Source organism: Cnephaeus nilssonii, assembly GCF_951640355.1.
Source record: "Cnephaeus nilssonii genome assembly, chromosome: 22".
In the NCBI taxonomy this organism is placed as follows: Eukaryota; Metazoa; Chordata; class Mammalia; order Chiroptera; family Vespertilionidae; genus Cnephaeus; species Cnephaeus nilssonii.
This window is the reverse complement of record NC_137093.1, coordinates 28,854,967-28,923,310: the sequence shown is the minus strand read 5'-3', so window position 1 is coordinate 28,923,310 and position 68,344 is coordinate 28,854,967. Positions and strand designations below refer to the sequence as shown.

At 61.5% G+C, this 68,344-nt stretch overlaps 2 protein-coding genes across 4 annotated transcripts; both read right to left on the bottom strand.

The window, feature by feature from the left end:
* Positions 1-6,552: 6,552 nt before the first annotated feature.
* On the bottom strand, positions 6,553-26,060 carry MMP17 (matrix metallopeptidase 17). Of its 2 annotated transcripts, none has more exons than XM_079762643.1 (10): positions 25,859-26,060; positions 19,854-19,986; positions 19,031-19,154; positions 18,081-18,364; positions 17,228-17,404; positions 15,430-15,535; positions 14,943-15,025; positions 14,704-14,856; positions 12,303-12,560; positions 6,553-11,926 (listed from the first exon to the last, which is right to left on the bottom strand). In XM_079762643.1, exons 1-10 carry the CDS (start codon positions 25,985-25,987, stop codon positions 11,595-11,597), a joined length of 1,779 nt encoding a protein of 592 aa, XP_079618769.1. In that variant the 5' UTR covers positions 25,988-26,060; the 3' UTR covers positions 6,553-11,594. The 2 variants fall into 2 exon arrangements, with proteins under 2 accessions (XP_079618769.1, XP_079618770.1); XM_079762644.1 differs by having other exon boundaries at positions 15,436-15,535.
* Positions 26,061-28,615: 2,555 nt separating this feature from the next.
* On the bottom strand, positions 28,616-58,453 carry SFSWAP (splicing factor SWAP). 2 transcript variants are annotated; one of them, XM_079762641.1, is made up of 18 exons: positions 58,101-58,453; positions 55,644-55,813; positions 54,946-55,077; positions 54,609-54,694; positions 53,147-53,372; positions 51,679-51,791; positions 51,003-51,138; positions 43,920-44,160; positions 43,011-43,142; positions 42,149-42,242; positions 41,893-42,064; positions 39,787-40,017; positions 38,931-39,121; positions 36,032-36,297; positions 33,089-33,214; positions 29,585-29,749; positions 29,111-29,183; positions 28,616-28,863 (listed from the first exon to the last, which is right to left on the bottom strand). In XM_079762641.1, exons 1-18 carry the CDS (start codon positions 58,316-58,318, stop codon positions 28,798-28,800), a joined length of 2,838 nt encoding a protein of 945 aa, XP_079618767.1. In that variant the 5' UTR covers positions 58,319-58,453; the 3' UTR covers positions 28,616-28,797. The 2 variants fall into 2 exon arrangements, with proteins under 2 accessions (XP_079618767.1, XP_079618768.1); XM_079762642.1 differs by having other exon boundaries at positions 55,691-58,237.
* Positions 58,454-68,344: the final 9,891 nt, after the last annotated feature.

Below are 68,344 nucleotides of genomic sequence, written 5' to 3'. Positions count from 1 at the left end.
AAGAAGCACAGCAGTGAGCTGGGCTGCTATGGTTACGTAGGGAGTCCCTCCATCATAGGCAACAGTTTGGTGGTTCCCGGAGGGAAAGGGGGGGTAGGAGAGGGTGGGAGGGGGTGAATGATGGTGGGAGGAGACGTGACGTGGGCGGCGGACACACATACAACGTACCGATGACGCATGATAGGATTGTGCACATGGAACCTGTATGATTTCACTAAGCACTGTCATCCCCATAAATTCAATAAAAAATACATTAAGCCCTAACCGGTTTGGCTCTGGATTGAGCGTCAGCCTGCGGACTCAGGGGTCCCAGGTTCGATTCTGGTCAAGGGCATGTGCCTTGCTTGTGGGCACATCCCCAGTGGGAGGGGGTGGGGGGTGCAGGAGGCAGCTGATGGATGTTTCTCTCTCATCGATGTTTCTAACTCTCCCTCTCCCTTCCTCTCTGTAAAAAATCAATAAAAAATATATTTAAAAAAAATTTAAAAATAAATACATTAAAATAATTTTTTTTAAAAGAAAGTCACTCGAGGGGGGTGGAGCATCCTCTCATGTGCTTACAGGCCATTGGTGAGTCTGCTTTGAACGTGTCTGTTCAAGTCCCCGGACCAGGTGTGAGTCGGGGAGAGGTGTCGTTCTCTATAGGTCCCGGATATTCACCGCCTGTTTCGGTAAACCAGGTTCTATGGAAACCCAGCCATGCCCACTCCCTCACGGATCCTCGGTGGTTACTTTCCAGCTGCCCCTGGGAGCAGGGACCACGGTGGCTGGACGGCCCACTAAGTCCTGTTTGCGGCCTGGCCGTTCACAGAACAGGTTTTTGTTCCTGGCCTTGAAAGATAAAGAAATCCTTGGGGGGGGGGGGGGGGGGTAATACTAAACGATACTCCAAGGTGACAAGGAAAGACCCTGCTGCCACCTTATTGACAAGTTCTGGATCGTCTTTTTCCAAATATCGATTTTTTTTCCCCCTTGGGACCTTTCCCAGCACCCCAGGGCACAATGCCCAGAGGGGGTGCCGCCTCAAAGGCTCCTGAAACTCTGAGTAGGGAGAGGTCCCTTCCCACAGCCCTGAGGGCTGAGGGCGTGAGTCCCCCCAAGGCCTGAGGAGGAGCCCGTAATCTCCCCTGGAACTTGGCAGAGAGAACCCCGAGGGCTCAGGAGGAAACCTAGCCGGGTGTGAGCTTCTTCAGGAGTTCTTCCGAAGGACGGCCCCTCCCTGTCCCTCGGGGAGCACCGCTGAAGTCAGAGCCGGGATTTTTATTTTTATTTTTATTTTTTTAATTATCACCCAAGGATATATGTCCATTGATTTTTTTATTTTTTATTTTTAAATATATTTTATTGATTTTTTACAGAGAGGAAGGGAGAGGGACAGAGAGCTAGAAACATCGATGAGAGAGAAACATCGACCAGCTGCCTCCTGCACACCCCCCACCGGGGATGTGCCCGCAACCAAGGCACATGCCCCTGACCGGAATCGAACCTGGGACCCCTCAGTCCGCAGGCCGACGCTCTATCCACTGAGCCACACCGGTTTCGGCTCATGGAATTTTTTAGAGAGAGAGAGTGGAAAGGGGAGGGAAAGACAGAAATAAATATTGATGTGGGAGGAGCCTGCCACAGAGGTCCGTGCCCTTGACCGGTACCGAACCCGGGACCCTTTGGTCCGCAGGCCGGCGCTCTACCCACGGAGCCACACCGGCCAGGGCCGAGCCGGAGGTCTCATTCCCAGAAGGTCTTTGTCCTCCTGGAGGGGACGTTAGGCGCAGAAGCTCCTCGGGGCGTGGGCCGGCTCTCAGGAGCTTCAGGCTTTGTTTCAACAAACCCCGGGCGGCCGGCCCACTTTCCCCCTGAGCTCCGGGTTGGGAGGGTGACAGCCAGGAGTTCAGTCCTGGGTGGCTGGCCAGCCGCCCGCGCCGGCCCCAAGGCCAGAGGGCCAGGCTGCACCTGTGTCTCCCGACGCAGGGACGTACCCACCTGCTGACCCAGCCAACCCCACTCCTGGGTATTGACGTCCTTAAGGCGCCGGACACCAGGAAATGTTCTCTGCGCGGCCGGGACCCGGAAACAGACGACCATCGCCAGGTGACAGAGAAACAAACGTCCCGTCCCTGCAGCAGGGCGGATGCGCCGGGAAACCCTTTATGCAAAGTGGGAGAAGCCAGCCCCGGCCGGTGTGGCTCAGTGGACGGAGCGGCAGCCTGCGGACGGAAGGGCCCCAGATTCGATTTCGGTCAAGGGCACAGGCCCGGGTGGCAAGCTCGTGCAGGAGGCAGCTGACCGATGATTCTTTCTCATCATTAATGTTCCTTTTTATAAATATATATTTATTGATTTCAGAGAGGAAGGGAGAGGGAGAGAGGAATGGAAACATTAATGATGAGAGAGAATCATTGATGGGCTGCCTCCTGCACACCCCACACTGGGGATCAAGCCCCCAACCCGGGCCTGTGCCCTTGGCCAGAATCAAACCTGGGACCCTTCGGTCTGGAGGCTGACGCTCTATCCACTGAGCCACACCAGCCATGGTTATCATTGTTTCTCTCTCCCTCTCCCTTCCTCTCTGAAATCAATAAAAATATATTTTAAAAATACTAGGTGTACTACTAGGTGTACTAATGCGTATTTTTTCCCAATAGATGGAGTCACACGTATGTTGATATACATGTGATGTGATGTGTGTGCTGTTCTGTTGTGTTGCTCCTTCAGATGACCACGTGTCCCGACCGATGGCACACGCACTGTCTGAGCAGCACTTCAACACGGACGCAGAAGTGGGAAATGGGGTCTCTGAATGGTCTGCCTCAAAACAAGAGAAGTTCTATTGGGACGGTGTCCACAAATGACCTGAAAGATGGGGGAAATGTGTGGCTAGCGATGGACATTACTTTGAATAAAGCACTTGTGATGTTTCTCTTGAAGTTATCGTGTTTTCTTTGATTACAAAATCCACATTTTTAACCGGTATTCGGATTAGCTATTAACCGGTTAAAAATGCGCATTTTGTAATCGAAGAAAACGCGATAATTTCAAGAGAAACATCACAAGTGCTTTATTCAAAGTAACGTCCATCGCTAGCCACACATTTTCCCATCTGTCAGGTCATTTGTGGATTCTGTCCCAATAGAACTTCTCTTGTTTTGAGACAAACCATTCAGAGACCCCATTTCCCACTTCTGCGTCCGTGTTGAAGTGCTGCTCAGACAGTGCGTGTGCCATCGGTCGGAACACGTGGTCATCTGAAGGAGCAATACAACAGAACAGCACACACATCACATCGCATGTATATCAGCATACGTGTGACTCCATGTATTGGGGAAAATCCACATTAGTAATCGGTACAACTAGTCGTCACTCATGCCGCGGCGTGCACGAACCTGGGAGCTTTCTGCAAAGTGAGAGAAGCCAGACACACGAGGCCACACAGCAGGTCCATCCGCTCCCTCCGCTCCAGGCCAGCCCACAGGAAGCAGACAGGTGGTCAGCAGGGGCCGTGGGGACGGGATGGGGAGTGAGGGCTCCAGGTGCGGGGTCTGCCCGTGTCCGAGGCTGCTGCTCGGGGGCCAGCAGGTATGGCCCTACGAGGCACACCTGGTGCCAAAGTCCCTCCACAGGAGGAGGAGGAGGAGGGTGAGAAGATGGAGGAGGAGGAGGAGATGGAGGAAGAGGAGGAGGAGGGGGAGGAGGAGGAGGAAGAAGAGGAGATGGAAGAGGAAGAGGAGGAGATGGAGGAGGAGGAAGAGGAGATGGAGGAGGAGGAGGAGGAGATGGATGATGAGGAGGAGGAGATGGAGGAGGGGGAGGAGGAAGAGGAAGAGATGGAGAAGATGGAGGAGGAGGAGATGGAGGAGGAGGAAGAGGAGGAGATGGAGGAGGAGGAGGAGGAGGAGATGGATGATGATGAGGAGGAGATGGAGGAGGGGGAGGAGGAAGAGGAAGAGATGGAGAAGATGGAGGAGGAGGAAGAGGAGGAGATGGAGGAGATGGAGGAGGAGGAGATGGAGGAGGAGGAGGAGGAGGAAGAGGAGATGGAGTAGGAGGAGGAAGAGGAGGAGGAGATGGAGGAGGAGGAGGAGGAAGAGGAAGAGATGGAGGAGATGGAGGAGGAGGAGATGGAGGAGGAGGAGGAGATGGAGGAGGAAGAGATGGAGGAGGAGGAGGAGATGGAGCAGGAGGAGGAGGAGATGGAGGAGGAGGAAGAGGAGATGGAGATGGAGGAGGAGGAGGAGGAGGAGGAGGGAAGCCCTCCCTGAGGACCTGGCGGGGGGGGGGGGTAGGTGGGACGGGGAGAAAGAGCAGGAGAGGCTGTGGGTGCAGGGACCCGGCTTCCTCCGGCCTGTGGTCGGCTGCCCCAGGGGCTAAAGCGTCAGAAACCCCTTCGGCCGCCTCTGCGGGAGGCGGGGCTGGCCGGGAGCCTGCAGCTGGCCGGACGGGTTCCTGCAGGGGCCATCAGCCCGGTGCCCAGGGCCCCTGAGCCCTCTGCGTGGGCGACTCAGCTGCCACCGACAGGAGCTGCCTGACATGGGCGACGGGCAGTCACGGGCCTCACAGGACATCCGAAAGGCACGCAGCAGCCGCTGCCCGGCTTTGTCACCGCGGGGCCAGGGGCGGGGACCAGGGCCTGGGACTTCCCGGAGCTCCCTGGGGGGGGCCCCTCCAGGCCTCTGGGCCCCGACTCCAGAACCCGGGGCCGCCCGCTCTCCCAGCCTGGCAAACCTGTTCTCCCTCTCGTCCTCCTGGCCCCAGTGGCACCAGGTGTGTCTCGATGACGTGGCCGCTGCCGGCTTCCTCCTCCCGGAGACCAGCTTCCTTCTCCCTCCCAGGTTCCCCCTGCCAGCCACCCCGGGTCCAAGCCACCGAGTCGGGGGGGGCCGGACCCCCGGGACCCGGGGAGGGTCTGCAACCCCTTTCTTTCTGCCTCATGACTGCCCCCTGGTTTCCCGCCTATCCGCCAGGACTCGCCAGGCGGTGCCCGGCCACAAGCAGCCCCATGGACCTCAGCGGCTCCAGACGGTGCCGGGTCGCGTCTTGCTCCACTCCGTGGTCACGGCACGGCTGGCTGGGGGCTCTCTGGGGTCCAGGCCCCGGCATTTACCTGCCTCCGTCTCGGACGGCCCCCGCCTGGGGTAACGGCTCAGGAAGGGCTGTGAGAGTCCCGTGTTCAGCGCAACACGGGTTCTTCCGCTGGGGACCAAAACGGGGTTCTGGGGGAAGTCACCCCACACGGTGATCTGATCATAAATCCCCAACTGGGGCCCTGGCCGGTGTGGCTCAATGGATAGAGCGTGGGCCTGCGGACTGAAGGGTCCCGGGTTTGATTCAGGTCAAGGGCACAGGCCCAGGGTGCAGGCTCGATCCCCCGTGTGGGGCGTGCAGGAGGCAGCCGATCCATGATTCTCTCATCATCGATGTTTCTCTCTCTCTCTCCCTTCCTCTCTGACATCAATAAAAATATTTTTTTTTTCAAAAAAGGGAGACAGGCCAAAACCAGTTTGGCTCAGTGGATAGAGCGTTGGCCTGCAGACTGAAGGGTCCCGGGTTCGATTCCGGTCAGGGGCATGTACCTTGGTTGCGGGCACATCCCCAGTGGGGGGTGTGCAGGAGGCAGCTGATGGATGTTTCTCTCTCATCGATGTTTCTAACTCTCCCTCCCTCTCCCTTCCTCTCTGTGAAAAACCAATAAAATATATTTTAAAAAAAAAAAAAAGGGAGAGGAGGAAGGTGCCCAGGGCCTCACACTGGCCACGGAGGCCAGGCGTGAGGATGGCGGTGGCTGTGGCGGGTGTGGCTGCTCGAGGAGCCGGCGCTCCGCCCCGTGACACAGGGCAGAAGGGTTTTGTCCCTCCGTCTCAGAGGGCTGGCATCTTCCCCCCAAACACTTGCTCCCCAGCCCGGAGGTTCCCCAAGTCTCCCGGGGAGGCCGTGCCATTGGCCAGGACACGGACCAGGAGCCACGAGGCTCATCTGAGGCCACTGGGGTCGTCACGCCCCCCTCCCCGCCTGTCTTCTCCCCTGAAATGTGTGCGTGTTGGGGGGCATGGAGCCCTGTCTAGGGGCTCTGTATGCAATTGAGCATCAATTGTTATCAGCTTAAGATACACCTTAAGCCCTAACCGGTGTGGCTCAGTGGGTAGAGCGTCAGCCTGTGGACTGAAGGGTCCCGGGTTCGATTCTGGTCAAGGGCATGTACCTTGGTTGCGGGCACATCCCCAGTGGGGGGTGTGCAGGAGGCAGCTGATGGATGCTTCTCTCTCATCGATGTTTCTAACTCTCTCTCCCTCTCCCTTCCTCTCTGTAGAAAGTCAATAAAATATATTTTTTAAAAAAGATACACCTTTAGTTTTTAAATATATTTTTATTGATTTCAGAGAGGAAGGGAGAGGGAGAGAGAGAAACATCCGTGATGAGAGAGAACCATGGATCAGCTGCCTCCTGCACGCCGCACACAGGGGATTGAGCCTGCAACCCGGGCCTGTGCCCCGACCGGGAATCAAACCCTGACCTCCTGGTTCGTAGGTCGACACTCAACCACGGAACCACGCCGGCCGGGCTAAAATACACCTTTATAACCATGTTTATGTACATCCCAAAGCAGCCACACAGAAAAGTACAGTTCCACACACACACAAAGAAAGGAATCAAGGCGTGTTCACATGTTAAACATCCACACACCTGCCCGGGCCAGTATGGCTCAGCCGGTCGAGTGCCATCCCGTGCACCCAGAAGGAGCCGACTCGAGGCCCCGTCAGGGCGCACGCTCCTCGGTTCGAAGCCAAGCTCCACCTGTTGGAGCCCTGTGGCCTGGGCTGGCTGCCCCCACCTTTGTCCCCTTTCTGCTTCCCAGCAGAAACCAAGCTGGCACCGGCCCGAGGCCTTTGCTCTGGATGTTACCTCTGCCTGAAATGCCCTCCCAGGCCATCCTCCCAGCACGCAGGTCTTCGCGCGATGTCACCTCCTCCGAGGAGCCCTCCATGACTACCCCGTCCCAAGCACCCACGACTCACTCTGAGCCCAGTCATTGCCCTCGTCACCAGTTACGGCCTCCGGTTTTACGGATGGTGGCGCCGACTCATTCACCCCTCACTTCCACCTCTGGAATGAGAGGTCATGACCTTCTGCTGGGTGGGCAGTGCAGGTCCCAGAGCCGGCCTGCCCGGGCCTCCACGGGGGTGCCACCTCCGAGTCACCAGCACAGCCAGGCCCTTCCCTTCACCGGTTTTTGCAACGCCCTGGGCCATCCGTAACACGTGCGCACGCCGCGATCCAATCCACCGCCACCTACTGAAAGTGCCCGTTCATGGGCGTGCCAGGCGGAAGAACAGAGTGCTGGGGGTTGAACTCTGACCCTGCGTCCACCTTAAGACACATCCCAATTTCACGCGGAAAGATGGATACCGTGGCCCGGCCGGCGTGGCTCAGGGGTTGAGCGCCGACCTATGAACCAGCAGTTCGCGGTTCCGCGGTTCGATTCCCGGTCAGGGCGCAGGCCCGGGTTCTGGGCTCGATCCCCAGCGTGGGGCGTGCAGGAGGCAGCTGATGGATTTTTTTTCTCTTATTGATGTTTCTCTCCCTCCCTCTCTGAAATCAGTAACAACTTTTTTTTTACTTTTTAAAGATGGGCTCCGTGGAATGTGGTCATCACACCGGCAAGGCCCGCACACCCACCTGGCTCCTCACAGCCCCAGGGCCCTGAGTGGGAGGGGAAGGCTCAGAGACGGGCAGGACGTGCTTGGCAACACAGCAAGGCGGGTGGAAACGGACACAGCCCCGGTGGCTCGAAAGGGAGCCTGGGGCTGAGCCATTTTGGCTCAGTGGATAGAGCGTCAGCCCATGGAGTGAAGGGTCCCGGGTTCGATTCCGGTCAAGGGCATGTACCTTGCTTTCAGGCTGGATCCCAATCCAGCTCTGGGCGGGGCACGTGCAGGAGGCAGCCGATCAATGTGCCTCTCTTAAGTGGATGTTTCTGTCTCTCTCCCTCCCTTCCACTCTCTCTTAAAAAATAAATAGAAAAATACCCTCAGGTGAGGATTAACAAAAAAAAATAACCAAAATAGAGGGAGTCTGAGAGGGGGCAGGAGGAGGCTGGAGGGGGTGGGTGGGCTGGGCCCCCGAGGGCATGGGTGCTGCAAGCTGGCCGGCGATTGCATCAGGGTGCGTGCTGCCGTGGCCTGGGGCGCCCGGGTCGTCCTGGGTGATGCAACCCTGGCAGGCAGCCACTCACCCACGGAGACGAGGGCCGGCCGAGAGCCCCAGTTCCACAGGGCCGTCCGGGGCCGCTCCGGCTGTGGCTGCCCACGCGGACCCACGGGGGCTCCGTGGCTTTGGGAACCTTCCCGCCCCTGGTTCCCACAGATATAATTTTTTAAATTTTTTATTGATTTCAGAGAGGAAGGGAGAGAGATAGAAACATCGATGATGAGAGAGAATCATGGATCGGCTGCTTCCTACGCGCCCCACACTGGGGATCAAGCCTGCAACCCGAGCCTGTGCCCTTGACCAGGAATCAAACCCGGGACCCTTCAGTCCACAGGCCGGCGCTCTATCCACTGAGCACACTGGCTCGGGCTGGGCTGAAGAGAGTTCATGTCCAGGGGCCGCATGGAGCTAACATGCCGGGATCCTAGCCCAGCGCCCGGGCCTCTTACCACGTCTGGGACGGTCCTGGTCCCCGTCCCCGTGTCCTGGCCGACAGCCACGTGAAGGGCCACGTGCAGGAGGAAGCCCGGCCACAGGACGTGGTCCCCCTGCGAACCCGGCTGCCGGCACCGACCGTGGGCTCCAGCCTCCGGGTCGGGGTCAGCCTGTCTGACGCCCGAGCCTGCGGCGTGTGCTAGGGTCCCCTGCACGGAGACCAGTGCCTCGGTCTCCCCACCTGTAAAACGTGTGCCGGCCCCGGAGGCCACCCGGTGACATGTTCTGTAAATGTGACACCCACACCCACGGGGACACGTGTGTTTGCTCACAGGCCGAGTCACGCCGAGGTCAGCCGGCACCTGGGCCCGGCGTGCGTCCCGCGGGCCTCCCCGGTGACCTCGCCTGGAGTCCTCACCCTCCGTGGCGTGCGTCCCCTGATGTCCTTCCGGGGGGCCCTCGGGGTCTGCCCCCAGGGTGGTGGGGCCCCCCACAGGCCCAGGCCCACGGCTTCTCCAGGTAGAGCCAGCACAGCCAGGGACACAATAGACTTTGGCTGACGCCTGGCTGGCGTGGCTCAGGGGTTGAGCTTTGACGGATGAACCAGGAGGTCAGGGTTCGATTCCCGGTCAGGGCACAGGCCCGGGTTGTGGGCTCGATCCCCAGTGGGGGGCGTGCAGGAGGCAGCCGATCCATGATTGTCTCTCATCATGGATGTTTCTCTCTCTCTCCCTCTTCCTTCCTCTCTGACGTCAATAAAAATATTTTTAAAATATATATATATACGTCTATGTAAAAAGATGGGGGGTGTGGGGAGCAGAGAATTCCGCGTGCTTGTTTGGGGGCCCGGGCAGAAACAGCCGATGTCGTCGATAACTTGTCCCCCCCGACCCAGCCCCCACACGGCGTCACAGCAGACAGAACCGTGGAACGCTTTATCACGTGTTTGGCTTTAACACAGGTGAGGCCACCCCCCCCCCCCCCCCCCCCAGGACAGCCCGGCTTCTCCCAGACCTGGTCCCAGGTCCGCTGTCCCCCAGGCCTGTGCACCCCCGTCACGGGGCCCTTCCCCACGGGCACAGGGTGCCCCCTGCAGGCCACGGAGGACGGGGCGGGACCAGGCTGGGGAGGAGATGGGGGGTGCGGGGGGGGGGGAGCACCCTCATGAGGAGTCTGTGCCCATGGGAGGGACCCCCAGTGTGTCCCGGCTGGTCCCACAGGCAGAGGTCCCTGCCAGCTCCAGGGACCAGAGGGCGGACAGGTGGACGTGGGGCGGGGCCTGGCCTGGCGCCGGCGGCCCGTGGTGGCAGCCGCACATCCAAGGTCTGCCCCTGCTACCTGGGCGCCAGGTGGAGGGCGCCCTCCCGTGAAACATGGGACCGGCCCCGGCCAGCGTGGCTCAGTGGTTAGAGCGTCGACCTAGGAACCAGGAGGTCAGGGTTCGATCCCCGGTCAGGGCACAGGCCTGGGTTGCGGGCTCCATCCCCAGTGGGGGGCGTGCAGGAGGCAGCCGATCGCTGATTCTCTCTCATCATGGATGTTTCTCTCTCCCCCCCTCCCCCCGTCCCTCTGAAATCAATAAAAATATATTAAATTTTAAAAAAAAATAGTAGGACCCTTCGTGCCCCTCCCTCGGCCGGTGGTGAAATTCGGTGCTAACTTCCTGGGACCAGCGTGACCTCGATGCCCTTCAGCACCTACAGGCCCTGCCCTCTGGGGGCTGCGGATCTCGGTTCTGGGGGGAGAGGGGGGGCCCAGCCACACCCACCAGGACACCAGCTCCTGTCTCGGCCCCTCCCCCTCCTGTGGGGCCACCTCCTCCCTGTTCCTGCTCAGGTGGCCTTCCCCGAGCCCCCAAAGCAGCCGACTTCACACTGAGTGTGTGTGTGTGGGGGCTCCTGCCGTGAACCAGCCCCAGAGGGTCCCTCCGCCCGCCCCCCCGGCAGCCTCTGGCTCCTCAGTGACTAGCCTCTTCCTAACAGAACCCCCATGCGCTCCAGGGGTGGGGAGGCCCCTCCCGGCCCAGCTCAGGCCCCAGGAACCCTGGTGACCGGCTCCCTGCCGTGTGGGCGGCGGGCGGGGTTGGCAGCCACGCCCCAGGGGCCTCCCCGTTCTGCACGTCCCACACGCACAGGCAAAGTCCTCCCTCCACGGGCTTCCTCACAGCTGAGACCCGGCGGGGCCCGGGCTGCAGGCGGGAGGCTCCGTTCCTGGCCGGCCTACACTGGCCCGTCTGTGAAATGGGCGCAATCGCTCGGGGACACGGAGTCCTCCGGGAAGTGCTGGGCAGCACGGAGCTGGGGACCCCGAGGGGAGGGCGTGACCCCCACACAGAAGTCCCTCCCTCCGCCTGAGGGCAGGTGGGTCCGGGGTCGGGGCCTCCAGGTCGGCCGCCCGCAGCCCCGCCGGAAGGGCATCAGGGCGCCGAGCCGGAGCGGCGAGGAGGCAGCGAGGTCACGTTCGTTTGTCGGTGTCACGGGAGTCCGGCGGGGGCCCCAGTGCGGGGGCTCGTCGGAGTGTTGGGGGGCAGGTGGACAGAAGCACCAGGGACGGGGGGGGGGCATGGGAGGCGAGGGGGGTGGTGAAGCTGCTGGGCTCTGCTCTCGGGCCTGCGGGAGGCCCGGCCCGGCCCGGCCGGCCCATCCGTGGCGTCTCCCGTCTCCGCTGGCAGGAAGGTCAGCACCTCCCGTCCCCCGTCCCCACCCGTCCGGCGCCGGCCGTGACGGCGTCTCCTGGACAGACTCCTCCCAGCAGGCAGTGGGGCCGGCGCTCCTGTGTCCACAAGTTGGTGCCGGCGGCCAGGGGGCCGCCCCTAGTCTGGGAGGCTGACCTGGGGCTCTGCTCGGGCTGCGGGCGGGTCCAGGGGGCTCCCGCTCCGGGTGCTGGAGGCTGGGGCCCCATCCCTGCCCCCCGTGGCCCTGGGCCGGGGGCCGTGACCGTCTGTCCTCGGCCGGCGGCTCTCAGAGCGCCAGGGCCCGGGCGCCTCGCCACAGGAGGCCCAGGGGCGGCAGCAGCGCGGTGGCCAGCAGCGAGCCCGCGGGCCCGGGCGGCCGGGCGGCCAGGGAGCTGCAGGCGCACACCTGGTAGCCGTCCTCCGCGTGGCTGTGGTCGTGCCGGCCGGGCGGGGCGTGGGTCCCCCCCCCTCCCTCTGCGCCCTCGCCCTCGGGGTCGGCCTGCGGGTCTCTGCAGACCAGCCAGTCCCGGGCCGTGGACTGCGGGTAGCCGGGCGCCACGGCCAGCTCGCTGTCCGGCACCTTCCAGTACTCCCTGCCGCGGAAGAAGTAGGCGGCCCCTGTGGGGAGAAGGAGGCGCTGAGCTCCTCGCTGCTCAGGGTGTGGGGACGCAGGGCAGGCCGGACGGCGGGGACGGGGCAGGGGCAGGGCTGCGAGGCCCCAGGAGGCTGGACGGCCGCAGGGTCAGGCCCCTCAGCCCCGGTCGCAGCCTCACAGGCCCCAGGACGCTCCGGGGGCCGCGGCCACAGGGGGATGGATGAGACGCCCTGGTTTTCCACGGGACACGATGCCGCCAGGTCAGGGAGGAACGAGGGGACGGGACAGGCCCCGGCCGGCCACACTGCAGGGGGTGAGGGGGCCCCGGAGGGTCAGCGGCCCCCCCAGCCCCCTCTCTCAATCCCGGACGGCTCCCGCCCGCGCCCCCGCCGGGCTCACCATCGGACCAGCGCATGGCGTCGTCCAGCGTGCTGGGGACGCCCCTCCACGGGGGGCTGCGGGCCGGGTGGCCGGGGTCCATGCGCCGCGTGAGCTCATCGTAGCGCCAGTACAGCTGGTCCTTAAAGAAATAAGTCTTGTCACTGTGGGCCCAGGAGAAGGCGGCGTCGACGCCGCCCGGCGGGAGGCCGAAGTCGGAGACGGGCCGGGGGAATCCTTCCTCCACGTGCGTGTCCTTGAACACCCAGTATCTGTCTCCTGGGGAGAGAAAGAGCCGGGGGCTCAGCCCACTGAGGGCGGGTTCCCGCCCCAGCCTCTCCCCCAGGCACCCGTCCCCGGTGACTGCGCCCCTCCCCCCCTGCAGCACCCACCGTGCTCACGAGTGTTTACTGAGCACCTGCTAGAGGCCCACACACCTGCCCTGGGCCTCACACCTGCCCCTGCCTGGCACCTGCTCTGGGCCTCACACCTGCCCCTGCCTGGCACCCGCCCTGGGCCTCACACCTGCCCCTGCCTGGCACCTGCCCTGGGCCTCACACCTGCCCCTGCCTGGCACCTGCTTGGGCCTCACACCTGCCCCTGCCTGGCACCTGCCCTGGGCCTCACACCTGCCCCGTGCCGACACCTGTTTGTGCCCGGCACAGGGTCCTCCCGCATGACGGCAGCCCACACGCCAGGCTCCGAGGAGGCAGCCATGGACGGGCCGAGTCCCAGCCCCCGAGACACCCGCTATCTGCTCTGCCTCCGGGCTCCCGCGAGCAGCTGGGCTGGGAGCCGCTCAGGGCAGAGACCAGACAGTGCAGAACGCGCTCTAGGAGGCTTGGGTGCAGCCTGGACGCCACCGCGCGGCTGCTCTGCCAGGGAGGAGGGCGGGAACGCGAGGCTTAGGGTCGGTGGTGACGGCACGCCCCCCGCTCCGGGGTAGCAGTCACCGACCCTGCTCTTCGGGAGAAGAGAAGCAGCACGTTCAGGAACGCGTGGCTGGACAGAGCCCCGGAGGGAGGTTTCCCCGGAGAAGGTGCCGAGAGCTTGGGAAGAGGCTCAGCACCCCTGACCTCGAGGGACACGTGCAGCCGCCACAGGCCGGCCGGGGCGGCTCCGCGGGTCGGGCCCCGAAAGGTCACCGGTTCCATTCCGGGTCAGGGCCCAGGCCCAGGTGCGGCTCCATCCCTGGTGGGAGGTGCGAGGGGTGCAGGAGGCAGCCGATCAGTGTTTCTCTATCACAGCGGTGTTTCTTTCTCTCTCCCTCTCCCTTCCTCTCTCTCTGAAAACCAATTAAAAAAAAAAAAAGCCGGGCTGTGGCTCAGGGGCCGAGCATTGACCTATGAACCAGGAGGTCAGGGTTCGGTTCCCGGTCAGGGCACAGGCCCGGGTTGTGGGCTCCATCCCCAGTGGGGGGCGTGCAGGAGGCAGCCGATCAGCCATTCTCTCTCATCATGGATGATTCTCTCTCTCCCCCTCTCCCTTCCTCTCTGAAATCAACAAAAATATATTTAAATATTTTAGATCAATTAAGAAAATCTTATAAAAGAAGGTCCTTTGCAGACTCTGGAAACAGCTGAAGTGCCCGTGAGCGGGGGAGGAGGTGAGGGATCACGATTCCGTGCAGACACGCGGTCAGGGCTGTGAGGCGGGGGGGGGGGGGGGGCGGGGAGAGGGCATGGAGCCACAGCACAGGCCCCGGGGACCCCTCCCTGACAGTTAAAAGCTGGAGCTGCGGGTGCTCATGGGGGGGACCCCCGCCCCCCCCCCCCCCCCCCCCCCCCGTGTTCACAGGTTGAGGAAGAATCAAGTCTAGAACGTGCCGCTGTGGCTGTGGCCAACCCTGGGCAGTGAGTGTGGGGGCCGGGCCCTGGGCCCCACACACCACACGGAGGCCAGGCTGGGGCGCCTGTCACCCCAAAACACAGCAGCCTCTGCGCACACACACTGCGTGGGACGGAGGGAGGGCCGCGGCCTCAGGCCCCTGCGGCAGGCCCGTCCTGCCTTCTCCCCAAACGGACAGCGTGGCTCCCCAGGAGCAGGGGTCGGGGTGCACCTGCCGTCCCGGACCGACCCCCGGGCCTGGCCGTGGTCCCCACGCACTTCCGACCCCTGCGTCCTCGCCCCTCTCCTGGCGCCAGCCTCGTCCCCTCTCCGCACACGGCCGGACCGTTCCTGCCCCAGGACCTTTGCACGGCTGTTCCCTCTGCCTGGAACGGACTTCCTCATCCCCTGTGGCTGCTCATCCTGCCCCCCCCGCCCCCCACTCTGTACCTGCAGCGCCTCCCAGCGCGGGGCCCAGAGCAGGTGCTCAGCAAACACACCGGTGGGTGCCCACACGCCCGGGCTGGCCTCCCCCCCCCACCCCCGCCCCGTGTCAACGCAAACGCTCGGGGTGCGGGGCGGCCGGGGCGCCCACCTCTGAAGAAGACGATCTTGTGGTCGGTGGCGCGCTCGTACACGGCGTCCACGCCGTCCAGGTGCGGCGGCAGGCCCTGCCAGAAGCGGTGCATCTGGGCCGGCTGCAGCGACACCAGGTGCCGGTCCCGGTTCAGCCGCCAGAAGTACTTGCCTGCGGGGACGGCGGCACGGCTGCGGGGGGCCGGCCCGGCCCAGGGCCCCGCTCCCACCCCTGGCGCCGGGCTCCGCGGGGGCTACCTTTGAAGAAGAAGGCCTCACCGCGGATCTGCGCCACGGCGTCGAAGTGGGCGCCGCACCTGTGAGGCACGTCCTTGCCGGGCCTGCGGACAGAGTGCGCTGTGGGCTGGGCGGCCCCCGCCTGCGCACGGCGTGGGGGCAGCGTCCCCGAGGGAGCCCCAGGCCACGCCTGCAGCTCTGGGACCCACAGCACTTGCACCAAGAGCAGCCTGGCCGGCCCTGGCCGGTGTGGCTCAGTGGATAGAGCGTCGGCCTGCGGACTGAAAGGTCCCAGGTTCGATTCCGGCCAAGGGCACAGGCCTGGGTTGGGGGCTCGATCCCCAGTGGGGGGCGTGCAGGAGGCAGCCGGTCAGTGATTCTCGTCATTGATGCCTTGCTCGAGGCTCAGTGCACAGAACGGTGCCTTTCTCGGAAGAGCCTGGGGTTCAGGGTGCCCAGTCACTGGGGGGGGTGGGGGGGTGCTGTTGCAGGGGAGACGGGGGCTCACGCGTACGGGGTGCTGGGCCGATGGTCAGGGGGCTCCGGCAGCAGGCGGGGGTCCTCGGGCTCCGGGGTGTCCGGCTGTGCCGTGGGGGACACGGACTCCCGCACGCCTGTGGAGACGGGATGGCTGCGTGGAACCCAGTGCGCCCGCCTCCCTCAAACCCCAGCCTGCTTCCCGGAACCCCGGGGCGGCCCCAGGCCGCTGGGCAGATGGGCCTGCGTGTGCCCTGGAGTCCAGCACCGGCCGGAGCCAGCGACGTGTCCCGAGACACAGGTGCCTCGACCCCCCCGTAACTCCAGCCCTGGGCACAGACCCCGAAGAAGCAGTGTTCCCACAAAAACTCCTACGGGGTGCTCACGGCGGCGTGACCCCTAACGCCAAAAAGGGGGGGCGCAACCCAGACGTAACATCAGCGGATGGAGAGAGAGGAAATCATTCTAAAAAGGGACGAAGAACTTCCCTTGCCAGCACGGCTCAGTGGACAGAGCATCGGCCTGCGGACTAAAGGGTCCCAGGTTTGATTCCGGTCAAGGGCATGTACCTTGGTTGCAGGCACATCCCCGGTAGGGGGTGTGCAGGAGGCAGCTGATCGATGTTTCTAACTCTCTATCCCTCTCCCTTCCTCTCTGTAAAAAATCAGTAAAATATATTTTTAAATAAATAAAAATAAAAAGGGACGAAGAACTTCCCTGGCCAGCATGGCTCAGTGGATAGAGCGTCGGCCTGTGGACTGAAGGGCCTCGGGTTCGATTCCAGTCAAGGGCATGTACCTGGATTGCAGGCTCCTCCCTGGCCCGGGCACTGGTCGGGGCGTGAGCAGGAGGCAACCCGTCGATGGGTCTCTCTCACATCGATGTTTCTCTCTGTCTCTCCCTCTCACTCCCACTCTCCCTACAACCCATGGAACAAGATCCTCGGATTAAAGAAAAAAAGCACCAACACCCGCCAGGACGTGGTTGGACCTTGAAAACAGGTCGCTCTGTCACAGGAGCCAACACGCAAGGCCCAGGACGGGCAAATCCGTGGAGGTGGGCAGAGCAGAGGGTGGTGCCGGGGGGCGGGGGTGGCAGCGGCTGCTGGTGGGGACGCACGGGGCGGGCACGCTCCTGGCTGCACTGCATTGTGGGTGTATTCATGTCGGGTTGTGCGCTTCAAAGCGGTAAATTTGCCCGGTCGGCGTGGCTCAGGGGTTGAGCGTCGACCTAGGAGCCAGGAGGTCAGGGTTCGATTCCCGGTCAGGGCACAGGCCCGGGGTTGCGGGCTCCATCCCCAGAGGGGGGCGCGCAGGAGGCAGCCGGTCCATGGCTCTCTCTCATCATGGATGTTTCTATCTCTCTCCCTCTCCCTAAATTAAAACAACAGTTTCATGGTAAATTTTACTGCAATAAAAATTCGAACAGGGAGTTCACCATAGCTGGGCCTCCCTGCGTCTGCAGCTGCTCGGCACTTCCCACGCGTCCCCAGCAGAGGGCGCCTGGCGGCCGGCTCCGGGCTGGCCTGGCTGGGGGCTCCTCCCCAGGTGGACCCCACCTCACTGCCCCACCATTCCCACCCGAGTGCTGTGCCCGGCCGGCACCATCAGGCCCGCTGTCACACCGGAGACCACCTGGGGCTTGGACGGGGGGGGGATCCTGCCCAGGCTCTGAAGCTCGGGGTGAGTCTGGGATCGCGTCCGCTTACTCCACACACGTAGGTGCCAGGCAGATACTGGGCCTCTGGCGGGCTCTGCACCCAGGGGTGCCCAGCCTCTGTGCCCGTCCTCGGGGCGCCCGCGCCGGCTCTCGGGGGAGGGGGCACTCACCGTACAGCTGCCAGGCGCGCACGCGGTCCGCGTAGGGGAGCCCGTAGTGCAGCGGGTCGCCCACCGGGCCCTGGTAGTAGGGCTGCATGATGGACTGCGTGGCCGCCACGTGGCTCAGCCCGATGGCGTGGCCGAACTCGTGCACGGCCACCGCGAACAGGTCCATGCCGTGGGCATCTGGGGACACGGGGAACAGTGAGCCACGGGGGACAGCAAGCCACGGGGGATGGTGAGCCACGGGGGCCAGTGAGCACAGGGGCCAGTGAGCCATAGGGGATGAGCCACAGGGGATGAGCCACGGGGGACGGTGAGCCACGGGGGGTGGATGTGGCCACAGGATGGGGAGGCGCGTGCCCACGGGCCGGGTGTTTTGGGGTTGACCCTTTCTGTACAGGCCCATCTGGGCCCAGTTGCAGGGGCTGGCATAGGACTCCTGCACCCCACGGGCCAGGACTCTCGTAAGGCCTGTGTGTGGGGGACCTCCACGCGGCCTCTCCTCCCCCACCCGCATCCACGCCTGCGGGGGCCCCGTAGCTCCCTCTCCCTCCTGGGAGATGAGACCAGGTGAGGACAGGCTGCTCAGCCAGTCAGAGGACATGGAGCCCCCGGCCTGCAAACCCAGCCCCGCCCGGCCCGCCCGGGGGGTCCCTGCCCCGGGGGGAAGGATGGGGGGGGGGGGAGTCGCCCTGAACGGGAGCTGCCCGGCTGTTCTCAGGAGCGGACAGGTGTGCCCGGGCCGGACGCCCAGGCGGTTTCTCCATCTTCTCGGGGTCGCTGTGGCTCCCTGCGTCCTCCCGGGTCCACGCCCCCCCGCCCCCCCCCCCGCCCCCGGGCTCAGCCCCGACGCGCGCACCTGAGGACCGGAAGGTCCAGGCCTCGTCGTCGTCGAAGTGGGTGTCCCCAGCGGCGTGGTGGTCGCCGGGGAGGAAGGCGTGGGCCACGGTGCCGCCGGGGCCGTCGAAGGGGTAACGGTCGTTGTGGTCGGCCGTGGAGAAGTCGATCTGGATGTCGGCCGCGCTGCCCGCCACCTCGTGGAAGTTCAGGGGCGTGATGTCGCCCCAGACCTTGAGGGCGTAGTGCATGAGCGCCCGCACCGTGTCGCGGCCCAGGGGCGAGTCCCGCGGGAACGTGCGGACCCTGGGGCCGGGCGGGGTCAGAGCCGGGGGTCAGAGCCAGGACTCGGGTCCCCGGGACAGGCCGTGCCCCACCAGGCTGCAGGGGGCTCCCAGGGACGCCCTTCCCCGGGGTGGGTGTCGGGACCCTGTTTGGAAATGGGGCGTAAGGTAGGGTGTGGCTCAGAGGTTGAGCCTGGACCTGTGAACCAGAAGGTACCGTTGGGCACGTACGTGCCCGTGTTGTGGGCTCGATCCCCAGTGTGGGGCGTGCAGGAGGCAGCCGATCCATGCTTCTCTCTCCTCATGGATGTTTCTCTCTCTCCCTCCCTCTCCCTTCCTCTCTGACATCAGTAAGAATATATTTTAAAAAATAAAGGTAGGGATGAAGACGAGACCATCCTGGACATCCTCCGCTGCATCCATGGCGAGCGTCCCCGCGGAGAAAGGACACACACGGACACACACGGAGGACGTGGGCATCTGAGGACGGGGCGGGGGCGGAGACGGGGTGATGGGCGGGCGGACTCCCGCTCAGGGTCTGGGAGGAGCCAGCCCTGTGGCCCCGGATCTCCGACTTCTGGCCCCAGAACCGAGGACGAACCCCCACGGACTGAAGCCCCGAGGGGCGGGGTGCTCAGCGGGCCCCCAGCACGAGGCCCGGGGCAGGCAGGGGGCGCCCGGCACCCACCTCCACGAAAGGTTCCTCTTGCTCCACTTGGTTGGGGCCGGGGCCTGGCGCCTCCTCCGAGCCGCGGCCGGGAGGTCGGGCAGGGAGCAGCGCGGGGTTTTCATCCGGGCCAGGGTGGCCGCGTCTGCAGGGGGGACGGGGAGGGGGGGAGCGGGGGTGCAGGGTCAGCAGCCAGGCCCAGCTCAGCCCTGCCCGGGGTCCCCACAGCACATCTGGTGGGGACGGGGTGACTAACTCATGGCCCTGACGAGGGTCTTCACAAAATTGGAATTGGGCCCGGCCGGCGTGGCTCCGTGGTTGAGCCGACCTAGGAACCAGGAGGTCACGGTTCAATTCCTGGTCAAGGGCACAGGCCAGGGTTGTGGGCTCCATCCCCAGTGGGGGGCGTGCAGGAGGCAGCTGGTCCATGACTCTCTCTCATCACGGATGTTTTTCTCTCTCTCTCCCTCTCCCTTCCTCTCTGACATCAATAAAAATCTCTTTTAAAAAGTGGGGTGCTCACTAACCCCCCACCCCCAGATTTCTGGTTCCTCTTGGAAAGCTGGGCGTCTGGGCAGCACCGGCTGGCACCCCGCAGGGCAGGGATCAGGCACAGAGTGTGGGGCCTGCCGTTCGGTGTGGAGCCGGGTCTGGGGGTGGCTGTGCCCACCCCTGGGGGGAGGGGAGGGTGACAGAGGGGCTCCCATGGGGGCCGGGGGACTCCTGGGTCCTGCCCCAGGGACAGCGGCCCCGTCCCTAACCCCCACCCCCACCCCCGGCGGGCAGGGGGCACAGGGAGGAGGGAGTGGGGACACCAGGCCCCCAGCTCGGGCTGGGGACTGACCCAGGACCCCGGTGGCCTCCAGGCCCGCGAAGCGCTGCATGGCGGCCACGGCCTTGGTCAGCTCCTCTTGCGTCTGCAGCTGCCCGGTGGCGGGGTCCGAGGGGGGCAGGTATCCGAACCTGCTCAGCCACTCCTGGGGCAGAGAGCGAGGGAGGGGTGGGGTGGGGGCCCCCCCACCTCGCCAGCCCCATCACCACCAGTCCAGCCCAGCCCAGCCCTGCTCCACCCAGGAGACACCTGGGCCCCCCCTCAGCTCCCGCACAGGCAGCGGGAGACGCATCTCCACACACTCCTGCCCCCCCTCCCCCCCAGGAGGCGACGTGCCCGGGGGAGTGGGGGGGGCGCCTAAGACAATCACATTTTAACAGTTACTAGCCCTGGCTGGGTTGCTCAGTGGTTAGAGCATCGGCCCTGGGACCGAAGGGTCATGGGTTCGATTCTGGTCAAGGGCATGTACCTAGCTGCAGGCTCGAACCCCAGCCTGGTCAGGGTCCATGCGGCAGGCAACCCATCGAGGCGTCTCTCTCTGTCTCTCCCCCTCCCTCCCACTCTCTCTAAAAATCAGGTCGGGGGACGGGGGGAGGGGTTTTGGGGGAGCAGCAGTCTGGGCCCGAGGTCTGAAGCCCACGCGGAGCAGGAAGGGCAGGGAGGGGGCCGGGGTGTCTAAAAAGCCCCCCCCCATCCTGCGCCCCCCATGCTTCCAGCTCCTCCCAGCCCGGGGGGTGGGGGTGGGGGGACGCCGGCACGTGTGGGGTTTCTCTCCCTCCCGGAGGTTAATACACTGCAAACGTCAGAGGAGGCTCCGGGGCGGGGCGGGGCGGGGCGGGGCGGGGCGCTCCCAGAGGTGAGGGCCGCCCCCAAGCTCGGTCCCTGCAGGGGCGCCGGTGCAGAGCCCCAGGCTCCCGAGCCAGGGCCGCCCCGCCCCCGTCGGCCCCGCCCCCCACACCCGCAAGGTTGGGTCGGTCGGCGGGTCACGTCGGTCGCATGGGGGGGGGCACCCCGTTCCCGTGCACCCACCCGATCTCCGCCCCCATCTCCCCGCCCGGTCGCCAAGGCACCCACACGCACGTCTCCAGGGCAACAGGCTGCACCGGGGAGGGTGGCAGAGCCTTCCAGAAGGCCGGAGGGGGCAGGGCCGCGGCCAACCCCGAGCCACCCGCACCCCCAGGGGCCTCGGGGACGCTCTCCTCCACGGCCCCCGCCCCCCAGCCTCCCCGCGCCCCTGGGTTCGCATCTGTCCCCGGCGGCGTCCGTGTTCGGCGCCGACAGAGGCACCACCGCGCGGCCCACCAACTCCCTCCCAGCGACTTCAGTCCATTCGGGGGGTGCAGCTGCCACCCCAGGCGCCCAGGACCCCGCACTGCGCCCCTCGGGCCACGGCACCTGGCGGGGCTGCGCTGAGACCCGGGCGCTGGGAGACAGGACGCGCCACCGGGCGCCCCACTGTGCGCCCTACTGTGCGCCGCCGGGCAGCTCCCTCCGCGGAGGCCCCGCAGCGGGGGGGGGGGGGGGGGTCGCAGGAGCCGAGCTGCAGGCGGGCGCGGGGCCGCAATGAAGCCGCTGCCAGTGTCCTGCCGCCCCGGGTGCCCGCGGGACGCACCCCGGCCTCCCCACAGAGGTGCCTGCGGCTGGTCCGGCCCGGGTTTGGCAGCTCTGGGGGACCGCGGGCCTCCCCTCCCTCCCACTCCCCCGCTAAGTGGACCCGCCAGCCTCCTGTATGTTGAGCAGTGGCCCCATTGCACAAACGAGGAAACTGAGGCCCAGAGGTGGCTGCAGGCGTGGTTGAGCCCCCGTCCCCCCCTCACCCCCCAGTCCCCCAACAACAGTAGCTACAGCCCGGCCGGTGTGGCTCAGAGGTTGGGCATCGACCTAGGAACCAGGAGGTCAGGGTTCGATTCCTGATCAGGGCACCTGCCTGGGTTTCGGGCTCCATCCCCAGCAGGGGGCGTGCAGGAGGCAGCCGGTCCATGATTCTCTCTCCTCATGGATGTTTCTCTCTCTCCCCTCCCTTCCTCTTTGAAATCAATAAAAATATATTTATAAAATAAAACAAAAACGAACGACAGCCGAGCCCGGCCAGCACCCGGTGGGGGGACCGGCACCTCCACTGACAGCGGAGGAAACGGGGCCCAGGCCCCCCTCCAGCTGCATCGATGCGACCTTGACACGTGCTCACCGAGGCAGGCGCCGGGGTGACAGCAAGGACCCGGGAGACGTCCCCGCCTCCCCTCTGAGGGGGGCACCCACCCTGAGCACCGGGCGCGATGACATCGCAGACGACGACGACGATGAGGATGAGGGATCCGGACGCTAACGTGGTCGGACACTGTCCGTGCACAGACCCGCCTCCGGCTCACCGCGCCCTCGGGGAACGCGGCGTGGGGACACGGGTGTGTGTCTGTGGCGTGTGCTCGTGCCCCGAAGAACCGCTGAGTTCACCCGTGAGGTGGGCACCGCTACCCCCAGTTTACGGAGGAGGAAACCGAGGCGCTGAGGGGTCGGGACACTCGCCCACGGTCGTGTTCCGCGGGGAGAGGCGAGGGCCAGGTGCCCGGTGGCTCGTGCAAAGGCCCCGGGGCAGGACCGGCCTGGGAAGTTCAGGGAGCGGACAGGGGCCGAGGGGCAGGCAGAGGGAGGGAGGGATCTGAGGAGCAGGTGCCTGTGGGATCTTGTCCGCCCGGAGGGCAGGCGCCGTCAGCATCACCTGCAGCTTCGCCCCGGCAGCCCGTTAGTCCGCGAGGAGACAAACACTCAGGGAAGCGGGAGCACCCCCCCCCCCGGCAGTGCCTGCAGAGGGCGCTGTGTCACAGAACACTGCTGCACCCCAATCCTCTCAGCCTTCCCGTCGTCTGCCTCCCCCACCCCCACCCCCCCACCTGCCAGATGCTGCCGTGAGCCATTCAGGGCATCACCCAGTTCGAGTAGTTACCCCCCCCCCCGCCCCCGGCCCTGTTCTCATGGCCCCCATTGTCCAGATGAGCAGACTGAGGCCAGCGCTTAGTCAGGTCCCAGGCCGCTGAGCAGCAGCCTGGGGTCCACACGGATGAAAGGGGATCATCGGGCGCCCACCCGGCTCAACCGCAGGCGTCCCGCTCGGTCCTCCCACACCAAGCCCACAAAGACGTCTCAGTCCCCCAGCGCTGGCCGCCAGCCCAGAGCCTGAACTCGCTTGGAGAGCCGGCTGGGGTCTTAGGAGTCGCCCACCATTTGCATGCAAGCTCCCCGGGGTGTGGGGGAGGGGCCTTGGATTCCCCTCCCCTCCCCTCCCCTCCCCTCCCCTCCCCTCCCCTCCCCTCCCCTCTCCTCTCCGTTAACCCTTCCCTGCGCCCTGGCTCCTGGCGGAGGGCATATGGCCCGTTTCTCGGCTGCAGCTGGCAGGCCTACACCGGGCCCCCTGCCAGGCCTATGACTCCATCCTGAGCCCCCACGGGGTCCCCGGCTCCCGGGGGGTGCTGGGTCCAGAGGCCACAGGCCCAGGCCAGGGTGACTGTCCCCCCTGCCACCCCCCCCCCACCACCCCGTGCCGGCCCCAGGAGGGGGACAGGGTGCCCCCAGCGAGGTCCTGGCGGCCACTCCCCATCACCCCCCTCCGTCCTGCTCGGCCCCTGGCAGCCCCCGGGCCACAGAGGGTGCTGCTCGTCCCCGCCACCCTCACCCACAGTCTCAGCCACAGACCCCGTCCCCCATCTGGGCGCCAGGCAGCCAACGTTCCCCGAACAGGCCGTGCGGTGCGAGGCCGCGGGCACGAGAGGCTCTGCCGGGAGCAGACACGTTAGAGGCACGTGGGGAACCCGCCTGCACGCCCGGGCCTCCCGCAGGGCCTGGGCCCTCACACGCCACCGCCCGGCCAGCCCGGCCGCAGGGCGTGACACCGCGCAGTGAGCTGCAACCGGGCAGACGGAGACACGGACGTCCCAGGACAGACGGCGGAGGGTGGACGGAGGCACGCGGGTGGGCAGCAGCTTGTCCCTCGAGCACGCGGGGCCGTGGGTGGTCCCGGGGCCCTGACCCTCCGGGAAGGATCCCGGGGACACAGGAAGGAGGGGGAGCCTTGGGGCCCGGCGTGGGCACAGGCCACCGGCCGACAGCACCCACCAGCGCGGGCGCAGCGGCCTCAGTGCGGTTTTGTTGGGAAGCCCTCCTGGGACCGGCCGCTGCCTGGCCACCATCTGGATGACGCTGGGTGGCACTGACAAAGGGCCCTTCTCCTGACTGGCGGCCGCAGACCTGAGCATCCAGCCGGCGTCGTCCCCCCACTGGTCTGAAGGGGGCGCGGGAGGGAACCCCCGCTCCCCATAAATCCTCGGTGTCTTGGGCCCTCCTGCACCTCTGGGCTCAGGCTCCGATGGGCCATTCCCCCCGACGGCCACCAGAGGGCGCCCCCTGTCCACAAACCGGGGGCAGAAGGCAGGCAGGCCGGCTTCTCTCTCCCACACCCGGTGGGCGAGTCCGGTTCCCTGGGGTGGGGGCTCCCCCCGCAAGGGCAGCGTCCTCTCTCTCTCTCTCTCTCTCTCTCTCTCTCTCTCTCTCTCTCTCTCTCTCTCTCTCCACAGGGCCCGGCGCCAGGGCCCTGCAGTCTCTGGGCTCGAGGCTGGGGAGCCATGGCCCTCCCCCTGTCCGGCACATCCGGGTGACCCCTGGGTGCTGGGGAGCCCATGGGAGCAGGGGGAGGAGGCGCACCCAGGCGGGGGCGGGGGGGAAGGTGCCTGACTGCTCGCTCGCTCGCTCCCTCCCTCCCCAGGCCGCCGGGGGAAACTTCGGAGCTGCACTGGGTCCGAGGGATGAACTTGTCTGGACTGGAGCCCCATCCCCTGACCGTGGCCCCCACGAGCCTTCCAGGTCACTCAGCCCAGATGGGAAAAACGCGATGTCCCCATAGCATGCACCCCGGGGGGGGGGCAGATCCCGGAAACCCCCAGCCCTAAAGAGCCGGGAGGAGGTGGGGTGAAGGCGCCCGATCTCAGAGGCAGGGTGGCTGGGAGACCCCAACGATGGGGTCCTTCAGACCCTGGCTGCACCCCTCAGGGTGGCTCAGAGGCTGGGCAGCCAGGCGGGCAGCCCAGAGCCTGCCCAGGACGGGGTGCAGATGACACCCAAATGCACCCCCTCTGCCACCCGAAATCCACCTGGAGCTCCCGAATGCCGTGGGAGAGGGGCCGCCAGCACCCCTGCAGGAGGCTGCCCGCCCTGGGGCCAAGGGTCCTGGCCCAGGTCCCCGGGTGCAGGGAGGGCAGCTGCGGGGCGGGAACCTCAGAAGGGACCTGCTTCAGGCATCAGCGCCCTGGCCTGGCCTCCCGGGGAGCCCGGGGGTGGCAGACACATCCAGTCTGATCTGAGCCTCCCCGCTCCAGAGCAGGCTCCAAGCCTGGCGGGCTGCACGGGGGAGGGGGTGTGGAAAGAGGCCACGGCCGCCGCCTCCAGTGCGGCTCCCAAGCCAGCGGGACAGCTGGGGTTGCGGGACGTGGGCGCTGGGGAAGGCGGTGGGGCTGCAGCCGAGCCTGGGACCGGCAGGGGGACCCCATCGCGCTCAGGGCAGGGCCGTGGGGGCGGCGGAGCCAGGCTGGGCGCCCTAACGGTGCAAGTGGAGGTGGCGCAGGGCCAAGAGCCCTTCCCGGTGCGGGGCTGGGGCCGGCTCCCTGGCTCCCCAGCACCCTCCACGGAGCCAACTCGAGAAGCGCCGGCGTTCCGGGCGCCCACACTCCGCAGCCCCGGCCTCTCCTCGGGTGTGGGTGTGCGCCCCTCTCCCGCCCTTGCCCGGAACACGCGCGGGGCGCACTGCTCCCCGGGCTGCGACGCCTGTGCCCCCCGCCAGGCGACCCCCGCTCCCCTCCCTCCGCGGGCTCCTGCGGCCGCAGCGCGCTCCGAGCGCCCGGGGCGGGGAAGGGACCGGGGCACGCGTGTCCCGCACTCAGCCCGGCGCCGCCGAGGCTTTGCTGCCCGGGAAATGGGTCCAGGGCGCCGGATGGGTCAACCCGCCCCGGAGCGCCTCGCGGCTGCGCACTCACCGCCCCCAAGCTGAGGTCCTCGGCGCGGGGCGCGGGCGCGGTGCGGCCCCCGCAGGCCGCCAGCACTAGCAGCATCAGCGGCAGCGGCAGCGGCGGGACCTGCGTCCGGGGGCGCGGCGGCCCGGGCATCGCGATCGCAGGGCGGGCGGGTGGGCGGGCGGCGTGGAGGTCCCCGCGCCCCGCGTCCCGAGTGCCCCGCGCGCCGCTCCCGGCCGACTGAGCGGCCCAGCGGAGGGGAGGGGAGGGGCATGCTAATATATGCTAATGTGGCGGGTGTTCGCCCCGCCCACCTCCTTAAAGGGCCCGCGCCTCGCGGCCCGCTCCCCGCGGGGATGTTCGGAATCCCCGCGCCCGCCGCGAGTCCACCTGGGGCGGGGCTGCGGCGCCCGAAGGACGGAGTTTGCCTGGCGTCCCCACCTGTTCCCGTGCGGGTGGGCGCGGAATCCGGGGTCCCGGCCACCCCCTCCCCAGGACCTGACCCCGGCGCCCGCCTGGACCCCGCGCGGCAGCCGCACGCCCAGCGACCGCTAGGTGGCGCCCCTGCACCGCAGTGGAAGGGGCTGGAGGTGGGTGGGCGAGAGCGGTGGGGTCGGTGGGGTGGGGACGGGGCTGGGGGCTGAGGCCGTGAGAGGGGCTGAGGTGAGCAGGGAGGGGAGGGGGGCTGGGGTGGAAGTTGGGGAGCGGCGGGGTCAGTGAGGGCGAGGGTCTGAGGTCACTGGGTTTGGGCAGGGGAAGAGCTGACTTGTTGGTAGGTCGTTTGTGTCCGGCGCATGCTCAGAGCTTCCCGCATAGAATCGCACTCACTTCTCACAACATCTCATTAAAACTGCGATTGATTCCCGTTTCCAAGGAGGAAACGGAGGCCCAGGGAAGTGGAGGAACTTGCTGGAGGTCACGGAGCCGGAGGGTCTTGGGCAGGCCGTGCGGGGATGCCAGGTTCCGGTGCAGACCCACCCTCACACTGGGTTTCCGTCCCTCTCTTCCCCCTTCACCCCGTGGTCACAGCTGGTGTGTTAGGATTGAAGTCCCATTCTACAGACAGGGAAACTGAGGCCCAGGCCCTTCCACTGAGTCCTCGTCTCCCAACCTGAGGGGCTGAGAGCTGGGTTCCAGGCAGAGTCCCCCTCCTCACGCGCCCCCCCCCCCTTTCCTGCCCCTGTCACTCCCAGAGCCTGGGCCTCGGCAGCCCCTTTGGGAGACGTCGCACCTGATGGAGGGCGGGCAGCGAGGCGGCCTGGCATCCGGGATGCTCCCCGAGCAGGTCCACGCAGTTTGCTCCCGAGCATTGGGACAACTTGGCTGCCGCTGGCAGGAGCCCAGCTCTCACTGGCGGGCGTCAGGGAAGGGAACGGATGGGCTCCTCACACCGGGACATCCCAGGGCGCGCGGACGTCAGGTGAGGCTGGATCAAGTCTCTCCATCTCAGTGTGGGCTTCATCCTCGGGCAAGATTCCTCCAAAACGCAGCCAAGACAGCGCCGGGCAGCTGCCTCCGCATCCACTCAGCTCCGCTCGGCCGCACAGGGTTTCCCAGCCGCAGGCCCAGGGCCCTCTGTCATTGGGTCGCTTGTGGCTGGGGAGCGGGCAGTGAGCCCCAGTCCGTGCACTGGCCTGGGAAGGAGGGGTTTGCTAAAAAGGAAGTGGAGGGCCCTGCCAGCCTGGCTCAGTGGCTGAGCACTGACCTATGAACCAGGAGGTCAGGGTTCAATTCCCGGTCAGGGCACAGGCCCGGGTTGCAGGCTCCATCCCCAGCCCTGGTATGGGTGTGTGCAGGAGGCAGCCCATCGAGGAGTCTCTCTCACATCGGTGTTTCTCTCTGTCTCTCCCTCTCCCTCCCATTCTCTAAAATTCAATGGAAAAATACCCTTGGATGAGGATTAAAAAAACAAAACCAATAGACACAGCAAAGGTCTACAGACAGGGTTCTCCCGATAGGCCCAGAGGGGGCTGGTGAGGGGGCGGGAGCCGAGGACGAGCCACTTGTGGAGGGACTGTGGCGCCAGGTTGTGTCCCCTTCGAGCCACCGCTGAATTCTGGGGTTTGAACGTGGCCAGAAGCCAAGCCCCGAGGAGATGGGCGCTGGTGAAGGCGTGTGGCACGTGCCCGCGGGGAGGGTACGGGGAGCGAGGGCCCTGCTGTGGAGTGAGGACCAGCTGGTACGGCCTCGCTGGCAGGCCACTGGGGAACCGATTAAAATTTAAGAAGTGCATTTCCCAGGGCCCAGCGTTCTCGGCGTGCGCCCTAGAAAAGCACGCCGTCTTCGCACGAGAAGGCGAGCGCACGTCGGGACAGTAAAAAGGATCAGAAACTGCTCCCGTGCCACCCGGGGCCATGTGCATGGCGGTGCTGGCCGGAGCCCGTGGCTCCTGGAGGCCGTGCCCACTGGAGAAGCGAGAGCACCGTTTCCTTTTATGTTTTAAATGTATTTTTACTGATTTCAGAGGAAGGGAGAAACGTCAATGATGGAAATCATCGCTTGGTCGCTGCCTGCCACACACACCCCTACCCCCACCCCCCACTGGGGATGGAGCCCACAGCCTGGGCGTGTGCCCTCACTGGGGATCGAACCGTGACCTCCTGGACCCACCTCCCTCTGCTCAGCGGCTGAACTGGCATGAACGCACCCAGCCGGGGCCCTGGGCCAGTGAACCCACCTGCTGGGCACACACCACGGTGTGCACACGTGATGGCGTGTGAGTCCAGTGACAGACGACACGTGTGAACACAAGCCACACAAGGAAGGAGCCGCCAGTCCGTAGCTAGAAAAGGTGTTTTCTTCCCATTTTATTGGTAATACATTTTCACAGAAACATGATATTATTTACAAATATACAGGTAAGAGACTGCTGGTCAAAAATCTTAAACTGAAATTATCATCAAAAATGCATTTACAAAACCCACCCGTCCACGGACGCCCGGGGGGAGGGGGGGGGCGGCGTCTCAGGAGGCACTGGTCTGCATGTTTTTGGAGGCGGCAAGCATCGCGCGGACTTTGGCCATGAGGTCCTGAGGGAGGAGACAGACAGGGACTTGCGGGAGCTGCACTGAGCCTGGAGGGGGGCCAGCGGGCGGGAAGTGACTTATGAAAGCCGGTGGCCGAGACCAAGGTCGGCCTGGGAAGATGGGTGTGGCGGGCGGCAGGCTGCCAGGTCACCTGGGGACCCCGGGAACTGAGGTGGCCCCAGAAAAGGGAGATTTGGGGACACGTGGCCCCGGCGAGAGGAGGATGGGGAGACGGCGGACGCCCTCTCACCTGCGTGATCTTGCTCTGCACAGAAGACACGATGGCCGAGGAGATGTGCCCCTCCTTCTCCTGAGACACGCCCCTGAGGCACACAGGTCAGAGCGTCACGCACCCGGCCGCCAAGCGAGAGCCAGCCCAGCCGCCCTCAGAGCCACCCCGGGGCCGGGACACCGTGGGCGCTGCCGGCCGCCCAAGCACGCGACAACCAGCGTGGACGCGGCATCCCCGCGGCCTGAGGTGTGGAGTGAGGGGGTGTGGACGGCCCGCCCAGACGCCAAGTGAGGACAGGGCGTCGGGGTGCTGAGGCGTGGGGAGCGCTGTGCCCCTGCGGCCCAGCGGGAAGCCCCTCCACCTCCGTCACTGCTGACGCCAGGAGAACCCCGTGACTCTGCTGCGGGAGGGTGGGTAGAGGGGCAAAGGGGTTCCCTGACCCACGTGGCCCGTGCTCGCTGACAGGGGGGCGGGGGCGGGGTCCTGGGTTACCTGGAGCGCTCCTGGCTGGAGCCCCGACTCTCCACGGGAGAGATGCTGGCCGAGTGGGCCGAGTGCCGGCGCGGGGCCTGCTTGCTGGGGGATGCTGAGCGGGACTCGGCCTTGGACTTGGTCCGTGACCGTGAGCGCCTCTTCTTCTTCTTCTCGTGGGGGCTTCTGGAAGGAACGCGGGGAAGGAGGTGTGGTGTTTGCCACGGGAAGTCGGCCACGCCCCTTCACAGCGGCACGGGCTGAGGGCGCAGCCGGCCCGCAGGGTGGGTCCCACTGGCCCATCAGCGCTCTCCGGGCGGACACCGCGGAAGCACACCTGCTGCTCGCCTGCGCCACCTCGAGGATGTGCAACAAGAAGCGCCGTTATGTAGACCGGGCACCGCTCGCCCCCGAGCCCCACGCGGGCTCGTCATGTCGCCTGTCGTCACCCCGAGTCGCCTGGTTCGGCAGCACCCCCACCTCCCACCTCCCACCCCGCCCGCAGGTCTAACTCCCTCGCCCGGCCTGCGGCCTCCCCCCACCCCCACCCAGGAAGGACCAGGAAAGAAACCAGGTCCCAAGGGCCCTGAGCCCTTCCCGGTCTCCCATCCCCAGGAGACCACCACCGGCCTCCGAGGAGCCCCCCCCCCCCAGCCCCTCCTATTCTGTGCGCGTCTGCTCAGAGGCTCGGGAACACGCCCCTCGGAGCTGGGGCGCTGCCCAGCACCCAGGTCACCGCCGCCTGGCCCCTCCAGGGCTCAGCGAGGCACCATCACCCAGAGCGGTGCCGTCCCGGGTGTGGCTCGCGCCCTGCACACGGCCCCTCCACCGCCAGCAGTGCCGGCAGGCGCCCCGTCTCACGTCCACGCCCACCGGCCAAATCCCGCAGGCTGGCGCTGCTCCTGGGCACAGGCAGGCTGCGGGCACCGGCAGGGCCAGGATCACGTGCAGAGTGGCGCCCGGCCCTGACACAGACGTGGGAAGTGCACGCAGGCTCGGCGCTGAGCGGGCAAGCTCCGTGCAGTGCCCGTCCGTCCGTGGGGCGGGCTCTCCTCCGATGGCCCGGCCTGTCTCCAGCTTCGCTCCTGTCCGGACGGTCCTGGCCCCAGGCCTCGCATTCCCGCGCACACACCAGGGCTCCAGTGGCAACTCCGACAAAGAGCCGTGGCATTCTGATGGGAAGCCGGATCTGTCGTCATGGGAACGGGACTCTCTCCGCATCTATTAAGTTCCTTAAATTCCACTTGAAGTGCTTGTGTCAGTGCCGAGGGCTCACACGCTTCTCCCTCACCCGTGAGGCGTCTGCGACGACACCGCTATGAACGGCACCGTTTCTAACGTCGCTCTTCAGTTGCTCTGGGCGAGCATACAGGACACACGTGTGTGTGAGTGTGTGTCTATGTGAAGCCACCGTTTCCTCTCCACCTTTGAGCTGTCATTCCTTCTGCCTGCTCTCCTGGCCCAGCGCCCGTCACACAGGGACACCTGCTCCCACTGGACCAGGGCCCTTGACCGGAATCGAACCCAGGACCCTTCAGTCCATGGGCCAACGCTCTATCCACTGAGCCAAACAAATAACATTTTACTTCCTTATTAATAATGTCTGCAAAGCCCTTCATTCTTGATCAAGCCAAATAAAGATTTATCAATTTTTTGATCATTTTCAAAGACCCACTTTTGCTTTTACTATTTTCCCGTTGGCCCGTGTTCTGCTGATTTCTGATCTTTATTGTTTCCGTGCGTCTGTTTAATGTGTTCCTCTCTGGCTTCCTAAGGCAGAATAGGGGTCACTGTTTTTAGACCTTCCTTTCCCAATGCAAACACTTAAAGCTCTCACTTCCCTTCTCAGCACAGCTCTCCCAGACAGGAATGTTACATTATTAACTTCAAAATATTTCTAGCCATGGCTGGTGTTGCTCAGTGGATAGAGCATCGGCCTGCGGACTGAAGGGTCCTGGGTTCGATTCCAGTCACGGGCACAGGCCTGGGTTACAGGCTCGATCCCCAGTGTGGGGCGTGCAGGAGGCAGCCGATCCATGATTCTCTCTCATCACTGATGTTTCTCTCTCCCTCTCTCTCTCCTTCTCTGAAATAAAAAATATTTTCTACTTTCTCTTGTGATTTCTTCTTTGACCTTCAAGTAATTAAAAACGTGTTCACTTCCAAATATTTGGGGATTTCCCAGATATCTGTGTGTAGACTTTAATACCCCTGCCACGTGGTGGCTCCGTGCTGGAGGCAGCGCCGACAAGGATGACTGCGCCGAGCCCTGGCCCTGCTGCCCCGCGACTGCACCGTCCCAGAGAAGGCAAGTCCCCACGACGCCCAGCGTGACGGCCTTCCCCCCCTCTTCACTGGAGGCAGTCAGACTCTTCCGTCCGGAGAGCGCTTCTGCTACAGGAATTAACTTCAGACCATGCCCTTTCCGTGTGCCAAAGGCGATGACACGTTTCAAATGCTGAACAACGACCTGCTTCCGGAATAGCATTTCAGAGATCAGGTTTGTCAGTTAATGAACTCCGCCCTCGCCGGGTCTCGGGAACGTCCTCGTGAGCAAGGCCTGTCGAACTGAGCTGTCGGGGGAGGGCGGGCGAGGCTGCTCGCTCAGGTCCCGGGGACAGCAGGCGGCGGCGTCTTCTGTCCCGGCAGTGAGCTTCACGCTTGGAAGTGGGATCCGTCCCCTGGAAGGTCTGGAACCCGTGGGTCCCGACTCGCACTCGGTAGCAACAACTCCAACCTGAGGCTCCGAGGCACGACCACACCTCGCCTTTCCCGGACAGCCGTCCCCGGGACCGCGACGCTCCGCCCACCCGCCAGAGCTGGGGGCTGCGCACTCCCACGCGGGGACAGAACAGGGCCTCCCTCGCCCAGTGATAAGCACGCAGGGGCCAGCACCACGCTGGACGGCACGAGTCCCAGAGGCACGCTGGCCACGTGGCAGGAACGGGAGCCCTGTCCCGGCCAGGCTCCAGCTGGGTCCCAGGCCCGGACGGGCAGATGCCGAGTGTCTCATCCAGCCCGTGGCGGTGCCTGGGCTTCTAGCGCGAGGTCAGCCCTCAGCGCCCCGGAGACTCCTGGGCGGGAGAGTGGGGACCTGCTGGAGGGTGCCGGAGGCCCAGGCCAGGTGCGCCAGCCACGGCTTCCACTTCAGACAAGGGCGCCGGCCTCCCTCGCTCGCTCTCCTCAGCGAAGACAGGCCTCTGCTGGCGGTCTGGGGCGGACAGGCCCCCCCCCCCCCCCCCCCCCCCCGCTCTGGGCCCTGTGCTGGGAGCTGCGGCCGGGCTGGTCACAGTCACCTGCTGGGATTTACTCAGACTCGAACCTCTCATCTTCCTCGTCAACATAAAGGTATGTGTGTGCTGCTGAGGGGCAGGTGCCGGGACAGGTGCCCTGGGCAAGGCGGAGAGGCCCCGTACTCCGGTCCCACAGGAAGGACGGCTGCGAGGGCCGGCATTCCCAAAGCAGCGCTTCCCAGGACCTGCAGCCTGTTTCAGGGCGAGGCCCTCCCGAGCCCCAGCCGCCTACCTGGAGCGGGTCCGCTTCCTGCTGACGCCGGGGCTGTTGCTCACCCGGTAGGCGGTGGGCACGCTCCGTTCTTCCCGCCGTCTCTCGGGAGAGTGAGCTCTTCTCCGAGGGGACCGGGACCGGGACCTGGGAGAGGAACAGGCACTCAGTCCCGCTGGCTGGCCGCAGGCGTTCGTGTGCCGCAGCGGCGATGGGCGCCTGTCAGTCCCGACGGAGGCCCGCCCGCTCACCGCTCTGCCAGGACACTGTCTCCTTCCCAGAGCACCTGCCTCAGCGACGCTCAGCGACACCCAGCGCACAGCTCACTGCGCCGGCGCCTCTGCCTGTCTCCCTTCTGCTCCCGTTGCTTCTACCAAACCAGGCACGGAAACCCCAGCGGTCATGGCAACAGGGACGCTGGATGCGAGGGGGCGTGGCCTGAGCGCAGGTAACCAGGCCCAAGGCTGTGTGCTCCTCAGCACAAAGCCCACACCCCCCACCCCTCGGCCATGCCATCTGGCCTCGAGGTGACGTAGGCTAAGTGACTGACAGTGACGACATCGCGATGCAACCCCATCAGCAGTCCATCCGCCCTTTCACGTGGCGCAGGCCCCCTGCCCTGCAGGGACAGGACCCACACGCGCACCAGGCCCAGCGACTCCCACTCCAGACCCCCCACAGGGTCACGGTCCTTAACGGAGGGCCCTTTAATGATGGGCCCAGGATCCTTCATCTAGTTTTTGTTCATTCTGTGAAATTACTGTTTTGGGAAGACCTGCAATAAGCAGAAATCTGGAAAAAAGCACCCAGTTTCTTTTTGTTCTGTTTCTATGACAACCCACTCAAAAAACAATCAAGAAGAGCAGTTTGATTTTGCCAGTTTAAAAAATCCTACACTGAATCATTTTAATTACAATAAAATGCTCAAAACAACACAATGTTGCTCTAAAGACCAGCGTGTGACCACACTCCGAGCCACTCCCAGCCCGCAGGCTGCTCCTCAAAGGCTTTGTGTCCCTCACCCCCGCCTCTGCTAAGATTTACGTAACAGGTCACAAAGGGGAGGGCAGTTATTTTGCCGGGTTTTGCCTTTTTGCCTGCTCTGCGGCCACCCTGGAGCGGCTGTGACGGGCGCGAGCTGTGTCCCGGGGCGGGGGTGTATGTGTGGGGGTGTTCTGTGACCCAGGCACACGCCACACCCACAATGACATGGGCTGGGCTGGTGGGACCAGAACCCTGAGGGAAGCTCTGCTCAGGCAAAGCTCCGGCACCGCGGCGCCTCCACGGGGATTCCACAGCGAACCGCTGTCAGGAAGCACTCGCTGTGACACCTGCACGTTCCCCAACGGAAGCGACGCAGGGCCCCGCAGTCCTGGGCCCAAGACCCCGGGGCTGGCGACGTGAGAGCGGAGCTCCTGCCTCAGGAAGAGGCCTCACAGCGAGCAGCGGCGGGTTTACGCGGCTGACGTCCCGCTGTGCCTGGGACGCAGCAGGCGGGCGCTCCTGGCCAGTCACCGCCAGGAGGCCTCGGCCCGAGGCCGGCACTCCCCGTGTCCACCACGTGATGCCGGACGAGCCTCAAACACGCTACAGGCAGCGGTGCCCAGCACAGAGCTTCAACACCGGCACTTCCCGCGGGAGAGGAGCCAGTCACCGCACCCCAAGGTTAAAGCTGGAAACGCCTCTCTGAGCCGAGGCCGCTCCGTAAACAAACCAGCCTGCTTTACAGGAGCGAGCTCTCCGCCCCTCAGGAAGGGCTCAGCAGGCTCAGCTGGGAGGGTGGGCCGGGTCACGTGAGGAGCAGATGGGAGGACACGGCACAGGCTCCGCTGTCCTGACCGGCACACCCACAGGCATTGTGGGGCGCGAGGGAAGTCCACGCCTTCAAACACAAGCCCCAGCCCCGGGCGTTTCACAGTCAGCCTGTGGCCGTGGGTTAGAATTTGATAAATCGACTTAAAAACCTGCCATAGCTCCTGAGGTTTAGAGTTAAGTAAAAATAAAAACTACTTTCTTTTTAAAAATCCTCACCTGAGGAGGTTTTTATTGATTTTTTTTTTTTTTTTTAGAGAGAAAAGGAGGTGAGAAGCGTCAATGTGACCCTCCCGCATGCACCCCGACTAATAGAGCCCCCAGCCAGGGCGTAAAAATATTGTCAAGAGCTCTTATCTGGGCCTGCAGGATGCACACCCCCCCACACACAGACACACACGTGCACCCCCACACAGACACACACACGCACGTGCACCCCCACACAGACACACACACAGACACGCACGTGCACCCCCACACAGACACACACAGACACACACACACACGCACGTGCACCCCCACACAGACACACACACAGACACGCACGTGCACCCCCACACAGACACACACACAGACACGCATGTGCACCCCCACAGACACACACAGACACACACACACGTGCACCCCCACACAGACACACACACACACGCACGTGCACCCCCACACAGACACACACACAGACACGCATGCACACCCCCCACACAGACACACACACAGACACGCACGTGTACCCCCACACAGACACACACAGACACACAGACACGCACGTGCACCCCCACACAAACACACACACAGACACGCACGTGCACCCCCACGCAGACACACACACACAGACATGCACGTGCACCCCCACACAGACACGCACACAGACACGCACGTACACCCACACACAGACACACACAGACACGCACATACGCAGACACGCATGTACACCCCCACGCAGACACACACACAGACACGCACGTGCACCCCACGCAGACACACACACACACAGACATACACGTACACCCCCACACAGACACACACACACAGACACGCATGTGCACCCACACACAGACACCCCCACACAGACACGCACGTGCACCCACACAGACACACACACACACGCACGTGCACCCCCACACACACACGCGCACACACACGCACACCCACCTGGAGCGCCGCGCGGTGCGGTAGGCACTGGGGAGGGAGTGCTTCGCCTTCGAGTGGGACCGAGACCGGGACTTGGATGACGAGTGGTACTTGGGGGAGCGCGACCTCGTTCGCGACCGTTTTTTGTGCTTTTTCTTCTTCTTCTCTCTCTCTTCTTCGCGAGGAGGGTCTCTGCTCCTGCTCGAGGGCCCTTCCGGGGGTTTAACGTCTGCAGTCGGCAGAGGGCGACCCCCACTCAGGAGAGGGCAGGCCACAGGGCTGGCTTCCTGGGGACAGAAGCAAAGACAACGTGCCATTTGAAAATGTCTCTTCATACAACTGCCCCGAGGCCCTGCACCAGCAACGCAGCAGCAACACCTCAGAAGACCGCGCCTCTCCATGCGGCTCGGAACCAGGCAGGCCTCACGGGAACAGACGCTCCCCAGACCCGCAAGGACCCCTCCCGCCGTCAGCCACGGCGGCTGGCCCTGATGGACAGACTCGGTGCTAGGAGAAGAGCCACACTCGCTCTTTCACACAGAACTGTGACTCTGCACCAAAGAGACTCCTCACACCCCCAGAACTCGTGTTCACCGATGTCTGTGCTGCTTGGAAAATGACTTCGAAAGAGAAACTCAAAACTGGTAACTGGCCACAAACAAGACCCAGCTCACTCAGGCCCCGCAGGGTAACAGCCCAGCCGCACTCACTGGCGCCCCTCCTCCTGCGGCCGCGGGCACACAGGCCGCCCTGGGTCACGGGGACGCATAGCCTGCTGGGCTTTCACAGCAGGACACCGGCCAGGCTAAGCAGCCCCGCCCTGAGCCGGCCGAGCCCCACAGGCAATCCCATTCCCATTCATGGCCTCCAAGCACAGGACACCCCGAGGGTCCAATCACATCACCTAGAAACGCACAGGGTGCAGGCCAAGCCTCTGGTTTCTCTCCATTTGGAACAAGAACACACGCGCAGCAAAAATGGGGGCTGACCCCCCAAGTCTCAGTCGCCCTGCAGCAAAAATGGGGGCTGACCCCAAGTCTCAGTCGCTCTGCAGCAAAAATGGGGGCTGACCCCCCCCAAGTCTCAGTCGCTCTGCAGCAAAAATGGGGGCTGACCCCCCCAAGTCTCAGTCGCCCTGCAGGCTGAAACACTGCCGGTGCGCTGGGGCCCGTGGGCCCTGCACCCGGACGCCGGAGGAGCGAGGACACCGCCTCAGAAGCTGCTTTAGGCTGGAAATATTTTCAAGTGTGACCCTCATTTGTGACAACTGCCAACTTAATTCCAGTATTTTTGTCTCAAAGCAATTAAAGGCATTTATCACCGTCTGCTAGTGCCGCCGTTCCTGCTGGAATCGTTCAGCAGCGACAATCTCCCCACCAGGCTCCCAGCACGATCGACCCAGTGATTTAAACAAGAGCACAAACACGCAGGCCTGCGTCTCAGAGCGCAACACTCACTGGAACACGAGAGGGGGAGACGCACACGGCGGTGAGGGGAGCACCGCCTGCCGTGCCCGCAAGGACGGGGCCCTGGGCCGCGGCGGGGGACGCAGCAGCGTGGGGGACGCAGGGCTGACGATGGCTGGTTCTGGTGGGGACCGAGCGCTCATGAAAACACAGTCGCCCTGGAAAGACGGATGCGGCCGTGACACAGCCGGGGAAGGCCTCTATGTATGCAGATGTCTTTTAATTAAGCCCTTCATTCACCGCACGCCTGACACGGGCGCAGTAAAGGGAATGAGAGTGGCTGCATCCCGCGCTCAGGCTGCAGCCGGCTGTGATGTAATTCCTGCAGCTGCAGCCAGAAGAGTGGCCGTGACTGATGCTCGGCTCTCCTCTGGGTGTGTGTTAGTCCTCACATGGAGATACTTTTCCCACTGATTTTTAGAGTGGAAAGGGGGCAGGGGGCCAAAGAGAAACATCCATGAGAGAGACACGTGGACTGGTTGTCTCCCACATGGACCCCGACTGGGGCTGAGGACGGAACCTGCAACCCAGGGACGTGCCCTGGAGCAGGATTCGAACCTGCGACGCTTTGGTGCTCCGGCCGACGCTCTACCACTGAGCACACCGCACACCGGCCAGGGCTCTGCCTCCCTCCTCCTGCCACAGTCGGTCAGTGGTCCCATGAGCGGCTCCTACTTAACCTCTGGGCCGGGGAGGTCTCCCCGTCAGGGCCGGCCCCACGGGCCTCTCCACCACCTCCGCTGGGGGCAGACCAGCCGCGCTCAGCCCTGCACGTGCCTCGGGGAGCGCAGAGCCCACAGGCACCGTGGGTAGGGTCAGCAGGGCCCACAGTCCCCGTGGGTGGGGGTCAGCAGGGCCCAGAGAACAGCCCCAGACAGGCCCTACACCACACTCGCTGCTCTGCCTCCCACTCCAGCTAGGATTTCTGAGAGAATCTCCGCCCGACCCGGAGGCGAGAAAGCCGACTCAGCCTCGGAACGCTGAACGCCTGAACCAGGAGGCTGCTCTCCACGGGAAGCAAACCAACAGGCCCCGTGCGGCAAACCCGCTTCCTAGGGCCTGGCTCTCAGGGATGGGACGCAATTACAGCAGAGAGTGCAAGCCCTGCCCAGGAGGGAAGGCAGTTGCCGATGTGGGGGAGGGGGCTCCGGGAGGAGGGGCTGGTCACAGCCTGCAGGGCTCTCTGACCCCCGCAGAGCACCGCTCAGGAAGGAGCGGGAGAGGTCTGCTTTGACTGCAGCGGGGACACGGCCCCGCCCCTGCGTGAGGACCCGCGGGAGCGTGGTGGCGGGGCTGCGAGGGAGCCACCAAGCAGAGCCCCTCGGCCCAGGCCCGAAGCCGGGTCTCTGACAGTGACGAAGGGCCCACTGAGGCTGGAGAGCCGGCGGCCGGGGAGCCCACACTCAGGCCTCACTGGCCGCACCCAGCATGGACGCGGACCCTGGCGGCCTCACCTCCGCGGTGAAAGGACTCTCCTCCACCTTCCCGAGCTCGGCTTCTGGCGCTGGGTTTTTCAAGGTCTGCAGAAACAGAGCGGCTTTCCGCTTCCGCTCTGCTTGCAGCTGCTTCTCCTTCGACTCCTTGGACGCCTGGGCCAGCTTCTCCCTGGCAGCAGCGGCCAGGCGGTCCTCCAGCTTCTGCTTCGCTGAAGGAAGAGACAGGAGAGAGCGACGTGAGAGCCAGCAGCTCTCTGACGACCCCGCCCTTAACCTCCACGGCGGGAGAAGGCCGCCAACCACAGCACTTGTTTTAAAAGGAGCGAGACGGAAATTTCCGGTTAGGCCAACCATTCAGACCCAGTGGATTTTGAAAGAATTAGTTGTAATGCTGATCAGCAGCATTTTTAGATTTCACTTTCAAAATCCAAGTCAGATGGTGGGTGGGCTTCTACACAGGACAGCTGGAGTGGGAACCTGCCCACCTGCCTCTGAGGCTGAGAGCGAGCTGTCCACGGCACGAAGCATCCCCACCTCCCAGCGGCTCGGATCCCAGAGGCTGCGACCTGGCGGCAGCCTCAGCACAGCCGGCTCAGCAGATCAGCCAAGTTTAACACACGGCGTGGCTCAGTGGGTAGAGCGTCGGCCCACGGACTGAAGGGTCCTGGGTTTGATTCCAGTCAAGGGCACGCGCCTCGGCTGTAGGCTCCTCCCAGGCCCTGGGCGGCACGTGCAGGAGGCAACCACTCGACGGTCTCTCTCACACTGATGTTTCTCTCGCTGTCTCTCTCCCTCCTCCTTCCACTCTCTCTAAAAACCAATGGAAAAACATCGGGTGAGGATTAACAAAAACCAACAAACCGCACGGACAAACCTTGCTTGGCTTCCAGCTCCTCCTGGGTGAGCTGAGGCCGCTTCTCCTCGACCACCACGCAGGGCGGGGCCGCCACCGGGTCTGCGCTCGCAGCGGCTCCAGCGCTCTCCTGTCCCTCTTTGCTCTCGTCGTCGTCATCGCTGTCATCATCGAGCTTCACACGGTTTTTCTCCAAGGGAAGCAGGTCATTCTCTTTGGCCTTAATCGCAAAGCTGATTGGAGCAAACGAAGCTATTTTGGAAAGGCGAGAAGGGAGACCCACGTTTAGGTGACAAAGCAGCGCGGACATCCTCCTGGCCCACCTCGCACGCGCCTCCGCGGGCGGAGGACGTCCGGCGGGCTCTGGTGCTAAGCCCACGAGCCCTGTGATGCAAGGCGTTTGCAGGCGGAGGGCACGCACGTGCAGAGTTTGGTCTGTGTCACCAGGTTTTTCTCTGGCCTTTTCGTTGTGTTTGATAATTTTTTTTAATATATTTTTTACTGATTTTTCACAGAGAGGAAGGGAGAGGGATAGAGTTAGAAACATCGATCAGCTGCCTCCTGCACACCCCCTACTGGGGATGTGCCCGCAACCAAGGTACATGCCCTTGACCGGAATCGAACCTGGGACCATTCAGTCCGTAGGCCGATGCTCTATCCACTGAGCCACACCGGTCAGGGCCGTTTGATAATTTTTTGATAAGAAATGCTCTCATAGTGCTCGCTTTCTGGACCAATTATTTCGGAGCTGACTCTGTGCAGGCCTGCACCCAACAACTGTTTGGCATTTAAAGCTACAGACCTCAGTCTGACGGCCAACCTGGTCCCCGTTGGGGACAGCCTGCTGTTTCTGTCGTGGCCTCCCCTTCCGTCCCGCCCTTTCCCCTGGAGATCTGAGAGGCTGCGACTTGCCCCCGCCCCCGCCCCCACTCCGAGCTCAGAGCTTCCATTACACTTAAAACCCTTTCTAAGCGTCTCTCCCAGGTGTCGAGTGGGCTGCGCTAGTTTGATCCTATCTCGTTCCGTGAGAACACAAATCAGATGTAAAGTTCCCGTTACTCAGGAACTGCCGGAGGTGCCACGTGCTGCGCGGCTCAGGCGTGTCCTCCTGTGGCCCTGACCCTGCGGCGGGCTGTCTCCTCACCGCGAGGAGGCGGGTGCTCTCCCAGGGCTTGTCCGCCGGCCTTGCAGCTCTCAGGCTCAGACAGGGCGAAGGAAGCGCCCCTCCGAGCACGGGGCTGCTGCCCAGCCTCCCCTCCACACACTCCTGCTGGCGTCACTGCCACTGAATCCAGTGCCCTCCTCTCTGCTCTGGACTGAGTCCCAGGTGGGCTGGCTTTTGCTGAACACAGAGGTGCAGTCCTCGCCGCCCTGCCCCTGCCCCTGCCCCTCCTGGGACCTCGGAGCCGTCAGCCTGTTCCCGGCACCGCCTTCTCCCGTTAGTTCCACTCCAGGCCATCGAGCCACCAAAGCCTCCAACCCGCTTCGCTGCCTCAGTCTCTGCACAGCCAGCCCCTGGACAGTCATCCTCTCCTCTGGACCCGGTGCCGCTGCCGCTGAAGTCCCAGGGCCGCAGGGCAGCCAGGCCCCCGCGAGCTGGCCACGGTCACCTTCCCAGGTCGTGCCCACTGCACCGCCCAGCGCCTCCGCCTGGGGCCGCGCCTGACACGGCCCAGAAACGCTTCCCTCCCGCCGTGGTGGGACGCTCTGCCCCCTCCAGGTGTCACATGCCCACGTCAGCTTTCCTCCTCTTTATCTTATTACATTGACTGTCACGTCTGTCTGTCCTGGTGGATGAGAAATCCTTTGCAAACATAAAGGGAACTGAAGTGAATGAGTGGAGTCCTCCTGGGAGAACACGGGTTTCCTGGGACAGCGTTTGCATGTCAATTAGGCTCTGAGGTCCGAGACTCATCACTTGAAATGATCTGCACGGGCCCTGCCCTGCAGAGCGGGCGGCTAAGCCAGTGAGCGGCCCTGCACAAGCCTCATCAGCCGGCCAGGGCCACACTGGACAGCCCCAGCCAGTGAGTGCACGGGGCAGCCGGGCCCTCGCCGCAGGGACTGAACCCCTTCGTGCCAACGCCGGGAACCCCGGGAACCCCGGGAAGGCCAGGAGCAGCGTACCTTTCACCAGCTTCCCGTCTGGGGCCGCCTTCCCGGACGCCAACTCCTTCTTCCCCCCTGGGCCGCCTCTCCCTCCTGAGTCCGCCGGGTCCTCAGCCACACCTTCCTCCCCCGGGTCGCTGGGCTTTTCAGGGGCCGACTCTGCAGGAGCCTCCTCTGGTGCCGACACGGCCTGCGGACAGTAACGGGGCTGAGAATCACTCGGCAACACAGACCCCTCACTGGGCCCCGCCCGTCCGCCTCTACCCACAGGTACCTGAGCGCCATCGCCCCCTTCCTTCTGCAGGAAGAACTGCTTCTTGAACTCATAGTAGGGGTTGTACTGGTGCCACGGCTGGAGGAACTCGAACCTGCTGACAGAGGAGGGAACTGGTGGGTCATCAACAAACACACACAGCCCGGTGGCCGGCTGTGGTGACTGTGCACCCGTGGGGAGCCGGACACCGTCACCACCACTGACTAATCACCTCCACAGCTCTGCGCTGTGGCCCCATGGGAGCCCCGCCCACTTTATACAAAGGGAGCTGGGGGCACGGAGGCAAAGCGCTTGTCCCTGTCACACACATCACGCTGCAAACCCAACCTCGCGTTGTCTTCCTGCCGAGGCACAAAACATTTGATTTTTAAAAAACCACAAAACACCCCAGATGTGTGTCTAAATTTCCCTAGCAGACTCCTGAAAAGCCTGAATTCCTGAGGCAGCTTCAATGTAAAACAGGTAACACAATAAAAAACCACCACTCCAACTCTAAGTAATTTAACAAAATCATCATAAGATGTGTTTATCTGAATACATTAAAAAATAAATTATGGCCCTAGCTGGTTTGGCTCAGTGGATAGAGTGTCGACCTGCGGACTCAAGGGTCCCGGGTTCGATTCCAGTCAAGGGCACATGCCCGGGTTGTGGGCTCGATCCCCAGTGGGGGGCGTGCAGGAGGCAGCCAATCAATGATTCTCTTTCATCATTTCTGTTTCTATCTCTCTCTCTCCCTCCCTTACTCTCTGAAATCAATAATAATAATAAAAAAAGAAATTATGCAGCTAGATTTTTTTTTTTAAAGAAGCTAAACTAACCCTAGTGACCATCAGTGTAACGCACGTGGACTCCTTCACCTCACCTCTGATCATTCTTGGCACGAACGCTGGTCTCAAACTTGAGGCCGTTCCTGGCCACGTACTCGGCCAGCTTGTCGATCACGGGCTGGATGTCGGGGGGCGGGGGGATGATGGCGGCCACGGGAGCAAGCGCACTGCAGAGAGGAGCGTCAGGTCACAGGGAGGCACCACGCCACGGACCACACAGGGAGCTGCTGGTCGCAGACGACGCGGTGCACTGACCAGTCACCCCAAGCCCCACAGGGACAAGCATCATGCCAACCGCAGACGTGAGACGGAAGTCACAGATACAGGCTCGAGTCCTGACGTTTCCCTCCGGGACCAGCTAATGCTTAGGAGCAACAAGAATAAAGCGAGCGTTGACTGTGGTTATGTTTTAAAAACGAAAGCTGGCTGGCACGGCCCGTCCTCCTGTACGCGAGCGGGACTTGCTCGGCGCCGGACAGGGTCACTGTGCAGAAATGCCACGCGTGTGTGCGCACACACACATGCGCGCACACGCACACGCACACGCACACACACGGGCCACGACATGAGGCCGGGACGGGTGCTGGTCCGGCCTGCTCTCGTGCACCCGCAGCTGCCCTGGTGCCAGGCCCCCGTCTGTCAACGGCCGTGAGACTCACTCCATCGACTGCACGAAGTGGCAGCTTCACCCCACAGCCCCGCCTCGTTCTGCCTGCACGTGGGCAAGGGCGGGTCTGGGAGGAGGGTGCATGGGGTGCTCACGGGACTCACCCCTCAGAGCCCAGGCCCCGCTGCTGAGTGTTTGTGAGGACAGTTCCGCTGCCCCATCCTCCGTCACGTGGGGTTTGGATCATGAACACTCAGAGAGCAGACGCTCCAGGTCACCCGGGTGACAAAGCCCCCCCCCCCCCACAGGCGCACCGGAGACCCGGGTGGGGGCGCACCTTGTGGTGATGGTGGTGGAGGTCGCCGCACTGCTCGTCTCCGCGGTGGTGGGGGGCGGCGGGGGTGTGGTTCCGGGCGGCGGCGGGGCAGTGGCTGTCACTCCGGCAGGGCTGGACACGGCCACCGCGGCCGGCAGGGTGCTGTAGTACGTGGCCACGTCGACCCCCGGGGGGGGCGGTGCCAGGCAGTAGGTGCCGTCCGGGAGCATGTAGTAGCTGTAGTACATGGCAGCCACCGTCGCTGTGAACACACGGCTGGAGTGAGAGCGGCACGGGACAGGCTCACGACGCGGCACGAGGGGGCACCACCCACCCAGCGCGGCGTCACTGTCCACTTCCAACCGCACCGTCGCTCCACATTTCCGGGACCTGAGCACCACACACGCCTGCTCCCCACAGACCCCAGGGAGCGACGTCCACGGGGGCGCGTCTCTCGAGAGCAGGAGCTGCAGGAAAACCCGGCTGCCGAAGGCGTCAGGCGCTCAGAAGCACGTCCCCCACGCTGCGTGTGCGCTGCGTGTGCTCGGAAGCAGAGCCAGCCTGCACGGGGCAGAGAGCTGCCTGGTCACCTTCCACACGCCTCTGTTCAACTGCCTCCTGCAAACTCAGGCCCGTTTGGAGATTCGTTCGATGGTTCCACCTGACCCTGACCTCCTGTGACTCTAGCTCCCGGAGGACACCCTCTCCGGAAAGGCTGCCTGGGGCGGGCTGTGAGCACCCCCTGCGCAAGCCAGTCCGGAAGACCAGCCGCCTGTCTGCGGAATGGAGGCCGCTTCCTGAGTCCTGGGAAAGCGAGCTCTCTGAAGCCCAGGGCTCTCCTGGGAGCGGAGACAGCGCGTGCTCCCGAGGGGCGACGAGCTGAGCACGTCTGAGAAGCAGGGACAAGATGACGCTGTCACCGACCCCGGCTGCCTGCTCCTGCAGCCCACCCATCGCCACCCAGGCATCGCCCGGGCCTCCAGCACCGGACCCGAGAGTCTGGTCTGCGTGGTGACTTTAACCCCTGGTTGCCCTTGATTCTCCCCTCCCAGCCGTCTTCCTCCCGCCTCGGCGGTGCTGTTTGCTCACCGTCTCCAATGGCCCACGGTGACGGGAACCCCATTGTCCACTACTCCCGGCCTGGCACGGCCTGGTGCCAACGTGTGCAGTGGAAGTGCCTGTCACACGGGCGCTCCCCACACTGAGCGCCCACGAGACCCTCTGTTCACATGGCTGGCGGACCAACGTCAGAACAAGTTACTTTCATGGTGACCCACTACTAACGTAACCCACAACACTGCCTCCACGCGGACACTGACCCAGGAAGGTCTGTCACGTCGGAGGGTCACCCACGAGGGCTTCCAGGTCCTTCGACGGCAGCAGCCCCGACTGGAGTCAGTTACGCTCCTTTCACCCCGAAGTCAACACGATAGATATTCAAACCCGAAACGCAACTCACTGCCAGTCACTGACTCCTGACCCTGCTCAGGAGGGGAGGGCCACGCCTGCAGCCAAGGGTCCCCGGCGCCGCCCCCTCCCTCCAGCCGCCTCACTGCTGCCGCGGGTCATGGCTCACCGTCCCCGAAAGGCCCTCGCAGGAGGCACTTTTCTCTCCGCTCTCCAGGAAGAAGCCACACGAACCCAGACTCCTCACAGCGCCAAGCCCACAGCGCTCCCGCACAAGCCTTCCACCGGGCGCCCACCCCTCTGAACACCATCGAACTGAGAAGGGCCGGGCACCGAGGCCACGAGGAGCGATGGCCGCTGGCCCTGCACGTGACATGCAGCTCGTCTGCTCCCTCCCGTGACCCCCAGACACCCCCGAGGGAGAAACAACGCCCGCACAGGAGGCTGTGAGGGATCGTCACACCAGACAGAAGGCACAACCGGAAGCGTGGGACGATGGCGTCGGGAGGCGTACAGAGACCACCACGACAGAGCCACTGCTTTTCACCCGCACCGACAGAAGAGCCTGGCTGAACAGCCACGTGACCGACACAGAGGCGGGCGGCAATGGTCGTGCTGACGGCCAAGAAACACGGACAAAGACGGGCAGGAGAGACAACCCCAGGAGGAGGCCGGCGTCTTTCCGCAAAGAAGCCGACGGCCGACACTCAGGGTGAACAAAAGAGCTTCCTGGGGAGGAGACGCCGGCTGCGGTGCCGTGTTCCAGGGAACTGGGCAGTTGTCAAACCTAAGAACCAAAGGACGAATGCCGCAGGTGTCCAGTCAGAGCCGCCGCCGCCGCCCACCCGCGAGGGAGGGAAGACCGAGCCGACCCGCCTTTCACAGCAACGTTCAGCCGACACGCTCAGCGATGCCCCTCGCTTCCCGGCCCGTGTGAGAGCCGTGTCCTTGGCTGCCACACTGCCAACACGTCAAGAGGCAGCAGACATTTCCAAACACTAGGGACCTGAGAACAGCGCCCGAGAGCAGTTAGCGAAAACCACCCACCGGCAAGCCCCACGCCCGGCGTCCCCAAGTCAGGAAGAACCAGCCGGACTGATTTGCGAAGGTCACAGAGAAAGAAAACACTCCCAAGCCTCTTATACTCAGGCGCGACTTCCTTTTCACGCCAGGGTCGGAGGCAGGCATTTCTCACGTACGGAAGAACTCACGGGACAGGGCTCTTGTAAAAAGTTCCTTGTTTATCAAACCCAAACCCCCAAGAGACCAACGGGATGAAGAACTGGAAGGGGAAGCTGTGGCGAGAGCAAATCCGCGGGACCGTGAGCTGAGACGCACCAGCGAGGGCGTTACAGCTGCAGGGACAGCTGTGGGACAGACACGCTCCCACAAACACAGGAGGTGAGGGGTGAGGGAAGGTGTTTCATGAACACTAACTTCCTCCAGCTTCACAGTGAATAAAACCCAAGGTAACAAATACAGCTTTAAAACCCCTACAGCTTCTACCTCTTTAACGTTCTCCTAATCTTTAGTACTGAATCACTGACAGGCAGTTACTTCTCTCTGATTATAAGGTTCTTGTGTTAAATTCAAGGAGAGTTTTTAAATTTCCACTTTAGTATTTCTATCCACACGGCCGTAACTCACATACAGATTTGTGAACTGCACAATGTGAGCTCCTCTTTCTCCCCCTTCACTCACCACGATTACCTGTTTTTCCACTTGTGTCATGATGTTCCCCTAATGGGAAAATGACTATTTTGGATGGTGGGGTCTTGGGCAATATTTTTACTTTCTTCTTCTACTTCTCTTGACTAACAATAAAGTCATTTTAAAAAAGGGCTTGGAAAGTCACTTCAAGGTCATGGTTTTGCAGAAAGAAAGAAAATGTTATAAACACAACAGCCAAACCACATTAAAAAAAAAAAAAAAGACAGAAGGAAATAGCAAATCCAGCCCATGATGTGATTTAATTTCACTTACGCTATTTATAGAATGAAACATCAGAAAAACAAAGTTAGCATTTCATTAACGTTTTTGCTTGTTTTTAAAGATCTGCGTGCTGTCCTATTGGACGGCACTTCGGTGACACGCCTCCTGTGTGATCCCCTTTCCTATGAGGCTCCTCCGCGGGGTTTACAGCTCGGCAGCCGCAGACAAGTCATCACAGAGACAAAGGCATGAGGACAGCTCACGGTCAGGCGAGCGAGCGAAAGCACGTGTTCGCTTTCCTGCCGGCGGTCAGGGTTTCCAGGTACGAGGCGTGAAAGTAAGACAGATGCTTTTCTTCCGAGGCTGCAGGACCCAGGAAGCCCCTGCCAGCAGAAGGAAACGCCGCGCCCGAGCCACTCACACGCAGCCCCCCCCCCGCCCCCCCGTTTCCACGCGGCCGCTGCTCTGGCCCATCGCACTGAGCGCTGCGTTTCTGCTGGAGTATTAGCCCTCGTTTTCCATCCTGGCCATAAAGGCTGTTTGTATGTTAGACAGTTTTTTCTGCTTTCTCAACAGTTCCACATTTGCCCTTCGTTGAATGTGTCTGTGGGCTTAAAATAGAGGATTTTTTATCTGTTAAAGGGCCTTGTTTCCGGAGTTCCACATCTGGCACTCACATCTGGAAGAGATTCTGCTGTTGGATACGAGGTGGACCTCGGCCTCCCTGCCAGCGGGGGCGCCCCCCTTTCGGGCACTTCCTCCCCCTGGGTGCTGTCTCGGGTCCCACTCAGTCCTGCCGCTGGGCTTCCTGGGTGGGCTGAGTGTGCGGCCCTGACCACCACCCACAGGAGGACACAGCCGCTCCTCCGCAGACAGCTGGGACTTTTTGCTTTTACCACCAGTTTTCCTCTTAAACTATTTTCCAGTTGACCTTACTGTAATTGTGTATCTAATGAAACTTTATGGCAACGATGAAACGAGTGAGAAAGAACTACTGATTCTGTGGAAATGAAACTGAATCCTTAGGAAGACAGAAGAAAGGTCAACTGCTTAAGGAAACTGCCCGGGGGAGGGGGGGGCCGCTGGCGGAGGGCGAAGCCGTGGGAAAGCCTGGAAGTGAATGAAGTTAACCCAGAGCCCCGCTCCCAGGCCTGTGCCCGCCTCATCCACGGGCTGCCCCGAGGCGAGGGGCTCTCCCACTTTGTGACCTGACGGGCGCTCGCCCTTCACGGTGCCTCTGCCCCAGACTTCCCAGGTCCTTGCTAGACACCAGAGTCTGCCACAGTGAAGCCAACACCGGAGAACCTGGCACAGGTGCTCACACCTTCCTCTCGGGTCATTCTGAGCTGCAGCCAGTGTGCCAGCCACGGCTCTTCCTGGAAACCGGACCAGCGCCCCACCCTCCAGCCACCGCCCCCCGATGACCAGGGCCCTGAACAGGCGTCTGCTGAAGTGGCCCGAAGGGCCCATGCGGACGCTCTTCTCCACGAGGCCCTGGCCCTGCCCCTCCTCACAGCCCTCTCGTGGGAGGGTCGGCCCCAGGCCTCAGCTCTGCACCACCATTCACTCCCACCCCCGGAGCCCAGGCCTGTCCGCCCTCCCCAGGCTCCAGCAGTGCTGACCAGCGAGTGCTACGCAGTCTTCATGGAGCGGCTCTGGCGCCCTCGGCATGTGACCCAGTATTTTCACAAGATGTGAATTCACTGCCGACCTCTGTAAGCTGATCTGTCACTCAACATCCTGGACTTCCTGTTTCTCTGGAAAACCTCGCACTGGATCCCTACCCTGCACGGCAGCCACGTCCCGCCCACCACGGCTCTGCCGGCACCGGCTCGTCATCTCTGCCGGGCTGTGCAGCTTAGACTGAGGCTGGCCCTCGCAGGGCGCATGACCAAAACCTGAGCCGGAACACCAGGACCACCCCCAACGCTGCCACGCTCTCCCGCCTGGGGAGGGGGGAAGGGTGGCTCCTCACGGGGGTTGGGGACCGTGGGGGCCGGGAGCCAGGCCGTCACAGCTGGGGGCTGGCCCGCAGGCCCACGTAGGGCGCGTGCAGGGTTCTCCACGGCTCGTCTTGGCCTCTGGGGCCCTGCTGGGCGTAGCGGGGCTGCGGGAGCCTCGGAAACCTGCGGCCCCTCTGCATCGCGTGGTCACTCCTGAGTCGCACGGCCTCTCAGCCTGCCCGCTGGCCTGCCCCTCCTGCCCAGCCCTGTGGGTTTGCAGACTAGCGGTAAGCACAGCGGGTAACCAGCATGTCGCCTGCCCTGAACTTCTATTCCTTCCCCGGCCACGCAGTCCGACGGCTGCAGGACCCAGTGCCAGTGCAGGCAGAGGAGCTGCAGGCAGCCGGAGAGCTGCCCCTCAGGGAACGCACACCTGGACGATGGGAGACGGGGGCACAGCTCCTGGTCCCCGAGCCCGACTCATGGGTGCAAGCTGCCCACACAAAACCCCGCCGAGAGCAGGGGCGTCGGGCGTTCAGAGGCCTCAGCCCGGGATCACCGTGGCCGACATCCGCATCAGGCTCCGATGCGCAGCTTCACCAGCAGGGAAAGGCAGCTGTGTGACGCCAGACCTGCTCTTTACTTTCAACATCCAAAGAGACGTGGTTTGACCTGATCTACTCGTGTAAGAAACCACTAAGTTCTATAAGAGGTTTTCCAGGACAATGCACTGGGTTCACTCAAGTCCCAGGGTTAGCTTCAAGTCCAGGAATGTTAATTCAGCACATGAAAGTGATGCAAGATCGATGCCGGTGCCAGGGACGGCGAGAGGGCACAGCTGCCCGTTAACCGAGCCTGGTCCCGAGGAACGAGTGGCTTGCGCTGAGAGCATTCCTCTCAGGCCCACTGCCCTGCCTCTCCACATGAAGGAGCTGGATAAGCGAGCTCTGTGGCTGTGATAAAGGCTCTTCTCCCTATCAGTATTTAATCCCTGAAGGAAATAATTTTAAAAGACCTGAGCCCTGGCCAGTTTTGCTCAGTGGATAGTGTCGGCCTGTGGACTTAAAGGGTCCCAGGTTCAATTCCGGTCAAGGGCACATGCCTGGGTTGCGGGCTCGATCCCCAGTAGGGCGTGTGCAGGAGGCAGCCGATCCATGATTCTCTCTCATCACTGATGTTTCTATCTCTCCCTCTACCTTCCTCTCTGAAATCAATAAAAAATATATCTTAAAAAATAGAAAAACAAATAAATAGAGCTGATAGTGAGACCAAGGTCGAATATTTTCAATGATTTCCTGGAGAGAATGTTGAGATCTGCCCTCGATGAACAATCCTTAAGTAATTCAAGTCGAGAAAGAGAAGTGGAGCCGTAACCAGTTCTAGGCGCACGTCCTTGAAGGGAAGGAGCGTGACGGACAGCAGGGCCCATCCCCCACGTCCACGCTCCCCCTCCACACAGCTCTGGCTATCGGGGCGGCCACGCTGGAAGCCCGCTCCCCAGCCTCTGCGGCCGGACAGGAAGGCCACCGACACCGCCCCGCGAGCAGAAGGAAGCCCTGGCCCGGCTCCGGGAGGTCTCTGAAGAGGACAGGTCACCGGCACCTGCTTCCCGCCCCCGCGCTCGTCCTTCCTGGAACCCAGAGCTGATGCTGGAGGTGGCAACAACCACAGGACGGAGCCGCATGCTCCGGACGGCACCTCTACACGCCTGCACTGCCTGCCTCCCGCCCGCGGGGACCCTGCTGACTAAGCCCTGCAGCTGGCGCGGGAGGAGGCGCCCAGTGCGGTGCGCCCAGTACGGTGCGCCCAGCGAGGTACTCACAGTCAGAGGTGTACTCCACCTGGGAGGGCTGCCCGGCTGCGCCTTCTGCCGAGGGAGGGGTGGGGGCAGGACTGTCGGCCTGGGCTTTGCGGACCAGCATGGCGAGGGGATGATCAGGGTCCACCACCTTCAAAGGCTGCAGACAGAAGGGAGCATGGTCACACTCAGCTTGACTCCAGACACAGCATGCATGCTTCAGGGAACACATGTACATGCACACACACGCACGCACGCACACACCCACGCATGCCCTGACTAGCTGGCTCAGCCTCTAGCTGCGATTCCCGAAGAACTGAGCAGACAGATGGCTTCGATCTTCCTAGGAGCAGCCGAGGAAAGGAGAAGGCAGGCCCAGGACTGGACTGCACACCCTCTGCACACCTGTAAGGCCCGACCCCATCCCGATGGATTCTGCACAGCCAGCTCCAAGTCTTAACTGACGTTTCACTTCTTCTAACTGCCCCAATGGCAGTTTAATAAATGGAAATGATTTGCTTATGAGTTTTATAAAATGAGATACATAAGAAAGCAAACTCCTTTGGACAGTGCAAAATAGACCTCAATGATGACAACATAGGCTACAGCTATTATATAAAAGAAATGCTTTCTTAATAACTTTCTAAAACTAAATCAGTTTTGTGATGCAATAAAAACAGCTCAATAACGAGGTAAGAACCTTCATCAGCTCCTCCAGGCGGTTACACTTTTTGGAAGCGAAGAGAGACGGGTGCAGGTAGCTGCCGTCGCCCTCGTCCTCGTCGTCCTCGTTGTCAGAGCTGACCCCCGACTCTGCAAGAAACGCACGTCTAGTTGGTCCAGAAAGAAACTCACTACAGACTGATTCATTTGCCTGTCAGCATAACTATTATTGCTCGTCTCACATTCAATTCTTATAAGTATATCTCTAGTGACACATGATTTCGCTCATCTAGGGGAAATGATGAACAACATAGACTGATGAACAAGAACAGAACCAGAAACAAGGAGGCATCGATCGGACTATCGGGCCTCAGAGGGAGGATAGGGGAGGGTGAGGGGAGGGGGGAGAGATCAACCAAAGGTCTTGTGTGCATGCATATGATCCTAACCAATGGTTAAGTTCAACAGGAGGTTGGGGCATCCATGGGGAGGGGTGTGGGATGGGAATGGGGGGATGAGGACAAATATGTGACACCTTAATCAATAAAGAAATTAAAAAAAAAAAAAAGAAACGCACGTCTCAGGTGGAGACGGTCACGCCGCCACCAGGGGTTCAGCAGAAAGCGGGGGAAGGAGGCCCGAGCTCGCCTAGCCCTCACTAGGCAGAGCCGTCGTGTATTTCAATTTATTAGCAAAAAAGACACACTCCTTACTGACTTATGAAACGTAAAGTAACAGCAACAGGTATTTTTAAAACTACAACACACGGAGACGATGAGCGCTAAGATTTACGCAACTGCTTTTCAAAGCCGTGTTCCAGCTAAAGAGGGAAAAGCCCATGGCGGACGTTTGCAGAGCCCGCGGTCCGTGCACACGGCTCCGAGTCCCCTGTGCTAACCCCACACTCAGACCTGTCACAGGACGACAGCCCGAGTGCAGCCACGTGTCGTCTCTGTGCCCGCGGGAGGAGTGGGCTCGGGCCCAGCCCGCGGGGCAGGACACGGCTTTCTCTGCCGACGCCAAGGGCCAGACGGGAGGGGACATTGCTCAGCCGAGACAGTGTGTCCAACGGCATCCACCGTTAATTATGGCCCTCACTGGTGGGGCTCACTGGATAGAGCGTGGGCCTGTGGACTGAGGGTCCCGGGTTTGATTCTGGTCAGGGCACAGGCCTGGGTTGCGGGCTCGATCCTCAGTAGGGGGCGTGCAGGAGGCAGCCGACCAATGATTCTCTCTCATTACTGATGTTTCTCTCTCTCTCCCTCTCCCTTCCTCTCTGCAATCAGTAAAAATATATTTTTAAAAGCCATTTAATTATGCTCACCCTCTCTCTCCTGCGCACTCTGCGGGGTGGCTGCAGGTGGTGCCGTCACCCTCCGTGGCCGGGCGGGCGGACGCTGGGTGCTGAAGGGCAGGCTTGCGTGGCATGCGTGAGAGCGGCCCCCTGTGCTTCCCCAGGCCCCCTCCTGCCCCCGCACGAAGAGAGGAGCCAGCCCCTCACTCACTCTGCTTCTCGTCCCCTCTGCTCTCGGCCAGCACCGGGTAGCGCCCCTCCTTCATGGCCTTCTGGATGAACTTGTAGTAGGGGTTGAGGTAGTGGTCGAAGCGCAGGAAGTCGAACTGCGAGTTGCGGGCCTGCCTGGCTTTCAGCATGATTTCAAACTGCGCCCCCTGCCGGCACACGAAGCGGGCCGTGCGCTCGATGATGGCGTGCATTTTGGCGGTGGGCGGCTGGGAGAAAGCACAGTTCACAGGACTGGTTTTACCTCTTGGCCACGGCTACAGGACTCAAACACAGACATGACCCTGGCGCTGCCGCCGGGCGGCTCCGTGGGCGGGAGCGCCATCCCGCACACCACAAGGCTGGCTCCCTTCCTATCAGGCGCAGACCTAGGATGCAGGTTCCATCCCGTCGGGGCACATACAGGAGGCACCAACACACTGTTTCTCTCACACGTGACGTGTCTCTCTCAGATCAATAAAACATGTCTTTGGGTGAGGATTAAAGAAAGGTGAACCCCAAATGAAGTCATCACCTCATTAAAAAAGGAAGTACATAAACGACCTGGTTTTCCTGTGAGCTCAGACGTGGCTTTCAGGCCGTGGGGCTGTACCCCGGTGGCTGCCGGGCTCTCACCGCGCAGAGCCCGTCCCCAACAAGCAGTGACCGCCTGCCTGCAAGAGCGCCTGGAGGGACCGGACAGCTCAGGTCAGCATCAGGCCTGCAGCTGCCCCTCGCCGTGCCTGCACCCCAGGACCTGAGAACATGCAAGTGGGTGCGCTGGGTCCCGCTCTGGGTTAGAGCCCTCACACTTTTCCCGTAGGCCTCCATGCTTCCTGGCAGTGCCTGGTAGCGACCCAGCCGAGCACACCAGCGGGTGCTGTCCCTATGCTTTAGAATAAGCTAAAGCAGGGGGCCTCAAACTTTTCCAACAGGGGGCCAGTTCACCGTCCCTCAGACCGTTGGAGGGCCGGACTATAGTTAAAAAAAAAACTATGAACAAATTCCTATGCACACTGCACGTATCTTATTTTGAAGTAAAAAAACAAAACGGCAAAAACACCCGCATGTGGCCCGCGGCCATAGTTTGAGGACGCCTGAGCTAAAGGGACGTGCTGAAGACAACCTGACCCTCTGGTTCTTTCCCATCGGATCTGAACTCCGACCTTGGTGGTCGCAGAGGAGGAAAAGTAATACTGAAGCTGGCCTCACAGAGCGTCGTCTGTGGGCTCGTTTCAAACGAGGCTGAATTCGCTGTGAACTCGCTCCTCCTCTCCTGTACAATGAGGTCAAGGGAGGGAGGAAGGATGTGAACCTGGGCAGCTGGTGTAATGACTGCTGCCTGACGTTTCTGTCTTCGGAAGGGGTCTTAGAAGTGTCCTCCTCTTTTGTAGGAAAATGTGAAAAACAAGTAAGTAAACAAGCAGGCAGCGACCGCGACTGACAGGCAGGCAGAGCGCACATACCAGCTCCACGTCCGGCGGCACGCTCAGTCCCGCGGGGGCGATGAAGGGCTCCTCGTTCTCCTCCACGGGGTCAGCCTCACTCTTTTCTGTGCAGGAAGAAGACACACAGCTTCAGAGCCGGCCCGGGAGCCGGCCCGACCACCACACACAGCGATGCAGGGAGCGTGACGGTCCTGTCCCTCCGTCCATCGTTTCCTCTAGAAACACCTCCCGTTTTCCATGCTCCTCCACAGTAAGTAAAGCCACTTCAGCCAATCCCGAGAGAGAGAGAGAGAGAGAGAGAGAGGGGGGCGGGGCCCAGGTGGTAGAATGCTCTCCGGACCCCCGGCCGCCTCACCTCTCTGTTTGGAAGGCTCCTCCTCCTCGGTCGGCTCGGACGGGTCGTAGTAGTCGCTCCCGTACGTGAACCCCACCGCGTTATAGTTCCCGTCCTCCGCTAGGGCTTCACTCAGGCGCTTATATTCTTCCTCTTGAACAAAAATGAGAACTTTATTACACAATGGAAATTTACGGAGAAAAATTTCATATATTTCTAAAGTCGTAGCTATCAGTAAAGCATAAAACACACTTTTCCACCTCTTTTTGAGGCAATGTTTAACAATTCCCACTTCACATCTACCAGCGTGTACTTCTGCCAGTATGTTTTACCACAGACAGCAGAGTACACGTCTTTTGTGGAAAATGTCTTCCTGCTGAGAAATCTGGGATTAAGAACCGCATTAACGATTGTGAAGGCAAAGACAAGAACATCAATTGTAGTGTATACGATACTGTTAAAGGAGAACAGTTAAAGAGTTTGGTTTTTGTTTTGTCAAATCCCAGTCTGCCCTCAAAGGCTGGGAAAAGTCTCTGTGGCTCTACATATAAACTATCCTGAGGTCCTCCCAGAACGCAAAGACGCCTTTTTTTCCAATCCACTGGGTACTGTCAAGATAATATCAGAAAGAGTGAGTATAAAAAAATGAATGGGAGTAAATTTAAATACTTAAAATTTTAAAACGTTTGTGGCTTAAGTAAGTTTTTCTTGAGCAGTACCTTGCCTCGCCTCCTCCTCAAGCAAGTCCGTATGCAAGGCTAAATACCTCTCTTCATCACACAGGGCCTCTACTCGCGCCTCCTCTTCCGAGAGCTGGTAGTCTCTGTTCCAGGTGGAATACTCAGCATCGTACTCGGAAAGGTCATGCAGGTGACCGCGCCCATCGTACCTGCAACGTGAACACGCTGGTCAGTGGAGAGGAGTTACCGTCCAGGGTGGTTTGTGTGTGAGCGGTTATATATATAGATACTTACCAATTATAAATACAGAAATAAAGGTATTAAAACAAACATAAGAACTACTCTCTGATTTATATTTAATTTGACTAGCCACATCTCACCTACTTGCAAACTCAAGTTATTTTAACAAAGTCTAAATTCTTTCCTACGACATGATAAGTTATAATTAAAGGTAAACAATCCTTTAATAGCATAAATGGTAGATCCACTTCATGGCAGTTCTTACCGTTTATGGTTTGGTCAACTATTCAATGTCATTTGCAAAAAAAAATATTTTTCTGGAAAGTCAATTATCACAGCTTACATTCACACAAACCGAATACATAAATACCTATCCGTAAGAACCCAACGGTCGAAATTTCCTCGCTTCTCTCTGCTAGTCCCGAACGCTCAGGAGAGATCTTCACCAGAGAAACGTGCGTCCATTGGAGGTAAAATCGTGGCCAGGCTGGCCCCTAGCCACTTGGCTGAGGAAATAAGTGCTGGTTACGTGGTAGAGAGACACACAGACATAGGAACAGCGACATGGCATGCAGTTTAAGGAGGTTCACTGGGACCAGGGCAAAACTGCTGGAGGCTGCAGCGTGCGCTCGCTGCTGAGCGCGACCTCCCCAGGGAATGGTGTACAGGACACACATCCACACCGACAGGGCCGACAGGGCCTTCAGCCAATCAGGAGTAAGACAGGCACTTCCTGCCGTGCCTTTCAAAGAACCGACTCAGTGCGGTGCCGCCAACGTGCCCAGCAGCAGACGAGCGAGCCGGCGGTCTCACCTCCACGTTCAGACAGACGTGGGGTCACTCACACGGACGCAGACAAAAGTAAGTCTGCCCGATGTTTTAATCTGACTTTTGCAACAAGGACCCCAAAAAAGGCATTTTCAAGACAAAAAGCCAACAACTCCAGGGTCGCGAAGTGACTGCATTTTATTTCACTGCAAGAGGACTTTTACTTTGGCGTAAACCTCCTTAACTTACAAACGTGTTGGTCATTGAGAACATACACGGGCACATGTGCGGCGTTTGCTCCCCACCAGGCCTGGGGGACCTGCCTCCCATGGCGGGCAGGACGATGCGGGAGGCTCGGAGGCCGGCGCTTCCCGAACTGTCCCAACAGACAGCAGAGCAACGCTCCGGAGGAGCAAGCTGCCTGACCATTCGGGCCACAGCTTCCGTGGAGACGGGCGGGAGCGCCGAGCCGCGGGGTCCACCCGGACCTGGCCGGACCACCCTCCCTGCACGTCCTCGAGGTCTAGCTCTACCTCCACACCGGAGGTCAGGGGTGGGAGCGGCCTACGGGGTCCTGAACGTGTCCATTCTGGCCCGCTCAGGGGGCAGCCCTACAGGCACGGGCCAGCGATCGGCAGAATAATCCAGTTTTAAATCCTCTCGGACGATGGGCTTCCTTCAATTCACTCCGAGAGAGGGTTCCACAGTTTAAGGGCTGGTGGTCACGGTTAGATTTTTCAGTCCGGGCTCCAGAAGTGGAGTCGCCAAAACGGCCTCCCCCCCCAAAAAAAATAACACCCCAAACCCCAACACAACGAAGCCAATAAACAAAAGGCCCGAGGAGGGGGGGGGAGAAGAAGGGGGACTGAAGACATGGAGGGGAGCAAACGACCTACATCATGTAACGTCACCCTTTTCAGATCGAATTTATCTTTAGGAACCCCGACCCCGAGGGGGGGGGGCCCTGTGCGCAAAGGCGCGGGTTCGATTTGAAAAGAAGCGCCTCGGTATCCCGAGACGGGGAACCCCGCCCTGAGGACCAGGCCGGCCGCCCGCCCGCCCGCCCGGCCTGCAATCAACGGGCATCTTCACCCTCCGCCGCCGGAATCCGTCCAACTCGTCGGACATCCCAGGCTGGGCCGGCGGTGGGGTGGGGGTGGGGGTGGAGGGGTGCGTGGGAATCAAGTGTCACAGGCCCGCGAGTGTCACTCACACGGGCGCCCCCGGATCGAGGCTCCCGCCCGGGGTGCGGGTCGCCAGGGGCTGCGGGGGCAGCGACAGACGCGGCCCGACTCCAGCCTGAGCCTTAGGGCAGGTTTCACCGTCCTCCTCCTCCTCCCAACACCGGGGGGCTGTGGGGACAGGGGCGGGGGGTCCCCCGACTCCCTGCCGGCTCCAGATCACCCCTTTCCAAGTCCCGGCCATCAAGTCAACGTCAGACGACAACACCCGGGGAAGGGGAGGACCGACGGGCGGGGAGGAACCGACCTGTCGATGAGGATCTTGTTGTCCCCCATCCAGGGGATGAGGTGCTGTCCCTGCTCCAGGGCCAGGGCCCGCTCGTCGTCCCGGAACAGCTTGCAGGCATAGCCGAACACCAGCAGCTCCACACGGCTCCCCCCACCGCCGGCTCCGCCCGGCCCGGCCTCCTCCTTCGCGCCACTTTTCCTCTCGGTTTTGGCGCGGCCGCCGCTCGCGCCGTACATGACAGCGTCCCCGGCGACCCGGCTGGCTCTGTCGTGCGCCGCTCCGCTGCCCCCGAAGCCTCCGCCTGGCCTGCCCCCTCAGTCAGAAGTGCCGCATCCCGGCTCGGATCCGGGCGTCGCCGCCATAGCGGGCAACAAAATGGAGGGCGCGGGACTTCCGGCGACGGGCCGCCCCACTTCCGGCGGGCCGGTGCGGCAGATTCGCCAACCCTCGGAGCCGTGGGAGCCGCTGGAAAAATAAGTCGGCTCCGGCCCTTGGCACTCCGGGGCGCCTCCGCGGCAGGAGCTCTCGTGTTCGGTAGAGAGAGCGTTTTTTTTAAGTATCGGTTTTCCCAGGTGGCTGTCGGCGGCGCTGACGAAAGTGCGGCGCCGGATCATGCGCCACCTGCAACCGGGCCGGCCGGCGGGCGCAGCGTGGGCCGCGGGCGCGGCTCCGTGGGCCCCGGCGCTGGGGATTCGGGGGACCTGGAGGATCGAGGGATCCTGGCTGGTCCAGGGTCCTTGGAGGCAGAGGACTGGGAGGTTGGGGTACCGGGATCCTGAGGGACTGGGGGTTCGGGTCTCTGGGGGGGCTGGGAACTGGGGTACCGGGATCTTGGGGGGCAGGTGGACTGGGGGACCGGGGCTTCTGGGAGACTGGGATCCTGGTGGGCTGGAAACTGGGGGATCGGGGATCCTGGGAATCTGGGGACTGGGAGGGGGGGGTCGCTGGGAACTGGAGTGCCAGAATCCAGGGGGGCAGGGTAGTGGGGTATTGGGGCTCCTGGGAGGCAGAGGACTGGGAAGTTGGGGGACCAGGGAGTCTGAACCCCCCAGTCCTGCCGCTCCTCTCGCAGGTGGTTTTTTTTTTTATGAGATTATCAGTGATGATCTTTTTTTATTTTTTAATCCTCACCCGAGGATGTTTTTCCATTGATTTTTAGCGTGGAAGGGAGAGACCGAGAGAAACATGGATGTGAGAGAAACACATGGATTGGTTGGACCAGGGCCCTGGCGGGGAGGAGCCTGCACCCGAGGGACCTGCCCTTGTCGGGACTGGAACAGACTGGAACCCGGGACCCTTCGGTGCACAGGCCAACGCTCTATCCACTGAGCCACACTGGCCAGGGCTCTTCCTCAGATTTAGTCACTGAGCTCACAAGGCGCATGGTGAACACGGAAAGCCCATGATCTCAAAAGACACACCTGGTACCCACACAGGGCTTTGCAGCTGCCCACGGTCCGTGCACCAAGTCCCCGAGCAGAGCCTGGGAGCTGCCACCCTCCGGCGGGCTCGGCGTGACGATGGCTCCGGGGACGGCTTGGATCTGGACCACCTCCGTCCGGGTTGAGCAGAACCCGGTCTTGGAAGGTTGTCCTAGACGGGAATTACCCCATAGCTGGTTTCCACCCCCTGAGATCACTGTCGATCTGAGGTGACCCCTGCCACTTGCTGTGGACGGAAGTGGTCCCTTGGCCCGGGCTTCCCAGGAAAGCGTCACCGTGGAAACCTGGGGAGGATTCAGCCGAGACACCCCACCCCGCCAGCAATGCAGCGGGCCAGCCCTGACTCAGCCTGGGAAAACAGGCCCGAAGCCGCGTAAAGGTTAAAACGTGTTTATCCAGCCCTAACTGGTTTGGCTCAGTGGCTAGAGCGTCAACCTGCGGACTGAAAGGTCCCAGGTTCGATTCCGGTCAAGGGCATGTACCTTGGTTGCGGGCACATCCCCAGTGGGGGGTGTGCAGGAGGCAGCTGATCGATGTTTCTCTCTCATCGATGTTTCTAATTCTCTATCCCTCTCCCTTCCTCTCTGTAAAAAATCAATAAAATATATTTAAAAAAACACACACACACAAAACAAAAAACATGTTTACCCAGCACTTGCCTCTGGAAAGGCATCCCCGGGAGTAGTCAGGGGTGCACGCCGAGATGGATGGCCGTGGCAGTGCGGCGTATAGCGGCGGAGAGGAGGGACCCGTTAAGTAAATGACCGCATCATCGCTCGTCCCATTCCAGTGTGCATCAAAGTCATGCTGAGCCCTGGCCGGTGTGGCTCACTGGGGAGAGCGTTGGCTTGCAGACTGAAGGGTCCCCGGGTTCGATTCCCGGTCAGGGCACAGGCTGGGGTTGCAGGCTTGATCCCCAATAGGGGGCGTGCAGGAGGCAGCTGATCCATGATTCTCTCTCATCATGGATGTTTCTATCTCTCTCCCTCAGAAATCAATAAAAATATATTTTAAAAAAAACCACAATGCTTGATGTGCACAAGGCTCGGCTGTTGTAAGGAAAGACCGAGCTAAGTGTCTGTGGATGGGAACCGCCAGAATAAACTGTGGGCATCTGTACAATGGGACACCACAGGCTTTATACGGACGAGGCTGTGGTTGGAACAGTTTGGAATAATCCTAAGAGATTTGTTCATCTAAAATCAGTAAATATATCTTTTTAAACATGTATATGTGTGCTACCATTTGTGGGAAAACCATACAGGTATACAATATATCCATAGGTATAGATCGATACACACTGAGTAGCCAAATTATGATGACCACCCCATCAGTACTCCGTTGGGCCACCTTTTGCCTTCCATACGGCGGCGATTCTTCTTGGCATGGACTCCACGAGATGTTGAAAGGTGATGGGAGGAATCTGACACCCTGCCTGATGAATAGCACCTCTATCTTCAGGAAAAAATCACTTCTACTGTCGTGGTAAACAACCTGCTTCCCTATGTATAACGGTCTGGCCCTCTAGCAACTTCAGCGCGAAATTATAGCTAATGTGCCTACAAACGTCAGGTGGTCATAATAATCTGGCCACTCCGTGTACATACATGTATAAACGTGTTCATGTTCAGACGACCTCTGGAAAAAGTTATGGAAACGGGGACATGGGCTGCCTCTGGGTGAGGCAAACAGGAGACATTGGGACCAACAAGCCCGGCACTGGGTCCCATTTATATACCGTTACTTTGTAACCATTTATATTCAGTTACTTTGTAACCATTTATATTCAGTTACTTTGTAACCATTTATATTCCGATACTTTGTAACCATTTATATTCAGATACTTTGTAACCATTGCCCAAGTCTTAATAGAGGGAGGGAGTGGGTAAAACATAGCCCAACATACAGATATAGGATAATGGGTGAGGGCATCTTGTTTTTAATAATGATAATTGCTGACTCTTCTCTGCCTCCAAAATCTTGTTGCTTTCTGTAGTCTATGAAACATCAGTTTCCTGGTGTGTGTGTGTGTGTTTACTAGTAAAAGGCCCCAGAATTCAGAATTCTCGACAACATGTTGCAAAACGCCTATTTCTACTGTTATTTCCCATGGCTCTGCTGTGCAGCACAAACATTTTAATTTGCCTCCTTTTGCATATTAACATTCATTTAAGTTCCATTATGTAAACGCTAACAAAGGATTTCAAAAAAATAAAAAAAAAGACGATGCCATTTTCTGAGTGCCATTTCTGAGTGGGCAATTCTGTGGAAGTGAAGAGAGAAAGTCACTTTATTCTCCAACCTCTCCGTGTGCTCAGAAGATCAAAGTCAGAAAAATAAGCCCACCAGGGAGTTCACGATCGCAAAAACAAACACACACACAAAACGCCCCTGCATTTTAAGCCAGTCAGGCTGCCCTGTAATTGGCGTGTTCTTCGTGAGCTGAAACTCCCGGGAGAACCTGGCCAGCGGAGTGCAGTTTAGCAGACGGGCTGCCTGGCTGAGCCGGTTCACGCTTCCTTCAAGTTTCATGTAAACTTCCTCAAGTTTTATTTTCTTTTTTAAAAAATACTTTTTTATTGATTTCAGAGAGGAAGGAAGAGTGAGAGAGAGAGAGGGAAACATCCATGATGAGAGAGAATCATGGATCAGCTGCCTCCTGCACACCCCCTACTAGGGGTCGAGCCGCATGCAACCCGGGCCTGTGCCCTTGACGAGAATCGAACCTGGGACCCTTCAGTCCACGGGCGGATACTCTATCCACTGAGCCACACCAGCCAGGGCTTTTTGTCCCATCTTCTAGTCTATCTGTACTTTGTAACGGTTGTAGGAGTCTTAATTAGGGAAGGAAATGAACGAAACATAAGCTGACACACAGATAAGATGGCCTTGGGCACTGGCTGGCCCCGCCCGCCCTGGGGCACTCTCTCTCTTCTATGCTTGTCTTCATGCTGGAAATGCCACCCGAGGGGCACAGGCCCGTGGATGAGCCACAGCTCCTGGCCTGTCTGAGTCCCCCCACCCGACGGCCGGGTTCCCTCCGCTGCCCTTGTCCAAGGTGCTGAAGCACTTTCGTGGGTCTAACAAGCAATTCTTTTAAAAAAAAATATTTTATTGATTTTTTTACAGAAAGGAAGGGAGAGGGATAGAGAGTTAGAAACATCGATGAGAGAGAAACATCGATCATCTGCCTCCTGCACGCCCCCTACTGGGGATGTGCCCGCAACCAAGGTACATGCCCTTGGCCGGGATCGGACCTGGGACCCTTCAGTCCGCAGACTGACGCTCTATCCATTGAGCCAAACCGGTTTCGGCTCAAATATATATATATATATATATATATATATATATATATATATATATATATATATATATACATATATATATATATATATTTTTTTTTTTTACAGAGAGGAAGGGAGAGAGATAGAGAGCTAGAAACATCGACCAGCTGCCTCCTGCACGCCCCCCACTGGGGATGTGCCCGCCACCAAGGTACATGCCCTCAACCGGGAATCGAACCCGGGACCCTTCCGTCCGCAGGCCGACGCTCTATCCACTGAGCCACACCGGTCAGGGCTCAAATATATTTTAAAAAATAAAAATAAAGGCACCAGGGCATCAGCTCAGCCCCCGGTCGGCCTGTGCTCCGTGGGGGGCAGGGGGTGGGGGTGGAGGAAGAGCCGGAATCTCAACGGGGCCCGGGACAGAGTCTGGGATCCCGTGAACGTGACGGGCAGCACCTTCTGGTCTTTTTTTGAGAGAATGTGTTTTTATCGATGTTTGGAGAGAGAGGAAGGGGAGGGAGAGAGAGGAACATCACCCACAGGCTGCGTCCTGCGCACCCCCTACCGGGGCCAGAGCCCGCACCCAGGCATGGGCCCTGACCGGAATCCACCCAGCAGCCTCTTGGTTCCTGGGTCAGCACTCAACCGCTGAGCCACGCGGGCCTGGCTCGGCCTGCACCTGCGGCCCAGCGCCCCCTCTCCCCGCGGGACTTCAGGCTGCCCAGGCCGCGGAGGTGGCCCTGGTGAGGACCCCGAGGCCTGGGGCTCGGGCGGGGCTCCTTCCTGACCCCACGCCATCTGGTCCTTGACCACCAGGCCCTCCCGTGCTAAGAGGCTTTAGACCCCGATTCTCCAGGGCAATTACGTGACCAAATTACCCTAAACTCATCAATCCCACCTGCGCCCAGAGGAGCGTTGCGTGGGGGGTTGCTATGGCACCCGTCACCATGGTAGCGGCGCCCAGTGACTGAAGTCAAACGGGGGCCTGAACAGCATCCCCGTCGGACGGCCGGATGCTCCTGGGATGTGAACCTCGCGCTGGTTTTGCCCCCGGTCCCCCTCCCAGGGGCGCCCAGAGCGCCCAACCTCCTTTTCACCTGCCCGAGGGCCCGGGGGCCAGGTGGGCACAGCGGGGTCTCCCTCAGCCCCTCTCCCTGGAGCCCTGCTCGCATCTCTGACCCCGGGGGAGACCTGCGCGTGACCCCTCCTCACCCCAGGAGGGCTTCTGCGGGGGCAGAGAGAGCAGAGGCACCTCCCGTGCCCCCCTAGGCCTCCCTGAGCCTTGCTCACCCCACGCCAGCCTGGTCCCAGCTGAGACCCCAGCCCCGCCCCCTCTGGGCCACGCCCCCTCCCAGGCAGGAAGCTTCTTGTGACTCTTCCCACCTGGGAGGCCTGGGCAGGGCAGGCGGATGGGACTCTAGAAAGTTCTCTAGCGTCACATTTCTACGCGGGCTGTTGGCAAGACTGGATCATCCATTTGCACTCCCCCCCCCCCGGCCCCGCCCTGTCTGGCACCGGCTGTAGGATGCGGGAGCTGGGGAGAGCCCACCTGCCCCCCCTCCCGCCTGGTCAGCAGGTGGGCAGTGAGCGGCCAGAGAAAGTGCGGGCCTGAGGTTCCCCGTCAGAAAGGGGACCCTGGGCCCTGACCGGTGTGGCTCAGTGGATAGAGCGTCGGCCTGCGGACTGAAGGGTCCCGGGTTCGGTTCCGGTCAAGGGCATGTGCCTGGGTTGCGGGCACATCCCCAGTGGGGGGCGTGCAGGAGGCAGCTGATGGACGTTTCTCTCTCATCGATGTTTCTGGCTCTCTATCCCTCTCCCTTCCTCTCTGTAAAAAATCAATAAAATATATATTTTTTTAAAATAAAAAAATAAAGGGGACCCTGGTTCCAGGCCCAGGGCTCTCTCTGCTCCTTCGGGATGGACATGTGTGTGGTGTGCGTGTGTGCGTGCGTTCACGTGTGCGTGCGGATCGGTATGTTGCATGTATGCCCGCCCGTGTACAGGTGCATGTGTGTGTGTGTGTGTGTGTGTGTAGCTGTGTGTGTACACGTGTGTGTGCCCCTGTCCTGCCTCTCTCAGGAGCCACATCCCCATCTCACCCCATTCTTTAGGGGGGCAGACCCACCTTGGGGTGCTGGCGGTCACGGGGGCTACTCCATTTCCCTGGCCACAGCGAGTGAGCACCCAACGGCCAGTGAGTCACCTCCTCTGCTGGAGGGAGCTCCCGGGAAAGCAGGCTCGAAGGTGCCGGGCGCCCCCTGGTGCTGCCACCTGGTAATGTCAGGAGAGAGAGAGAGAGAGAGAGAGAGAGAGAGAGAGAGAGACGGGCAAACTCAGGTTCCAGTGCCTTAACCCAACAGATGCCTTTGCCCTTTTATTTTCTTAACTACTAGTGTGTTTTTAAAATGTATTTTAATAAAATGATATCAGAGAGGGAGAGAGAGAAACATCCATGATGAGAGAGCATCATGGATCGGCTGCCTCCTGCACGCCCCACACTGGGGATGGAGCCCACAACCCGGGCCTGTGCCCTGACGGGAATCGAACCCTGACCTCCTGGCTCCTAGGTGGACGCTCAGCCACTGAGCCAGGCCGGCCGGGCGCCTTTGCCCCTTTTGATGTAAACTGTGTTCCTTCTCAGTGACCCTGGGCCTCGTCACACACAGACTGGGGGGCTTTGTCCTTCCGAGGATGCCCGGGCTCAGCTTGTCCGTCCTGCCCGGCTCCTGCGCCGCCCCCAGGGACCGGATTCCGCCTCGTCCGTTCCCCGTTCCGGAGCCGGCACCGCTGGAGCTGGGGAGGGGCCGCTGGGAGGGGCCGGCTTGGCCGAGAGCCGCCCTGGGTCCGCCCTCCTTTCCTGGAAGTCGCCTCCCGCGGCTGCACGGACATTCCATTCCGGGCATTTCTTTGGGGAACGGGCATGAGTCATCGCTGACCACGCACCCCCCCCCCCCCCCGGGACTGAGCCGTGACGCTGCTGCCTCGAGCCCCCGTGTCGAAAAGGGCTGCGAGGGCAGAGAGGAGGGGGGCCATGGGCAGGGGGGCTGGGGAGGCCTCGCCTCCAGAACCATTCTTGTTCAAATATATTATATCTCTATTGATGTCAGAGAGGAAGGGAGAGGGAGAGAGAGAGAAACATCCATGATGAGAGAGAACCATGGATCAGCTGCCTCCTGCACACCCCCTATTGGGGATCGATCCCACAACCTGGGCCTGGGCCCTGATGGGGAATCGAACCCTGACCTCCTGGGTCCTAGGTCGATGCTCACCGAGGACATTTTTTCCATTGATTTTTAGAGAAAGTGGAAGAGAGAGGGAAAGACAGAAACATCGATGTGAGAGAAACCCACCCATGGGTTGCCCCCTGCACGCGCCCCTGACCAAGGCCCAGGCTGGGGAGGAGCCCGCGACCGAGGTCCGTGCCCTTGGCCCGAATCGAACCCGGGACCCTTCGGTCCACAGGCCGACGCTCCACCCACTGAGCCACACCGGCCAGGGGCGTTCATGGGAATTTAAGTTCCAGAAACAGGTGCGTCCAGCAGCCCGGCTGCCCCTCCCCCCATAAAAGGAGACCCACCCCAGACACCGCGAACTGTTCTGTTCGCCGGGCCGCGGGGACAATTCAGCCCACGGCTGGCCCAGGGCGCGGCTGGCTCCCCGCAGCTCGCTCTCTGTGACTTCTCATCCCGCACAGCCCGCGACTGCCGGCCCCTGAGCAGGACCGCCGGGCGGGAGACGGATGGACGGGGAATCGCTGCAGCACCGTCTGCAAACCCCGGGCCGCGAGCGGAGCCGAGCCCAGGACCTGCGGCTGCGACTTCAAACGCGAGGCCGCAGGTGCTCAGGAGCCTGCCCCCGCCTCCTGGCACCTGTCACTCAACAGAAGGCTCAGCGCAGAGGCCCCGCCCACCGGCCCCGCCCAGAACCCAGAGATGCTCCTGCCCCGGCCTCCCGGCACCTGTCACTCAACAGAAGGCCCCGCCCAGAACCCAGAGATGCTCCTGCCCCGGCCTCCCGGCACCTGTCACTCAACAGAAGGCTCCGCGCAGAGGCCCCGCCCACCGGCCCCGCCCAGAACCCAGAGATGCTCCTGCCCCTGCCTCCCGGCACCTGTCACTCAACAGAAGGCCCCGCCCACCGGCCCCGCCCAGAGCCCAGAGATGAGTGGCGGGCCCCGGTGGGCTCCGGAGCGGGCGGTTTCTTCCCGCAGAAATTCCCTCCTGACAATGTATGAGCCCGAGCAGCACATTCATTTTACGCGACACGGAGTGAAATTAGGAGCACAGTCGTCTTTCTTTTTTTTTAATTCGCTGGGCACCATGTAGGTTATTCCTCAGGTTGTCAAAATCTTTTCGTTCCTGAATTTGTTTTCAGAAAAGTGTGCGATTGCCCTAGCGGATAGAGTGTCGGCCTGCGGACCGAAGGGTCCCGGGTTCGATTCAGGTCAAGGGCACAGGCCCGGGTTGTGGGCTCGATCCCCAGTGTGGGGCGTGCAGGAGGCAGCGGATTCCGGATTCTCTCTCATCATGGATGTTTCTCTCTCTCTCTCTCTCTCTCTCCCTTCCTCTCTGAGATCAATAATATATATATATATATATATATATATATATATATATATCCTGTATATATTATGCATATCAATATTTATCTCATGCATTATATAAAACTATATGCAATATACTTATATAACTATAACTTCTCTTTACATGTGATATAAACATACCCATTCTATAAACATTTAATCCATTTGTGTTGTTTAGAAGAATTGGCTGTTACTGAAATGCAATTACAACTCAATCCGGAGGAATATTTTAACACCTGAGGCTTTTTAAGACACACAATTTATTTTATGTAAGCCTCAAATATATGTATTTATGCATATATATTTTCCTGTTACAGAGAAGTATAATCTAGCCATCAATAACATGCTCTCAAACATCACCCGGCGTCCGGGGGGAAACAGAACGCAGTGAAATGCGAGTCTCGGAGAAACGGGAACGCATCCGTCTCGCGGCTGTCACTTTAAACAGATGATATAATTTTAAGTGGCTGACACATCTCCGTGGTTTCCTGTCTCCCCGGAAGCATGGAGAAGAATGATGTAGCAGTTTTATTTTAGAATGTCAATATCGGCCACAGATGAGGAATTACAGCTCTGCAACCGTGTATTTACATTTTTGCAACAGTGTGTTTACATCCTAAATAGAAATATCAGATAGCCATGTGTGAGGAGGTCGAATATTTAAAAATAAAAAGCACCCAACACGGCAGGGCAGCGGCCTGGAGGGGGCCAGGGGAGCCGGGAGCCAGGTGGCCGGTGTGCCCCCGGGACCTGAGTTATGGGGGGAAGGGGTGAGGGGAGGGGGCCGTTCCAGGCAACAGTGAGGGGCCGGTGGGAGCCCGAGGGAGGAAGGGGGGTTCCGAGGGCCGAGGTCCAGGCACAGGGAGGGGTCCCCAGGAATAACCCAGAACCAATGATCTCCCCGTTTTGTTCTGATTCCTCCACTTTGGGTTCCCCTGAGCGTGTCTCTAG

Coding starts and splice junctions, on each gene's coding strand:
- MMP17 (XM_079762643.1), bottom strand. CDS start 25,987: ATGCCCGGGCCGCCGCGCCCCCGGACGCAGGTCCCGCCGCTGCCGCTG. Junction 17,405..18,080: donor CTGGACCTTCCGGTCCTCAG/GTGCGCGCGTCG, acceptor CCGTGTCCCCAG/ATGCCCACGGCATGGACCTG. Junction 14,857..14,942: donor TGAGGCCTTCTTCTTCAAAG/GTAGCCCCCGCG, acceptor CCGTCCCCGCAG/GCAAGTACTTCTGGCGGCTG.
- SFSWAP (XM_079762641.1), bottom strand. CDS start 58,318: ATGTACGGCGCGAGCGGCGGCCGCGCCAAAACCGAGAGGAAAAGTGGC. Junction 42,243..43,010: donor CGTGCCAAGAATGATCAGAG/GTGAGGTGAAGG, acceptor CTCTGTCAGCAG/GTTCGAGTTCCTCCAGCCGT. Junction 36,298..38,930: donor AGAGTCCTTTCACCGCGGAG/GTGAGGCCGCCA, acceptor TTCTGTCCCCAG/GAAGCCAGCCCTGTGGCCTG.